Source organism: Beta vulgaris, chromosome 4 (genome assembly GCF_026745355.1).
Source record: "Beta vulgaris subsp. vulgaris cultivar EL10 chromosome 4, EL10.2, whole genome shotgun sequence".
Classification (NCBI taxonomy): domain Eukaryota; kingdom Viridiplantae; phylum Streptophyta; class Magnoliopsida; order Caryophyllales; family Amaranthaceae; genus Beta; species Beta vulgaris.
The window spans coordinates 44,986,029-45,058,117 of record NC_079205.1 but is presented as its reverse complement, the minus strand read 5'-3'; the positions used below and the strand labels follow the sequence as shown (position 1 = coordinate 45,058,117).

At 36.3% G+C, this 72,089-nt stretch overlaps 1 protein-coding gene and 2 long non-coding RNA genes across 4 annotated transcripts; 1 reads left to right on the top strand and 2 right to left on the bottom strand.

The window, feature by feature from the left end:
* Positions 1–21,995: 21,995 nt before the first annotated feature.
* Positions 21,996–23,004, top strand: LOC125496408 (uncharacterized). The gene is made up of 2 exons (XR_007273067.1): positions 21,996–22,620; positions 22,735–23,004. It is a non-coding gene; the product is annotated as an uncharacterized LOC125496408 (long non-coding RNA).
* A 25,926-nt stretch (positions 23,005–48,930) lies between these two features.
* On the bottom strand, positions 48,931–54,192 carry LOC125496997 (uncharacterized). Its single transcript, XM_057394091.1, has 3 exons — positions 52,459–54,192; positions 49,779–49,834; positions 48,931–49,029 (listed from the first exon to the last, which is right to left on the bottom strand). The coding sequence occupies exons 1-3, from the start codon at positions 53,021–53,023 to the stop codon at positions 48,931–48,933; spliced, it is 720 nt and encodes a 239-aa protein (XP_057250074.1). The 5' UTR covers positions 53,024–54,192.
* An 8,986-nt stretch (positions 54,193–63,178) lies between these two features.
* LOC125496996 (uncharacterized) lies at positions 63,179–65,087 on the bottom strand. 2 transcript variants are annotated; one of them, XR_007273491.2, is made up of 2 exons: positions 64,876–65,087; positions 63,179–63,723 (listed from the first exon to the last, which is right to left on the bottom strand). It is a non-coding gene; the product is annotated as an uncharacterized LOC125496996 (long non-coding RNA). The 2 variants fall into 2 exon arrangements; XR_008969078.1 differs by having other exon boundaries at positions 63,179–63,676.
* Between the last annotated feature and the right edge of the window lie 7,002 nt (positions 65,088–72,089).

Below are 72,089 nucleotides of genomic sequence, written 5' to 3'. Positions count from 1 at the left end.
TACAACATTTTAAAGTTTGAAAATCTTATAATTGGTATGAAATACTTTTGACATATTATTATCAATTTCAATGACTATAGTCAATGCTTATAGACATTAAGAACTCATGAGATAATTCGATCTAAATTTTAAAACTAATAGTATGTGATTTAAAATTTCTGATCTTGTATTGAGAGTATTAAATGTGACTATGACACGTATGTTGTATAGTTATTATTTTTGTAAAATGACCTCGATATCTGAAAATTTTGCTCAATACTTTTAAACTGGCAATATAAAATAATATTTACATGTTTCCATCAATGTTACTGACTATACAGTCTGTGTTTTTAGACTCTGAAAACTACATTAGAATAATTTTATCTAAATTGTAAAACTAATAACTTATAATTTAAATTTTATAATCTTGTGTTAAGAATAATTAAAACTGGTACATTGAATAGTTAAAATTTCTGGGAGAAGTGTTTGTTGTTGAAATGATTACTTGTGTTCAATCAATATTCTTATATTGAGAATAATTAAATTTGCCTTATGACCCGTACATTATACAGTTACGGTCAATAGATGTATGGATTATATAATGCAATAAATTTCAACGACACGATTTTCATAACTCATATAAATATACTATCTAGTACTGCAAGTTGTTCTGATATAAACATATAATTTAATTTCCAGTTATTAAAAGATTTATGCATAATATGATGTAATTGATAATTTTTAGCAAGAAATCGTAGTGATTTGATTGTGCTTTTTAATAGTGTTTTATTGAAAAACATGAAAAAAATGGTGACATATGATTTTCGTTTTTAACAAATTTTTGAAAAAAATAGATAGATTACTGAGAAAGTCCTTTTTCGATTTTGAATTCAAATTTCAACAATTGTGAAAATTACAGCTAAAAATAAAAATATTAGCTGGTGATTTGAATTTTATGATCCTGTATTTAGAATAATTGAAAATTGGCTTGCAACCCATGCGCTGAACTATGACTTATGCTCATGTTATATCCTTGTTATATTGTACAATGTCAACGATCCTGGAGTATTTACCAACAATGTTATAAGAAAAACCAATTAGTGCTTGCAAAGGTAATATAATAGTGTTACTGTTCCGGTATGGGACAAATTACAGGGTCTTGAACCGGTAAGTCCTCGTATTGAAGCCGGTTAGGATTCCTGCAAAAGAGAATAAGTAAACTAGCCTCGGGGGTTGATCCGAGGAACGCCCCTCCGATGCCTAAGTCAGTATTTGGTCAAAGCCGGTAGCTCTCAAGTAGAATGTGTTGGGATTTGTGAACGTAGCTTATGACTCAGATCAACGGATTATTTATAGGGACCCGAGGAAGCCCATATCTGGGTTAGGCCCGGTATTTACGGGAGATATCCCAGGAATATTCCCTTAGGATATATTCTTATCTTCTATTGAAAGTATATCTTTTGAGCTCGTAGGCACTGGAGACATGGACTGGATCACACCCAGGCCCAGGACCGTATAATGTTTATCAGCCCTTAGGCCGGTATGATTGTTCATCAATTCCTTGCAAAGTGCTTAGCCCACACGAGCTAAATTAAACCGATATGGAACTTAGTCAGCCCCCATACAACTAGCCCCCAAGCTGGTATGTCTAATGTGGACATATCCTGCTTAATAGATTCTAAACCGACATGGGTGAGGCTGACTTACTTTTAGCGAAGGAATTCGAAACGTTGGCCAGAGAATTTTGACTTTTTCGCCAGAAATCATGTTTTGGTACCTTTTAACAAAACTTAAACTTAAGTTGGTATATCCCTACAAAAAAAATTAGTGAGGTATATCCCCACAAAATGCCCTATTACCCTAGTATATCCTCGCAAATAATAAGGTTGTTTTTGACAAAAAGTCTTGGTTTGTTTTAGGAAAGTTTTCTTTTCTTTAGCTTGTAATGCCTATATAAAGGCCCCTTTACTTCATGAATAAAATATATGTCGAGTTTATGAATTTTGAGACGTGAGTCTTTTTTTAAAATTTGGAAGTATTTTTGAGTTTTGTTTGTTTTTAGACAGTGAATCTAAAATAAACACCCTTGAATTAAACGAGTGAAAATTAGTTTGAGTTAGATTGTTCTGTTAGTGAATCTATATATCTCATCTATATAAACCTACAAAAAATTGCCTACGTGTCAAGCTTATATTAATTCTGCGAAATGTAAGTCTCCATAATGTTCCTCACAAGTTATATAACACGCGTAGCATTAAACTCCATGATGCTTAATTTTCGGGAATCAAGGACAGATTGATTATATGAATCAATCATAATCACATTAATTTGATAAGTAATAAACCTTTGCTTAAATTATGTCTGCTACTCAAATGAAATAAATTATATATATTCAATGTTTTCCAATTCCTCTCAAACTCCAAAACTTATTTCCTACAACTCCACCTTCATTTCATTCATTTGTTAGTATAATCCCTCTATATTTTTAAATAAACTTGAGCCCTTTAATTTCTTCTTCCAAACTCTTTATTATTTGTCAACAGCGATACTAAATTCATTAAACTTTGATTCAAGATCCCCTGTTTTTTCTACAATAATGACGGAATACAGGGAACCTACTTTACAACAAGAGGCATTGATCCTCCGTTCTAAACATAAAAGAATTTTGGACAACATAAGAGGCAGAATAAAACCCACCCCTAAACCACTATTCAAAGAGACCCACCCTCAAAGCATCTTCTGACCCAAAACAACATGAGAAAAACCACCACAACCAACCACCCGAAAAACACCCAATGACCCATTACCTTTCTTATTTGTTAATTATAATTATGAAATTTTGTGAGAAAACCACCTTATAATGTTTTATCAACTCTTTTTTGGAGGAATTACCATTAGAATTAGAGCACATGAGATTTTCTGGCTTTGATTCTTATTTTGACGATATAATAGAGGATGATACAGCACACCACAACTCCACAAGGGCAAGGTTAGAAGAACCAGGGTAAAACCGTAAAAGGATAGGAAGAGATGAAGCACTGAAAAAGAACTAGCATAAAGAAAGAAGAGTGGAAAAGCCAAGTAGAATAACTGAACATAGATTTAAAGAATTTGTTTTGTTTTTAGCTAAGATTATGTCTTTCTTTATGTAAGTTTCTGTAAAACTGTTTGAAGTTCGAACTTTAGTTACTTTTCACTTTGCGTGGTCTAAATGACCCGTGCCCTCATTATAATATGGCTAGCATTTTACGGCTTTCTTTATTGAACTGTAACCTATGTAAAATACTAGAAAAGAAACACACACAATCAAGTAGTCTTTCATAGGCTCAAATCCTAAAAGAAACTTATAATATACGAAGTATAAGAAAATCTCTTGTAATATTCAATAGCGTACCGTGATCCGAAAACTATACCAAGGCCAAGAACATAATTGCTTTTCCGTGCCTGTTCCGTGTGATGAAGGCATGAAGGGATGCATAAATTAGGTAACACTGGCTTGATATTTACTGAAGTGGTATTTGTGAATCACCATGAATGTTCCATTGATGTGTTCATTAATTTTGCTCTAGTAATGGTTATATAAGGCATAAATGCCTCATATAGAGTAGGGACAAAGAAAAAGGTGAAAAGGGTAGTTTACAAAGTTTCAATTCAACAGGAATGCAGGTTTGGAGCTAGAGTTGTCTGCTTACAATGGCATGTCGTACCATATCTGTGTAGGTGGTAATTTAAGAGGCAAATTGACAGAAAGTAGCATGTCATTAATTTGAGCAAAAATACACAGGGTATCTTCTTGATGTAGATTCTAGGGATACTAAATGCATTAAGGGGGTGTTTGATTGAGCTTATTTGGATGGATTGGAATGGATGTCATACTATTAAAAATCATACAAGTGTTTGGTTGAGGTAATTTGGTATGGAACCTCATACTCCTTGGATTCTAATTCCACCTCAAATCCCCTGAATCTCATACCCACCAACCCCCCAAAGTTTCTAACTCCATTCCTACAAGTATCAAACCCTAAAGTAGAGGAAGAGAAATTTCAACTACCTATTTCTTCTAGTCTAGCATTGTTCATCTCCTTCAGTGCCGTTTTCTACTTCGACGTCGTTCTTATTCCGCGACTGCCATTATAATGGGTGTTTTCATTTTTTTTCAACTATAAATAATAGGATTTTTTATTTGTTTTTGAATTTTTTTTTGGAAAATTTATCTAATTTTCTAGTTAGTGGCATATTTCTCTCATGCTTCCTTCCGTGTTGGTTGAATGATGCTGCTTCGTCAAAACTCTTCTTTGTTTATTGCTTTAATCTGATACTACTTCGTCTTCTACTTTCTTTTCTTTTCTTATTTTCTGGGTTTTTTTTCTTTTTCTTTTCTTCTGGGTATTTTCTTTCATTTTCTTTTCTTCTGGGTATTTTTTTTCATTTTCTTTTCTCCTGGGTCTTTTTTTTCTGGGTCTTTTTTTTTCTGGGTCTTTTTTTTTTTGGATATTTTTCTTCTTTTCTGGGTATTAGTTCAAGCATGACTATTTTTTTTTTCTTATACATGTATGCAAATTACTGTATATTTTTAGTGCTAAATTCATACTTCATAATATTCTTACAGTTAAAAAAAAAAAATAAAAATTTAAACTAGACTTAGAAACCATTCCAAGATTAGACCAAACACTTTGAATGGACATATGATCCATTACAAGATTGAACCAAATAATTTAGAATGGGTATGGGTATATGAACCCATACCACCCTGGTATGTATCTCCATACCATTCCATTCCAGTTTTATGAACCAAACAGGCCCTAAGTTCATGCAAGTGCTAGCTAAGTAGTAAGAAAAACTAGCAACTTCTAACTTTAATGTTGGGGATTCATTCCCCACTTGGGGTATTTTAGGAAGGCAATCTGTTGAGATATTCTAGGCATTTTAAAGATATACTTGTATATATGTTTTCTTATTTTCTTTGGCAAGATAATATTCTCCTTGGTTGCCTCCTCTTTGAGGACTCTTGTAATATATATTACTGATGATTAATGAGAAAACCCTAAGCATTGTTTTGTGCCTCTTATCACTTTGTCACTATCTTCTTTCCCATCCCCCGCTCTCAAAGTGTGCAGCCCGCTAGCTTAGATCCTGTAGGGTCCTTCATCTTATAACCAAAAAAAGAGTAGCAAGTAGCTAGCCACTAAGTGTTTTACTGCTGCTGAATTTAGCTTTACAACGTAATCTGCAAGTGTGGAAACTTCAATTAGATTTCAAGTGGAATTGAATCCTTATGTCTGTTACCAGAGGATGGAAGAGTGATATGTTTTATTGCTTAATCAATTCCATTGTTTCAATAACGTAAGTAACCTTAAACAATATGATAAACAACCATGCATTTTAAGTGGTAGTGTTGTAGCTTGGAAATCAACGGATCCCCAAGGAACACATGGATCCATCTGGAGCGTCCACGTGTCTCCTATCCGCAAAAAGAAGTACAAGGCAAAAAGGAGATGGCTGAAGTTCAAATTCCCATTCAGGGAAAGTACCAGCCCATCTCTTTGGCCTGGCATGCATTCACGCCCAAATACCAGAAAATGTCTGCATATGATTGGATGATGTGTACCTCCCAATTATTGCCTGCCACGTGTCCTACTCCAACTGCTCAGCAAATCAGGTGCGCTTAAATTAGGGTGACCTCAAAGTACGCCAATCAGATCCCAAACATTATGAATAGTCCTTGAAATCAGGAGAAATGTACCTTTTTTAAAAGTCTCTCTACTTTCTCTCTCTAAACTTTCCTTATTACTCTTGATACCTGACTTAGGCTTCTGAGGGGGAGCCACTACCCAAACCTACAGGGTTGGCCCCTTTTTTGTAGGTTCGGGAACGAAGCTTAGGTTCGGGATTATCTATCCTGGATATCGTTGCACAAGTCTCCAATCAAGAACCTGTTGAGGGATAACGATGACTGATTGTCACTAGTTAAGCACTACGTAACATTTGGCACCGTTTGTGGGGAAACACAACGATGACTGATTGTCACTCATCCAACATAGCAAGAAATCAAAGTTTTAAGGTTCGAGTAGAGGATCAGTAGATGATGAGGGCCACCTCAAGGAAGGGATAGGACTCCGACTATTGTCAACCTTCTTGGACGAAGTTGAGAGCCTGTCATTCAGGACAACCTTAAGCGTCCGGCGATTGCTGTCCATCTGGAAAATGTCCTAAATGATTTTCAGACTAAGATGGTTGCAATCGTCTAGGAGCAAATCAAGAGCAATATGTTGTTTTTCAAGAAAACCCATATCCACTTGCTATCAATCCTCTTAGGGGGAATTCCCAGGAGAACCGTCCAGGTCCAAGCAGGCATGTTCACTAGGAACTCTCTAAGAGGGTGGCCAAGGACAAATAGCCAGAAGTTAGTGAGCAACAAAGAAAGTTGGACTAGAAGCTGATAGTCAGAACTCAAGATAATGCCCATCCAAATGGACATCGGATGGAAACATATGCTTGAGAGTATCTGGAGGAAAAGAAAGCTACAACCTTACAACGTTCGGCCACATGATCTACCCCATATCCAAGGGACCCTCCGTTGAGGTTGCCATCCAAAACAGAGGGGAGAAGTTTGGGTCCTCTGCTGTTCGTCGAAGGCATGAAAACACAGTATTATAATTTATAACCTATGGTGTAGAGGCGACCAATGCTTGCAAACATATCCTCTAACTTGGTGCTAAAGGAATACCGTAGGGAGCACATACCCACTGAGGGACAGCCGGGAGCTCTCCAGATTGAGTATTGACTCCATTCTCGGCCAGAATCATGGAAACGCCCCCCCTTCCCAAAGGTTAAGTTTCCTACAATAGAACCTTTTGACGGAACCACTGATCCGGATGATCCAGACTGTGGATTATGCTACTTGGTGCAAAAACTTTTCAGCCACCCTGAAAGGAGTGGCTCAAAAATGGTTTACCCCTAACTCAGTTAACAACTTCACAACTCAGCTACCTTTTCACCAGTCATTTTGTGGCCACTTGGCAAGATCAAAAGACTAGCATGCACTTGGGTAAGATCATCCAAGGACCGAAAGAAGCTTTGCGATGTTTTGTCAAATGATTCAATCTGAAGGCTTTACAAATTCAGGACCTCAATGCTGGGGTAGCCTTTGACGCTTTCATCAGAGGGTTGAGGCCAGGAAGTTTTAAATTTAACCTTGTGAAGAAGAATATCACTACTTTAGCCGAGGCTCTCAGAGAAACTGAAGCATTCACCCATGCCACTGATGTTTGTGCGGAAGAAAAGCATCCGGAGTCCAAAAAGACTGAAGAAGTAACTAACCCAAAGAAAAACAATCCTAAGAAACCTGAAACATGGGCCTTGACTTCCACCACAACTTCGTCCCGACAAAGTAAAAGAAGAGGATCTGAACCTTCGGCAGCCCATAGACTTCCTCCATGATCAATACTCCATTCTCATGGAGATTAAAGATCATCATGAGCTTAAGGCTCCAGCAGAGATGAAGACTCGCTACAGAAACAGGGATAAAAGCAAGTATTGCCACTTTCACAAGGAATATGGCCATGATACTAGCGAGTGTAAGCACCTTAAGTGAGCTTTGGAGGATTTAGCTCGGAAAGGGAAGATGAATTCATACTTTTCTTAAGGGGGAAGGAAGTTTCAGAAGAAAGATGGTCATCAGATCAGAAACAAGGAAAGTGAAAGTACTCATGAGGATGTTGTTCTGGTAATATTAGGAGGATTTGCTGCTGGTGGACCAACTAAGAGAGGGCACAAGAACTAACTTAGGGAACTTGCATTGGCTAAGTTTTGCTAACTAATCAGGAAAAGGCTGATCCGTTCCTTAAAGTGGTAGTCAGCAAGCTGGATCGGGAAAATTGAAAACCCCCCATGATGATCTCCTAGTGGTGAAGATGAAACTATCGAATTTGAGAGTGAGAAGAATTTTGATTGATACAGGTAGTTCAACGGACATCATAGTGCTGATTGTTTATCCTGATTAAAGTTTGATGAGAGTAACTTAGTTCCGATTCACAACCCAATTATCGAGTTTGGAGGAAGAGTCATCCATCCCATGGAAACAGTTATACTACCAGTTTGAGTTGGAGAGAAGGAGGCTTCTCGGACATTGTTTGTTAAGTTCTTGGTCGTCAGAGATTTGACTGTCTACAATGTCATACTCGGACGACCAACATTGACTCATATTAAGGTTGTAATAGTCACCCATCTCATGCTCATGAAATTTGAATGTGATGGTGGTAAAATTGGGTTTTTATATGAGGACCAGTAGGCGGCCAGAGAATGTTACCTCACAACTTTGAGACCTCATCTTGGAAAGTAGAGAAGCAAGCTCAGGCGAAAATGGCTGGTGAGAGTAAGGCGGCTGAGTTTGTGAAGAGCCAAGTGGACATTATGAGGATAGTGGTTGAAAGTCCTCAGATGCAGATTGCTTCCCCAAGCAAATCGTCCAGCCACTTGTCCAGCAAGAAGAGAAAATATATGCCCATCAAAGATGAACCACCCTCGTCAGAAGAGGTGATGACCATCATGGGTCACTTGAGCGTCTAGAGCTTGTAGAGTCGCCAAAGGACATTTTCTTGGATGATGCTCGTCCAGAAAGAACACAGAAGAATGGGTCTGCTCTTACCCCTGATGTGAAGGAGGGGTTAATAAAGTTGTTGAAGGAATTTGATGATGTGTTTGCCTATAGTGTTGAGAAATGTCGAGAATTGATCCTGAAGTAGCTATCCACAAGCTAAATATAGATCCAAGTGTGAAGCCAGTTTATCAGAAGAAGAGGCACTTGGTTCCAGCCACAAATCAGGCGGTCGACCAAGAAGTGCAAAAATTATTGAAATCTAAGTTCATTAGAGAGACTTATTATCCAGATTGGATAGCCAACATAGTCATGGTACCTAAGCCCAACGACACATGGAGAATGTGTGTGGATTACACCGATCTTAACAAGGCATGTCCTAAGGACAATTTTCCTCTACCTAAGTTAGATCGGATGGTAGACTCCATGGCTGGCCATGCATTGTTGATATTATGGATTTCACTAAATCCTTATGTGGCCGGAGGATCAGGACAAAACGTCGTTTATCACAGAAAAAGGGCTTTATGGTTGGCTGAGGATGCCTTTTGGTCTTCGAAATGCACCAGCCACCTTTCAGAGGCTAATTAACACGATTTTTCAATCGCGGCTGGGAAGGAATATATATTGATGATATGATAGTAAAAAGCCGGCAAGAGAAGGCCATATTAATGACCTAAGAGAAACCTTTGAAACTCTCCAAAAATTCAAATTAAAATTGAATCTCAAAAAATGTGTCTTTGGAGTGATGGCAGGGAAATTCTTAGGTTTCATGTTCGATCAAAGGGGGATATGCCAATCCTGAGAAGATCCAAGATTTTTTGGATATGACATCTCCATCTAAGATCAAGGAGTGATAATTCTTATTTATATATAGTTTTTAGTTGCATTTAGGTTGCATTTTAGAGCATTTAGTTTCATATTTAGGTTCATTGATGCATTATATTCTTAAGTTATATTTTTCTACTCCTATTCGGTATGTTTTCTTGTTTTTGATTTCAGGCATTGAGGACTATTTGGAGTATGATTAATTAAGCTTGAGGATTAGGAGCACTTGGAAGGAAGCTACAATGCATAAGGATCGTCATAGATATTTTATAGTACGAATTTGAGCGAAAACGAAGCGGAAAATCATTAGAAGAAATGTGAAAAAGGAGTCATGTCTACTCTTCTGATCATAACTTTTGATGTGATTCTTAGAATCGAGTAATTCCAGAATATTTGGAAACTAGACTTGAAGAGCTTTCCAACGATAGGTGGCACGCCCCGAGGAGACTTTTAGTCAAGGAGTTATGCCTTTCGGAAGATTGCACTGATTCTGCTGGAATATGCCACGCGTACGCGCGGATCACTAATCCGCGTATTAATGATTTATTTAAGATTTTCCTTATCTTGTAAATTACTTTCCAAGTCATATTAGGTTATTGAATATTTATTTAGATAGGTTTTCATTCTTTCTCCCCCTCCTCCTCCCTTTCACGTTATTTTCTTTTAGGTTTTAGTTTTAGTTTCTCTCTCTCTTTTCTCTCTAGTTTTAGTGTAAACCCTAGTTTTTATTATTTTTCATTAATTCATGAGTTTTATTAGTTTCTTTCATTGATTTCTTTAATTATGTTTTCTTTTATAGTTTTAGATTTCATTATTTATTTCATGATAGAGTAGTTTCTTTTATCTATGGTTAAGTTGAACCCTAGTATGATTTAATTCATGATTGTTTTTTTAAATTCTCATATTAATTGTTAATTGTTCTTGCTTAATTGATTGTGCATATTCCAATACTAGATTAGGGATAACTAGTATTGTTATGATTCCATTGTCTTGATCACAACGGGAGTTGGATTTTGACGGATTTGAGTATTTCAATTAAGGACATGAAGTTCTCCACGGGAGTAGGTAGAATGGATTGTTAGGAAGTTAATAGTGCGTGTTTTAATGTCTTTAATTTGCATGATTCCACGGGAGTAGGCTTGAATGCATATTAGAGAAGCCATAGATACTCGGGAGAGGTTTATGGTACTTTATAGGGTGTACTTTTCCTTGTGAACATTTAATTTATTAGTTTGGGGTAGAAATTATTTTGTATTATTTCGTGCTAGTGGGGATACTTAACTGTAGAGTCTTTTATTTTTTATTATTAGTATAGTTTAATTCCCATTATTCTTATATTAATCTCCTTTAGTCTTACCATTATTTGAAGGCTAATCATAGAACAACTTTCTCTCTGTGGGATCGACTCTGACTTACCCTACTACATAGTTAGGAGGATTAGTTAGGTTATTTATTTTTGTTAGGTGCGCGACACGCCTATCAAATTTTGGCGCCGTTGCCGGGGAAACAGTTTTGTTCTATTTAGTTTTTTATTGTTGGTGAGACTAAATTGTAAATTTTTTTTTTCTCTCTCTTTTGTGAATATTTTTTTTTTTAACTTTTCTTTATCATGGAGTCATGTTATTTTCATGATGGGAATAATTCTTTTCTAGGAAACATAGTCAAATTCTTGGATTCTCATGTTTACAGTTTTGATGCATCATATCAAAATCCTCCCAATTTTTGCATGAGTTCTCCTGAATTACCTCATATGTTATGTGAATCCCATGTATATGCTAGTAATTCTAGAGCAATTTTTTTTTTCCTCAATATGAGAATGAATTGTTTTGGAAATACTATCACAGACTTGGTGATTTTATAGGTCCTAATCATGGAATTGAATTATGGGATATGTGCCTAGTGATTTATGAGGGGTTAAATGAAGAAACTAGGATGGTGGTAGAATCTATGTGTGATGGAGGATTTCTATTCCAATCGCCTGATTATTGTTGGGATTTAATTGAGTGGTTGGCTAGAGATACTTATGAGTGGGAGATGTCTTCATCTGCTCTTTCACCCCAAAATTACATGTCACCACCCCCTTATTGTTCTAATTGTCAGTCTACTTCTCATGATTTTTCTTCTTGTGATGTGACATTAATAGATGGTTTCGACCCCTCTTCCAATTTGAAGGTCAATCTGCTCAGAATTCTAGCCCCATCCGTTTATTTATGATGATAATGAGGGGTGGATAATAAATGAGAGCTATTGGGATGATGAAAAGATTGAAAGAACGACTAATGTGATGGATGTTTTGCAGGAGGAAGAAGCCATGGTTGAAATTTCCTCTTTGGAGGAAAGTCAAGTTGAGCGTGAGGTGATTTATGAGTCTTTATCGGTACACCTACTGTTTTTGAGTCTCATGTTCCATTCTCTGAGAAACTTGATATTATATCTTCTTCCCCTATATTATATCCTCCATCGTTCCTTCTTTCTCCCCTTTTGAATGACTTTCATGATAATGTAAATAATGTACAATTCGTTTCTTTTCCTTCTTTTGAGTCATGTAAAAAGACTAACGATTTTTCTTTTTCTTCTTGTAAATATAACTTTTCGTTTGATTTTTCTTTTTGTAGTTTTAATAATTTTTTAGGACTAACATTTTTCATTTTTCCTTTTCATTTTATATAATATGCTCTGAGATGTTTGCAGGATATATGATAAGCTTCTTCGAGCATTGAACTATTATGAGTGGTCTACTAATCTTAAACGGTCATGCAAGACCATAAATTTGCGCTTTTCGGGAGGCAACCCGAATTTTAACTTAGTTTATTTCTTTTTTTCTTTTCTTTTTTTTTTTCATTCTTTGTGTGTGACTTTTGGTGTATTGTTGGTTTTTGTGATTGTAGGTGGAAATTGAAAAGAATATTAACGAAAACAAAAAAAAAATTGGAAAAAAAAGAAAAAAAAAAACTCCCATACGCCATCACGCTGTTCTTCCTCCCCGACGCCATCAGCAGCTTCTGCACGTCACCATCATCGACGACCAAGAACTAACACACACCCGCACCACCAGCGCATCCCACCCTACCGCTGGCGCCTTCAAAATTCCGGCACCCACCACGGCACCATACCCGCATCCTCTGTCTCCTCTTCACGCACCACCCTCCCCTTTCTTTTCTTTTCTCTAGCCTTCGCACAATACCAGACCCCCCTTCCCCTGTTTCACTCCTTCGTCCTCACTGTTTGACTCTCTCCCCATCTTCCCCGCTATCAACCATCGCCGTTCATCATCTTCGCACAACCCGCGCACTACCACCGGAATTAACGCCGGCGTCCACACCGCACACTACCCACTCTTCTCTTTCGAACCTTTCTCCCCTGTTTCAATCTTTCATCCCCACCCCTGCATCTTTCGCCATTATAGCCGACCACTTTCCGCTCGTCGGCGTTTCTCCCATTCTTTGAACCACCGCCCTACCAAGAACCACTACCAAACCTTCTCCGCACAGCGTCGCCGGCGTCAGTCAGCGTCTGCTGCTCTCCCTCCTTTCTCCGCCTCTTCTCCTCTTCGCCTGACAGTCTCCTTCTCCTGCTCGCCGACCAAACGGCGCTAGTCGCGACCCACGCCACCACCATCCTCCCGCCTTCCTTCTTCGGCCATTCACGATTTCCCTCTGTTCTTTTTTCCTTTTTTTTCAAGGAGTTATGCCTTTAGGAAGATTGCATTGATTTTGTTGGAATACGCCACGCGTACGCGCGGATCACTAATTCGCGTATTAATGATCTATTTAAGATTTTACTTATCTTGTAAATTACTTTCCAAGTGATATTAGGTTATTGAATATTTATTTAGATAGGTTTTCATTCTTTCTCCCCCTCCTCCTCCCTCTCACGTTATTTCTTTCTAGGTTTTAGTTTTTAGTTTTCTCTCTCTCATTTTTCTCTCTAGTTTCTAGTGTAAACCCTAGTTTTTATTATTTTTCATCAATTCATGAGTTTTATTAGTTTCTTTCATTGATTTCTTTAATTATGTTTTCTTTTATAGTTTTAGATTTCATTATTTATTTCATGATAGAGTAGTTTCTTTTATCTATGGTTAAGTTGAACCCTAATATGATTTAATTCATGATTGTTTCTTTAAATTCTCATATTAATTGTTAATTGTTCTTGCTTAATTGATTGTGCATATTCCAATACTAGATTAGGAATAACTAGTATTGTTATGATTCCATTGTCTTGATCACAACGGGAGTTGGATTTTGACGGATTTGAGTATTTCAATTAAGGACATGAAGTTCTCCAAGGGAGTAGGTAGAATGAATTGTTAGGAAGTTAAAGTGCCGTGTTTAATGTCTTTAATTTGCATGATTCCACGGGAGTAGGCTTGAATGCATATTAGAGAAGCCATAGATACTCGGGAGAGGTTTATGGTACTTTATAGGGTGTATTTTTCCTTGTGAACATTTAATTTATTAGTTTGGGGTAGAAATTATTTTGTATTATTTCGTGCTAGTGGGGATACTTAACTGTAGAGTCTTTTATTTTTTATATTGATTAGTATAGTTTAATTCCACCATTATTCTTGATATTAATCTCGTTTAGTCTTACCATTATTTAAGGACTAATCATAGAACAACTTTCTCTCTGTGGGATCGACTCTGACTTACCCTACTACATAATTAGGAGGATTAGTTAGGTTATTTATTTTTGTTAGGTGCGCGACACGCCTATCAAGGAGGTACATCGCATGATGGGGTGCTTAGCAGCTCTTGGACGATTCTTGTCCAAACCAGGAGATAAATGTCATCATTTTTTCTCTACAATCAAGAAAAAAGCCAAATTTGAGTGGACAACGAAAGCTGAGCAGGCGCTTCAGCAAGTAAAAGACCATCTCCATCAATTACCTCAGTTGGTCAGACCAGTCGAGGGGAAAAAATTGTTTGTGTACATGCCAATGTCGCCTCAAGTTGTAAGTGTCGTGTTGTTGCCCAAAGAGAATCCATAAAAATTCCGGTATACTTTGTGAGTCATGTGCTCAAAGATGTGGAGTGTAGATATCCGCTGATGGAGAAGTTCGGGTTGGCACTTGTCATGGCCAGCAGAAAATTGAGGCTGTATTTCTTGGCCCACAGTATACTAGTATATACTGACCAACCTCTGAAACAAGTCTTGCAAAAGATGGAAGCCTCAGGGCGAATGCTCAAATGGGTGGTAGAGTTAAACATGTTCGATCTAACTTTTGAGCCTAGGAAGGCTATCAAGGGGGAAGCTTTGGCAGATTTTATAGTTGAGCTTACTCGGCCAACAATAGAATCTATAATAGATCCAGCTGAAGGTAGAAAGCACTAGACGCTCATGGTGGATGGATCGTCTACAGTTAATGAGTGTGGAGCAGGAATCATTTGCCAGTCTCCAGAAGGAGATAAGTTTGAGTATGCACTAAAGTTCCAATTTCAAGGGTCTAATAATGAAGCTGAGTATGAAGCGCTTCTGGCTGGGATCAAAATGTGCAAAGCAGCTGGAGCTCTAGAGATTGAGGCTAAATCAGACTCCCTTCCAGTCGCCAGTCATGTCAATGGAGATTTTGAATGCAAAGAAGCATCTATGAGCAACTATATGCGTCTGATCAAGGATGAGATTGATCCCTTAAAACGATTCATTCTTGACCAAATTCCAAGTTCAGAAAATTACCAAGCATATGCTCTCTCAAAATTGGCCATCTCGGCTGATTGTGACTCACCAAGAATAATGTTTTGGGAGGTAAAACCAAAGAAGAGTATTGATCAAGAGCAAGTGATGTTTCTTAGCCGACGAGAAGTTTGGATGAAGCCGATTATAGAATTCAAGAAAAAAGGCAGGCTACCTTATGACCGTGTAGAAGCTAAGTATGTGAAAGCAAAAGAAAAATGGTTTGAGTCATGGGATGAGACTCTCTACAAGAAATCATCCAACTGTCCTCTTCTCAAGTGCATCACCAGAGAAGATGGACTAGAAGTATTGAAAGAAATCCACGAAGGAGCTTGTCCTTCCCACATAGGGGGAAGAGCATTGGGGGAAAAGCCTAAAGGACTGGGTACTATTGGCCTACCTTAAAGGAAGACACCCTTATTTATGCAAAAAAGTGTCATAATTGCCAAACGCATGGTAATATCCACAAGAAGTCGTCCAACTACTTGACTCCAATTTTTTTCCACTTCCTTTTGCCAAATGGGGAATGGATATCCTGGGACCTTTCCCTGTGGCAGCTGGGTAGAAGAAGTTTGTGATTATAGATGTGAACTACTTCACTAAATGGGTTGAGGTTAAGCAATGCGAGGAATAACAACAAATGATGTTAAGGGTTTTATTTGGTAAAACATTATTACACTCGGCATGCCGCAATCCATCGTCTTTGACAATAGGCGGTAGTTGGAGACATCAAAGCTAAGGGATTGGTTGGCAGAAAGAAAAATAAAAGCTCACTTTCTGGCTGGAGCTCACCCAGAGGCTAATGGGCAGGTAGAATCATTCAACAAAATCCTGTTGAACGACATCAAAAGGAAGCTAGACAATACCAAAGGACTATGGTGGAAGAGTTACAGTTGGTATTATGGTCCATTAGAACCACAACCAAGAATTCTACTGGAGCGACACCCTACATGCTCGTCTATACCACTGAAGCTGTGTTGCCCATTGAAATAGAAGAACCTACTCTGAGAGTCATGTTGTACACGAAAGAAGCCAATTGGGCTGCATTGCGCATGACTTTTGACCACGTACCCGAGGTCAGAGGCAATGCACTGCTAAGAATGCAATCATACAAGCTTCGAATGGCTCGGGACTTTAACAAGAGAGTCGCTAGACGACCACTCAAATTAGGGGATTTGGTTCTAAGGAAGATGGAAGCCATCAGAAGAGCCAAAGAATTGGATAAATTGACACCAAATTGGGAAGGACCCTATCTAATCGTCCAGGAAGTGCGAAGTGGCACCTTTCGTCTCCAAGACATGAGTGGACGTCCTATTCAGCGAACGTGGAACTCAAATACCTTGAAAAAGTATCACATCTGATGCAGGCAGCCGTCAATAAAACCTTGTAGTTGATAGTTTTTATCATAAGTGGCTCGACACAAAGAAGAAAGATAGATATGTATACATGTACCTTGGTATTTAGCCAAGCAAAATTCATATAATACAATTCAACTTTCTCTCTACATTGCTTCTTTACTCTTAACTTAAAGTTATTTACTTAAGGACATTTTACCACTGACCAGCTTAGTGGTCTAATAAGTAACATTAACTCAGTAAAAAAGTAAAGAAAGGCAAAATCGTCCACAATATAAGCAAAGGACACTAAAATAGGGACATATTAGTTTGTTTGACGCACATTGCTTCCATAAGGAGATCGGCCAACGTGTTAAAGATCTATAAGATTAATTACATGTCTGACGGCATCCCATTGATAATCTCTAGAAAGAAATTAAACATAAATCTTCTAAAGAAAAGCGACCAGAAATAATAAATCTTAGTAAAGGAATCTTACTTTCAATCGTAAGGCCAACCAGGTAACAACAACCTTAGTAAAGGAACAAGTTGTTACAAATTATATGCGACTATATAAGGAGAGCTGGTCGGGTCCATGAGTTACTTGACTATTCTTATCCTTATAAATCCATCGCTAATCAATATTTCTTGGATGTTCTCCTTCTTGGGACTAAGTGGCTTCATAGAAGGATCAACTTCATCCAAGAGGAGGGAGGGGGGCAGGGGAAGCTGGAACGCCGATGAATTTATTGTTTGAATAAAGATGAAGCCGTCCAAGATTCAGTGGTTTAACGATCGACCATCTACGAGGATGGATCACCACTAAGAGTTGAGCAAGGCTTAATCCTTCTAAGATTCAGTGGTTTAGTGATTGTCCATTCAACTAGGACGAATTGCTATTTTACTTAAGCTTTGCCTAGACAAAAGCCACTCCATAGTCTTGGACGAGCATGTATGGCACTTGGTAAGATGGAGTAAGGATGAATCAGTCAAACATATAGTCCTGGACGATTTGCTGTTTGGCGTAAGTAGTACTTAGACGGAAGCTAGTCCATAGTTTTTCTTATATACATATACATATATACATATACATATATATATACATATACATATATATATACATATACATATATATATACATATACATATATATATACATATACATATATATATACATATACATATATATATACATATACATATATATATATATATATATATATATATATATATACATATACACATATACATATATACATATATACATATACATATATATATATATATATATATATATATATATATATATATATATAAATATATATATATATATATATATATATATATATATATATATATATATATATATATATATATACATATATACATATACATATACATATACTTAAAATCATATGAACCACCCTTATGGTGAGAACCGTGCGAACCACTCATTTTTTCTTATTTTACGAAGATTTTGATCATTTAATAAGATTTTTGCTCATTTTTTGTTTCACTTATTTTATGATTTTGCTCATTCAACAAATTTATGCTCATTTATCAACGTTTTTTTTGCTTATTTTACGTTTTGCTCATTTTACTTTTTTTCTCATTGAACTTTTTTATGCTCATTTTACATTTTTCTTCTATTTCATTTTTGTACATTTTACGTTTTTGATAACTTTATGTTTTCTACTCATTTTATGTTTATGCTCATTTGTTATTTTTTTTTGCTCATAAGAAGTTTTTGCTCATTTTGAGTGGTTCTCACGGTTGTCACCATAAGAGGGTTCTAACGGTTGTGAGTTAGTTCATCTCATTAATCTAACGGTTGATAAGGTGGTTCTCACCATAAGGTAGTTCTCACCATAAGGGTGGTTCTCACCATAAGGTAGTTCTCACCATAAGGGTGGTTCTCATATGAATGTATGTATGTGTGTGTATATATATATATATATATATATATATATATAGGCAAGATCACATGAGAATGCTCCTTACATGAGAAATGAGAATGAATCTCAACCATACGATTGGTTTAGAGTTACAACACTTATTCATTAGAGTTATATCCCTCTAGAAAAATTTGAATTCAAAAAAAAAAAAAAAATTTTTTTTGAATTCTTTTTTTCAAATATTTTGTTTTTGGAGTTACATCACTTTTTCATTAGAGTTACATCACTTATTCATAAGAGTTATAGCATGTAAAATTCATTCTCATTTCTCATATAAGTATGCATTCTCATATGAACTCATTTCTATATATATATATATATTATGTATATTATATATATATATATATATATATATATATATGTATATATATATATATATATATATATATGTATATATATATATATATGTATATATATATATATATATGTATATATATATATATATATGTATATATATATATATATGTATATGTATATATATATATATGTATATGTATATATATATATATGTATATGTATATATATATATATGTATATGTATATATATATATATGTATATGTATATATATATATATGTATATGTATATATATATATATATGTATATATATTATATATATATAATATATATAATATTATAATATATATATATATATATATATATTTGTATATATATATATAAACTAGGTTTTGACCCGTGCAAAATGCACGGAATTTTTTTTATTTATAAATTTTATGATTTTATGATGTTTAATTTCTCCCAAAATCATGGGACGAATATTAGATCGTGATTTAAACTTTTTATAATCATATCGTTTATTAGGAATATTTTGAAACTGACTTATAACCCGTGCGTTCAGTGACTGATGTAGTTAATATTATCGTGCGACGTTGACTGAAAAAGTCTCTGCTCTACCCATTGCTTCATATTGAGGATCAAATAAAATCACAATCCGCTCCATTATTGGGATTCAATCATTCAACCACTTCTTTTCCCACTTTCAGCCGTCCCTACTTTCCACATTCCCTCTCACCCCCACTGTTGATGGCATCTCAAAGGCTTTCTTAGCCCAGGACTTGGAGGTATCAATCACCTCGCTTAGAGCCTCCTTGACATCGTTGAAGGCATGGGCCACATCCTCCTTCAACCGAAGGTTTTTGGCCCTTAGGAGAATATTCTCCTTTGCAGTTGGACAACGGCCAACAAGGCGGTATTTCTCTCGGCTGTCAGATCGGTCGAGACTGCTCTCGGGACGAGCTCCAACTCATCTTTCTCTTTATAAAGGGTATTGATGCGAAGTAGATAGTTTTTGTTCTGAGACTCCAGCTCGACCGAGCGTTTTCCCCAGACCTCCCTAGATTGGTGGTAGAGAGTTTTCGCCAACTGAATATCGTACATAGCCTTTTCCCCGACCGTTGTTGCCTGGTGGACAAGCTTCTTATTCTCGTTTCTGAGCATTTTAGCCCAGTCCTTAGCTATGATGGTACGAGCGAAGAGCTGAAAAGAGGAAGATAAAGTGAGTTAACAAGACGATTCAATAGGAAAAGAAGAAATATTTTAAGTACAATAGTAAAGCGGTAGGGCTGGGAGAAATATACCTCGGCAGCAAGCTGAGACATGTAACTTACATGCCTAAAAGAAGCACCTCTCAAGCCTTTTGATGTAAGGCTCAGAAAAGCACTTGAAGAGCTCCTGTTTGAGCTTCTTATGGTCGATCGAAGTCATCATGGCAAAGGCAGCCGAGGACTCGTCGTCCGACAACGCTTGGGAAGCTTCAGGGGCAGCTTCAGCTGGATCCTTGCCTTTATTTGAAAGAGGAGAGGAGAATGTGTCTTTGACGGGAATGACTACTGCTAGTCTGTTGGACTAACTCATCGGACGTTCGCTAACACGCAGTGTCCTAACCACGTTGGAGTAGCAAAACTCACCAGAAGACAAAGAGGGAGATTTATAAGTTGGGGGCATTTGAGATACCACCCTGGCAACATGGCTGCTGAAAGCCGAGCCTACCTTATTAGCCGTGTCCGACTGAACTTTTAGTTCCTCGGCCAGAATACTCCATGAGCTCAGCCGCGTCCGGCTCCTTGACTATTATGGCGGTGGAGGGAACCTCAGCTTCATGCTCGACAAAGGGGACAATGGTTGTAGCATTGTCCATCTTGGAAGGCTTCTCAACCTTCGGGGCTGATAGGTGATCGACCTTCTTCTTGGCCGGAAACCCCATTTGATTTCTTGGGAGGAGGATGAACCCCAGTCGTGGTCGGCCTCTTCTTAGTAGATGCCTTCTCAGCCAGCCCCTTGGACGTTCGGCAACTTTTCTGAAAAAAGAAACAGCAAGTCAGAAAAACAACCGTCTAGAGAAAGAAATTCGGAAAGCAAAAAGTACCTAATGATAATCTTAGACGCTCCATGGTTGAAAAAGCAAGCCGGCTGGAGAGAACAAAAATATTTTTGAGAGTTCAGCCACCCCCATATTGCTCTCTATACGAAGGCCACCTGAAGAAGGAAGCCGACTTGATTGGGGTTGGATGCCTCATACCTAAAGAGCTAAAGCCGGCAAGGAAGGGCCAAAACAGTTGGTCGCTGTCCTTAAGGAGAAGACCCTCGACCAGCAGGGTAATCCAACTCTTGGACGATATTCCTTATAAACATAAGACGACCCGATTGGCCGCCTTCCTTTGTCCAGCCATATCTTAATTTTCAGACGAATGCCACCTGAAAAAGGAAGCCGGTAGAAAAGCCATTGGTCGCCTTCGTTTCGAGAAAAGGCCTCGTCTAGAAACATAAATTATGTTTTTGGACGAAGGCCTCTCCTTCATGGAAGACGACTTGAGTGTTCGCCTTCCTCTTTTGATGGCACCTCGTCCTAAAAAGAGAATCCAAATTACGTACGAAAGTCCTTGGCAGTGAGAAATCGGATCACTTGGGCCGTTCTCATAATACCAAGGACCTCCGTCCCGAAAATGACTAGGCAAAAAAAAAAAATACTAACCAAGATCTTTGTTCTCTTCTCGGATCCGATCTTGTTGTACTCTTTCCAAAGTGAGTTGGTGAACTTCGACATACTTATGTCTCCCGTACAAGATTTCTTCAGAACAGCTTTGGCAGAGGTTATAAGGGAAAGCAAACTATTAGTAGGACTAAGACCTCAGACGAGGAGTTTTCACTTAAGAAAATTTGAGTTATACCTCTATCTTTGGTCAACCGCAAGCCAGCAACGATCAGGAAGTTATCATTGTAAAACATCTCTTTGAAGAGTATTCAATTGGAGGGTCTCTTGAAAGTGGAATTATTTGGGATAGAATACTCTGGTATTCTGAAGTATTCTACCAACTCTTTTTCAGAACTACTTTCACTAGTAGAAAAAGGACGATTTGCATCGAATGAAAGGCAAAACGACGCAAAAACATAATTTGCGTCGCATGCTATGAAGAGTGCGACGCAAAACACGAGCGATATGCGTCGTACCCTATTGATGTGCGACGCATATAGCTCATGTGCGTCGGACACTTAGGTCCATCCGACACACATCGTGCGTCTAGGTGACAAAATTGAAACCTTATCTGCGTCGCACTTAACTAATGTGCGTTGCGAAAGGCTAATTTGCGTCGGATGTTAATTAAGGTGTGACGCATATAATTCCACTCAAAATAATGATTTGGGTTGATCTGCGTCGCATGGGCTGTATGTGCGACGCAGATAAGGCTCAAAAAATGCAGAAATTAATGAGTTGGGCTTATCTGCTTCACATGGGCTTTATGTGCGACGCAGATTAGGCTAAGGAAATGCAAATAAGGCGCGCACTTCATTCTTGTATTTTCAAACCCTAACTTTTTTTTTGAGGGTATCAAACCCTAACTTCTTAGTCTCTCCCTCTCTCTCTTCAGCCGTTCTTCTCTCTCTCTCCCTCTCTCCCTCTCTCCATCTCTCTCTTCCTCATACCACTAGTTCATCATCAACAACTTCATTCTTATTTGTCTCTTTTTCCTTTGCATGCAACGAATTCTATATCCCTTGCCCTCACTTATGAAATCTCTTTCTCACCTCCATCCCCTTATCATTCGAAACTCAAATTTGCCATACCTTATTCGAAACTCAAGTTTTAGGATTACCTTGCTCGAATAAAACGGAAACCGAAGAAATCATATATATTGCTCGAACAAAAGCAGAGATCTTTTCTTCCTTAAGAAATTGTCGCTGAACAAAAATTTCTTAATCTTATTCTAGATCGTCGGTGCAAGAACCGAGGCTTTTCATTTCAGGTATTTTTTTGCAGTTTATGGTATTTTGTTGAAGTAAATAATTGAACCGTCAAAAAATCAATTTCTGGTATTTTTTCAGTTTATTAACTCAATTAAAATGTATTGAATTTGCAGATCTGGTGGAGAAAGAGAAGAAATTGCAGACAACTTTTTATATTTCGATCATTTTAGGATGTTTCTCTACTTGTTGTAGGAGTGATTTGGATTTTTTGGTTAATTCATTTTATTTTGTAAGATTTGTATAATTTTTCATTTTAGATTTCGGTTCATGTTTTTTTATTATAGAACAATTGTATAAGTTTTTCATTATAGATTTTTGTTCATGTTTTTTAATCTATTACCCTTTCTCTATTTCATGAAATTAATTTTTTTTTGGTAAAAATACGCCCATTTGTTTGTATTTTAGTATAATTGAGTTCATTCTACTATAATCAGAATAATGAAAGAATTGTTTGCAATTTCAATGGTGGAATTGTTTTTTAATATAATTGCAGCTTTTAGAATGGTGAAAGCCTTTTTTTTAAAAGAAAAACCTACAATTTGCGTCGCATGTGGCATAATGTGCGACGCAAATGGTAGGTTCTGGGTTGCTGGCCTCAGCCATCTGCGTCGCACATGGCTCATCATGTGACGCAAAGAGCATTGTCATGTGCGTCACACTCTAAACCCGTCCGACGCAAATAGCTCTTCAACTGCGTCGTTCCTTGATCCGACGCAGATCATGTCTCTGTCATTTGCGTCAAGACCTGTGCCGTCGGACCCATGTCCGACGCAAATGGGCGCCTCGTATCCGACGCAAATCGTCGATTCTGTACTAGTGTTTCAAGCTTTATGAAGGACGATGTTCGTCCAATGTTGGTTGGCGATCGGCTAAAATATCGGTATCTCCTTGCCACATCCTCGTTAGGCGCCTGGACGAACAGGAATTCGGCCTTCTATGCATGCATCTTGGACGTCTTACCCCAAGAAGTGAGGAAGCCATGACGGTTGCAGATGATAAATTAGACCCCCTCTACAGTTTAGGGTTTCTTAGATATGCAGTGTATCTGGGTAAAGGCCGACAAGGAAGGAGGAACGCCATTCAACTCACAGACGGACATAAATGTAAAAATTGTTCTGCCAGGAGTTGGGGGCCAATTGATTGTGGCAGAAGTCGACCAATAAAAGGATGACGGGGAAATCATAACCCCATATTTAAGGCCAACCGATAAACGGTGAAGTGGCCGGTGGGGGCACTAAGAATTGTATCATCCTTACCTGGTAGGACGAAGGTGTAACCCGACATAGGAATGGCCGAGGAAAGGTGCCTAAGGCCAGTGCCTACTTTTCCTAGCCAACCATTATTGGCCAGAATAAATCGTGGGTTAGAAAGGGGACTTAGGCTTCTTCTAATTTCAGACGAGGTCGTGGAGAGGTCGTCTGAATCATTGGAAGAGCCAGATTCACTTTCTCTTTCGTTGCCCTCTTCCATCTCAATGTCTCTTCCAAACGGGCTGGCCTCTAAAGGTATTTGGACAGGCCCATCCTCCTGGACGCTTCAAGGGGGAGAATGCTCGAGTGACGGCCGAGCACTTTGAATCTCATGTTCCCTATCATTGGAGATTCATCCGGTTTGATGCCTCCATCTCAGAACTGGAGGTCAGGAGAGTTATTCCACGTCTAGGACGGGCAGTTTGCTTGACGCGCGCTAGGTTACCCTGCATAGGTAAAGACTGGGTTGTCTGATATTATCATCCATATCCATAAATATAATATGCATTACCGCCCATAATAGGCCCAACTCTAGAATGTGCTGAAGAAGGAACGCTATCGGTTCTAGTGTCAAGACCAACTCTTAGATGGCCGTTATTATTTGACGAAGAGAAATTCATTTTTATTGATTTTCTAAAAGAAAAATAAAGGATTGAGAACAAAGAAGAAGAAGGGGATACCTGACGAGCTACTCGGGCAATCGGTGAAGTTAACGGAAGCTGGACGTGCGCACTCTCTCTTAGAAATTTTAAAAAAAGGCAGAGTCTCTCTCTTTAAGAAAATTCTTTCAAGGTGTGAAATGGTCTAAGAAAGGACAAAAGTTCATATTTATAGAGGGGTGAAAAAACATGTTACCCCGATAAAAACAATCGTTGGAATCAAAAGGTTATTAACAAGTGACCGGTTAAACCGGCAAAGTGGCGTCGTTTGCCGTTTTTTGAAAAACAAGGTAGTTTGCTTGAAGTAAAAGGCATTTAACCGTCCTAGCGCCAAACAGTAAAAACCCCTTTTAGGGGAAAATGTTGTTGCATGGAAATCAACTGCTCCCCAAGGAACACGTTGATCCATCTGGAGCGTCCACATGTTTCCTATCTGCAAATATAATTACTAGGCAAAAAGGAGATGGATGAAGTTCAAATTTCCATTTAGGGAAAGTACCAACCCATCTCTTTGGCCTGACATGCATTCAGGCACAAATCCCAAAAAATGTTTGCATATGATTGGATGATGTGTACCTCCCAATCATTGCCTGCCACGTGTCCTAATCCAATTGCTCAGCCAACCAGGTGCTTTTAAATTAGGGTGACCTCAAGGTACAACAATCAGACTCCAAACACTATAAATAGTCTTTAAAATAAGGAGAAAGGTACCTTATGTGAAAACTCTCTATAATTTCTCTCTCTAAACTTTCCTTATTACTCCTTATACCTTACTTAACCTTCAGAGGGGAAGCCCCTACCCAAACCTCCAGGCTGGGCCCCCTTTTTTGCAGGTTCAGGAACGAGCTCAGGTTCGGGATTATTTGTCCAGGATATTATTGCACAAGTCTTCAATCAAGAAGATGTTGAGGGATAACTGTACAATCTATGTTACTCCGACACGGATACAGGTGTTGTATCCAAGTAGGGATCAGAGGATACCACACCCTACTCCAAAATTTTGGCCGATACGGCGACCCGGTCAAGAAAGTGTCTTGACCAATATTATTCTAGACACGTCTATCATTGAGAGTGTCGGAAATAATTTCCCGACACTTTATTTTGATAAAAAAAATCGAAATTATCTCTTTTTCAAAATTAATATAGATTTAATTTTATTCAACACTCACAGTATATATAGTATACAAAAAGTGAAAAAAAAGGAGTGAATTTTTAAAAAGGAGAAGAAAGAAAGAGGAAGAGAGGTCACGTGGGAGATGGATTAGTTAGGAAAGATTTTTTTTAAAAAGAAAAAGAACTCATAAGTCATCAGCATTTAAAATAAAAGTAAAGTTGACTAAAAAGTTGTAATTCAATTCACCTTTACAGCTTTCCATGCACCTCACATTTATTTTATTTTTTGTTGTACCCCAAGTCCCAAGGACTAAAGCACTACACTATTCATCTTCCACGTCACGCCATCTTTTATCTCTCTTCTCCTTCTCTCTAATTCTTCTTTTAATCAGTAATGGCAGAACTTTTCCAGCGAGTTTTTCCTACAAATTTCAACTCAACTCGACCGCTATGACCGATATCATGCCCTAAGTTACAAATTTTGAAGGTACGTACGATGAATTATGTAATGTTTCCCACTTTTTTCTATGCGTTTCTTTCTCACTTTACCCAATATGGGTATCTGATAGGCGACACTTTTCTGATACGCGTATCGACACCCATTTCCAGGTGTGTTGCGCGTCGTGTCGAGTCGACACACTAGGTAGAATAGGGTGTTGGGGTAACGTAGAGTACAATTACTAGTCAAGCGTAACAGGTAGTATGAATGCGTCGCACGTTGATGGTATGTCACCCAAAACACTTGGTTGATTTTGTTATTATAAGCCCACTACTATTCTTTTCCTCATTAATTAGCTAAGATTCTAAGAAGAGTAATCTTTGTCAAGAACATGTACGCGTTTGTTCATAGACATGGAATATATTAAAGGGTTGGTCTTGAATTCATAGTCGTTTAGTACTAATATAGATGTATAAATTCAAGTCGTAATAGTAAATCAAGCATACGTAATTATTTTGTTTGCTTTCAATGAAGGTAGACCTGATGAGCAATGATTAAAAGTCAAAACCCCAAAAAACTAATTAATAATGCATCATTCTTTTTACTTGACTAATAAGATAGCAAGCTGCTGACTGTTGTGTAGTTTAATATCTTCATCTGGACCATCGCTTTCTATATATTACTACCAGTACTAGATAATCATAAGTCATAACTAGCCAAGATATATTTTTCATCTGAAACTAATTATAATGAAGGCGATATCATTGTTCTTTGTATTGATGTTAATGCTAAGTGGATCGCTTTTGGTTCCTCAAAGGAGGAGTTTAATTTTGATGGCAACAGCAAGGCCAAGGCCACCATCTCTATGGTCACCCAAGCCGGGTTCCCCTAAAGGTCAGAATTTGCAATATGGTTCTGAACGTCCAGTGCCTCCTCCTTGACCGCCATGTTGGAGACTTGGAGTGAGTATATGTGCATGCATGCAACTTTTCTCGGGCAATGCTATTTGTCGAGATGAGTAGCTCTGATCTTGTAAGTTGCATTTGATTGCAATTTATGCATTAATTACACCTAAGTGTGTTGTACACACAAAACTATTTATTTTCTCATTGCTTATTTGTAGATCTCTAGATAAAAACAAAAAAGAGAGTAATTAACAAAATAATAGCTTTGAGTGTATGATACGCCCAAATATATGGTATAGATCTTAGTGTTAGTTAAAAAAGCTCGTATGAACCCGGTGCACACTAATTAGTGAGCACCCAATAGATGTTATGTAGGTTGTAATGATTACAACTTCTACTATTTTCTCTTTCTCTCTCCTCATATTTCCTTGTCTTTTCAGTTTCTCTCTCATAATTGCTTCATTTTCTCTCTCTTCATGTTCTTACTATGTTTTTCAGTTTTTGTAATAGTTGATTGTACAATTGAACCTGTTATAGAGGATTATGATTATATTGTCAGTTTCAACATAGTGTGTTTGTGTGTGCCTGTGTGGTATAGTGTTTTTCTATATGTTATGTATGTTTGTTTGTGATAGTGCTTCTTTGTGTTATAGTGTTTGTTTGTGATATAGTATATTTATTTCTGATATAGTGTATCTGTTTTTCATATAGTGTGTTTCCGTTTGTTATACTTGATTGTATATTTGAACATGTTATAAATGATTAGGATAATATTGTCAGCTTTGAGATAGTGTGTTTGTATATTGTATAATGTGTTTCTATGTGCTATAGTATTTTTTTTTTTTGGCAAGAGTTATAGTATTTATTTGTAATAGTTTTTCTTTGTGTTGTAGTATATTTATTTGTGATATAGTGTATTTCTCTCTTATATAGTGTATTTGTTTGTGATATAATGGATTTCTGTATATTATAATAGTGTGTGTCCGTAGTTATGTGCGCGCGTAAGCTTGTTGTCAATGTTATCAGGATCGAAATCCTACTTTGGATCGTAGGGGTTGGTAGGATCGAATCGGTGGGATCAGATCGTACGATCGTAAGATCTTACAATTCCGTAAAATAGAGATAATTATGCTAGAATATGATTAGAAACTCATGTTAAAAATTTACACAAATTAATAACGATTTATTTCATTATCAAATGTTGATAGTTTTTCAGTACTATAAGATTAAAGTAACATGCAACCAAAATCTAATAGGAGAAATATAATATGTGAAATTACTTTATGATTATTTTACGATAGAATCGTAGGATCATAGAATTGTATTAAGATCCTACCATGTGAATTTTTGAGGTTGGGTAGGATCGGGATCAATGAGGTCCCTCCAGATCGTAAAATCGTAGGATAGTGAAATTCAGATCGGGATTGTAACAACAATGCTTGGTGTACACTAATTTTACTGGGAATGATGTCCACACAAGTCGGATTAGTGTTAGTTAGTTGATTATATCTTGTATTTGTTTTTAGTTATCCATAGTGAGTCATAAAATATAGTGATGTTGTTAGGATATTAAGAGAGATATTAGGATATTCAGTTACCTAAAATCTCTCCTTGATTATTGTACTTTACATATTTACAGATACTCTCTTTGTATACATATAGAAATCTGTGGAATGAGAAAGGCAACATACATTTTCTGCCCATTTGTGTGTTTACGTTTATTATGGTATCAGTTGCTTAGGTTATTTTTTCCGCCTACTTTTCACCATGACTGGTGCTGAACCGCCACCACCACCACCTAAAATTGAGCCTACCTCCCCTTATTATCTAGGTCCGCAAGACAGACCTGGTGATTTTATCACCCCGATTCGCTTAAATGGCGACAACTATGCTGAATGGGCAGACGCAATTCAGACTGCTTTGGAGGCTCGACGCAAGTTCGTCTTTCTCGACGGCACTATTACACAACCGTCCTTGCCATGTACCTCCACGGATTGGACCACTATCAACGCCATGCTTATTTCTTGGCTCATGAATACTATTGACCCTGAGGTAAAACGTTCTATTTCGAAATTTAAAGAAGTTCATCGTTTATGGGAAACTCTTCAAACTCGTTTTGCCATTGTTAACGGTCCCCGTATTCATCAATTAAAGTCCTCTATTGCTAAATGCGAACAAACAAAATCCATGTCTGTTCAAACTTACTTTGCTCAGTTATCTGTTTTATGGGAGGAACTTCACCATCATGAACCTTTAATCACTTGTACTTGCTCTGCTAATAATCAACATGCTGCTCGACGTGAAACAAATAAACTGCATGCTTTTCTTATGGGTCTTGATTCAGATTTTTATGCCCAAATCGCTCAAATATTTTAGCTCAAGATCCTTTACCCTCTCTTGATCGAGCCTATCAATTAGTTATCCAGGACGAACGAGTTCGTCTCGCTACATCTTCTGCCGTGTCCCACCCTCCTGCCGTCGGTTTTGCTCTTCAAGCAACGACTGGTCGTGGTCGTGGTAGTTTTACTCGGCCGGATAAATCTCATCTTACTTGTAAACATTGTCATAAAACTGGTCACGAGATTGCTCAATGCTTTGAGCTTCACGGTTATCCCGCATGGTATGAAGAGCGTGTGCAGCAACGTGCTGCTGCCACTGCCTCTCGTGGTGGGCGTGGTGGGCGTGGACGTGGTGGTCCAGCCCGCGCCCATGCTGCTGCTGCTCCGGCAGCTTCTTCGGTCAGTTCCGTAGCCAGTGGGTCTTCTCCCTCTACTTCTTCTTTTACTGCAGATCAGTGGAAGGTGTTAGCTGGCTTGCTTGGTACTACTAAAATTCCAGACGACAGATTAACGGGTATGTTTGATAACTTGTCTTGGATTCTTGACACTGGTGCGTCTCGTCATGTCACTGGTAATATTACTTGACTTTATGATATTGTTACTTTGCCTTCTCCATGTCCGGTTGGTTTACCAAATGGTTCTAATGTTCTTGCTACCCAAGAGGGTTCAGTTCGTCTTTCATCTCACATTGTTTTGTCTCATGTTCTTTACGTTCCGTCCTTGAATTGTAATTTGGTTTCGATTTCACAATTAACTGATAACTTGCATTGTATTGTTCACTTTGATTTACATATGTGTGTTATTCAGGACCAGTCGAAGAAGCGGATTGGAACGGGTGTTAGACGGGATGGACTTTACTACTTCGGCACGGATGAGCTTCATCACGTCACAGTTAATAATGTTTCCTCCTCTCTTACTCTTTGGCATCAACGCATGGGACATCCTTCCGAGAAAGTTGTAAAATTACTTCCCCCTGTTTTTGGTTTAAAAGGTAGTTTGAATAAGGCCTGTGAAATCTGTTTTCGGTCTAAACACTCTAGAACTAAATTTCCTTTAAGTGAAAACCGAGCTTCTCGTATTTTTGAGAAAGTTCATTGTGATTTATGGGGACCTTATAAACATCAATCTACTTGTGGTGCTCGTTATTTTTTGACTATTGTGGATGATTTTTCTCGTGCTGTATGGGTTTATTTGATGGTTGATAAAACTGAGGTCTTTCGTATGTTCATGTCCTTTGTTGCCATGATTGATCGTCAATACTCTCAAACCATCAAAATAGTTCAAAGTGATAATGGTACGGAATTTAATTGTTTGCATGATTATTTTTCGGCCACAGGCATATTTTTTTACACTTCTTGTACCCATACTCCACAACAAAATGGGCGGGTTGAGCGTAAACACCAACACATTTTAAATGTTGGGAGAGCTTTGAGATTTCAAGCCAACTTGCCTATTTATTTTTGGGGGGAAAGTATTCTTGCTGCTGCTCATCTCATTAACCGTACGCCTACTCCTTTACTTGCCAACAAAACTCCCTATGAGATCTTGAACGACACTTGTCCTTCTTATGATGCCATTCGAACTTTTGGATGTTTATGTTTTGCTTATAACTTAAAATCCAAAAATGATAAATTTGCCAGCAAAAGTCGAAAATGTCTTTTTATGGGGTATCCTTTTGGCAAGAAAGGGTGGAAACTTTTTGATTTAGATGCTCGAGAATTTTTTATTTCTCGTGATGTGCATTTTTTTGAGGATATATTTCCCTTCATTCACCCTGACAAAGCCAATATTACTCCTCATGTTATTGTTCCTATTTGTCATGACATTCATGATGATTTTGCCCCCATTATTGACCCAGAACACTCTCCTGAGCCCACGTCTCCTGAGCCCACTACTCTCCCTTCAAATTCCACCTCTCCTACTACTCAGATTGATTCCCCGCCTTCTGGACAGCCCACGCCATCTGGGCCTGACCCAACTGACCAGCCCACGTCATCTGGGCCTAATCCTCCTGCTCAGCCCACGCAAACTGGGCCTAATCCTACTGATCAGCCCATATCTTCTGGGCCTGACCCACCTTCTCAGCCCACATCTTCTCGAACTGACCCACCATCTCAGCCCATGTCTTCTAGGCCTGACGCTGCTACTCAGCCTTCGCTCTCTGGGCCTGCCTCTCTCTCCTCTTCTCTTGGGCCACATTCTGTTGGGTCCTCTTCTACTACCGACTCTCTCCCTAATTCCCCATCTACTTCTACTACTTCTCAACCTGATTTGGGCCGTGGTATGCGACCCAAAATTCCCTCTGTTTTATTACGTGATTATGTCACCCACTCCGTTGTAGCTCAAAGTCCGTCCTGCTCCACTCCGTCTCTACAGTCTGCTTCAGGTACTCCCTATCCTATAGCTCACTATGTTAATTGTGACAATTTTTCTATGCAATATCGGTTATTTCTTGCAGCTATTACATCAAGGACAGAACCTAAATCTTTTAAAGAAGCAATGAGAAGTAATGATTGGCAAAGTTCTATGAATGCCGAAATACAAGCCTTAGAGGCTAATCACACATGGTCTCTTGTTCCTCTTCCTCCCGGCAAACGTGCTCTTGGTTGTCAGTGGGTTTACCGTATCAAGTATCACTCCAATGGTTCTGTTGAGCGTCTTAAATCTCGATTGGTTGCTCTGGGCAATCATCAAGAAGAAGGTATTGATTACACTGAGACTTTTGCTCCTGTCGCCAAAATGGTTACTGTTCGTGCCTTCTTAGCCATTGCTGCTTCTAAAAATTGGGAACTTCATCAGATGGATGTTCACAATGCTTTTCTTCATGGTGATCTAGATGAGGAGGTTTACATGAAACTTCCTCCTGGCTACACTTCTTCTAATCCGCGGTTGGTCTGTCGGCTCTGCAAGTCTCTCTATGGGCTTAAACAAGCTCCCCGTTGTTGGTTCGCCAAATTAGTCACTGCTTTAAGAGGTTATGGTTTCTTACAATCCTACTCTGATTACTCCTTGTTTACTTATACTCATGGTTCCATCCAGATGAACGTTTTGGTCTATGTTGATGACTTGATTATTTCTGGAAATGATTCTGCTTCTTTGACGGCTTTCAAAGCCTATCTTGGTGATTGCTTTCATATGAAAGATCTTGGTTCTTTAAAATATTTTCTTGGGATTGAGGTTGCTCGTAGCTCTTCTGGCTTATTCTTGTGTCAACGCAAGTACACTCTTGACATTATTTCTGAGGTTGGCCTATTGGGTGCCAAACCAATTGACTTTCCTATTGAGCAGAATCACAAGCTCGGATTAGCTGCTGGTGCTCTCTATTCTGATCCTGCTGCTTATCGTCGCCTTGTGGGTCGTCTTATCTACTTGGCAGTCACTCGACCCGATCTGGCTTATTCTGTTCACATTCTCTCTCAATTCATGCAGGAACCACGTATTGAGCATTGGGATGCAGCTATTCGAGTAGTTCGCTATTTGAAAGGTACTCCAGGGCAGGGTATTCTTCTTCGAGCTGACAGTGATCTCACGCTCCAAGGTTGGTGTGATTCTGACTGGGCCGCTTGTCCCGTCACTCGTCGTTCACTCACTGGTTGGCTTGTGTTTCTTGGTCACTCTCCTATCTCCTGGAAAACCAAGAAGCAACCTACTGTGTCCCGCTCCTCGGCTGAAGCCGAGTATCGTTCTATGGCTGCTATCACTTGTGAACTCAAGTGGTTAAAGGGTTACTACTTAGTTTGGGCGTTCATCACCCCAAGGCTATCAAACTCTTTTGTGATAGTCAATCAGCTCTTCATATTGCTCAGAATCCGGTTTTTCATGAACGCACAAAACATATTGAAGTTGACTGTCACTTCGTGCGTGATGCTATAAAAGATGGCTTGATCTCGCCATCCTATGTGCCTACCGCTTCTCAGCTTGCGGACATTTTCACTAAGGCTCTAGGCAAGCGCCAGTTTGAGTTTCTTCTTGCCAAGTTGGGCATTTCTAATCCTCATGCTCCAACTTGAGGGGGGGTGTTAGGATATTAAGAGAGATATTTAGGATATTCAGTTACCTAAAATCTCTCCTTGATTATTGTACTTTACATATTTACAGATACTCTCTTTGTATACATATAGAAATCTGTGGAATGAGAAAGGCAACATACATTTTCTGCCCATTTGTGTGTTTACGTTTATTAGATGTACATTGAATGAGATTCACGACTCCCACAACAATGGTGTAGCACAACCTTTCTGACTGCACAAATCAATTGTCTTTGATTATCTAATGTTGTTTTTGATTTTGTATATGGGACAATATGAAATGATTTAAACCTTTTTTTTTTTTTTACTTTTGTATCCATTTCTAAAACCCCCAAATAATAGGAATCCTTAGTGTTTGAGGAGAAACCATTGATTATTGCCATGATTGTTAATTGTCATACTACATTAGCCGTATTAGAAGGTTTAACCTACAAGTTTTATATCACCTTCTTGTTTTAATAGTTCTATCATTGACTTTTGGTATTATGCACACCTTTTACTTTAATACCAGGACTGTCTTGTATAATTTAGGGGTCTTGTGTACGAAAATGTGATAGGTCAAATTTTCATACCACTAATAAAAAGTAGTTTTTTTCCAAACAAAACTCAACATATACTCCATACAAATTCTACTCGAAAATTCAATATATAATACATCCAAATTCATAATATGGATAATTAAAACTTTCCGTAAAAAACAACAGCACCAACAAATTCAAAATTAAAATATAAAATCAGCAACACAACACCTCCAACAATTCAACATATTACACAATAACAATAAAAATAATTAAATGACAAAAAATTTAAAATTAAGAATTTACCTTCAACTTTCATGTGCTAGAAGAAGCCAAAACTATAGAATATTAGACAATTTCTTAGAGAACTAGAGAAGACAGAAGAGAAGAAGAGTTGGGTTTTGGAAATTGGTTGCTCATGGATTAAAAGATCGAATTACTTCAAATTTATAAATTCCAACATAATATAAAATTTATCGGGTATTGCAGAAGCATTATGCATGTAAATTGGAGATATTAGAAAAAGTGTAAAATTGGACATCAACTAAGATACGAAAATTGGAGAAGAATGAAAAGAAGTTGTGTTGCCTTTTAGAATGTTCAAGAATGCAAAATTATTCCCAACTAAAAATTATCTTGTAGAAGCAAATTATACGGTGATGCACATGTGACTTTCTTTTCTCTTTGAAAATTGGAGCTATAATGAAAATTGAGAATATTGAAATCTTTGGGAGGCTACCGAGAACTGGAAGACAGAGGCACGAAGAGTCGAGAGTTTTGGAAATTGGGAGGAATGTCACGCATGAAAACATTAAAGTTTTTTTTTTTTACTTTGGGCAAACACAATACAATTGGGCCCTTACCCTGCATAAGGCCTTACCCGGGCATGTTTAACATCCTCTATTAAATATATCGGTAAGAAAAAATATATTCATGTTATCTATCTTGTTATATTTACCTTAATATTTATTATTATACAATTAACTTTTTATAAATTTGCATATGTATAATTAGTAATGATAAAAATTATGTATTGACAAACATGCTAATTATTTTGAGTACAATTATCGAAATTGGACGGAGTAATTCATATAAAAGCAATGCGTAAAGGATTGGATATTTAGTCTTTGAGCATATAATGTTGGATTATGCTCCAAAATAAGTCAAATAATTTTCCTAATAGTTAGGACTAGTTGCTAATAATTAGTTAGTGGGCTAACAAGTAGTGGTATACATAATGGTCTATTAGTAGAAAAGCAAGTAGTGGGCTACGTAGTAGGCATTTTCCTAATTTCACTCTTAGTGGCTCATAGTTAAGATGTCATTAGTAGTGATTTGTATGTCTACTTAAAGGCTGCTTTGTTTATTCATTTATGTGTGAAAAATATATAAAAAGTAGTTTTTTTAATTAATATCTCCAAGTTTCTCTATTTTCTCCTTTAAAAATTCTACCTGGTATAAGAGCATCAAATTAGATTCTTAGAGGCCAAAAAAGGAGAGAGAGAATGTGAGAGGGATGAAAGCAACACAACCTCATCGATTTGAAAGACAAAAACAAGAACGAGTTTCAAAAATTGATGAGAAAGTGCACCATTTATCAAGAGTTAGAGAGAAGTGCTCTAGCATGGTTAATGGAGAGATGTGCTCTATTGAATGAAAGTTGGTAACAAGTGCATCAACACAGATAAGATTGGTGAGAAGTGTATCAACAAAAGTCAAAATTCTAGTAGTGAGAAGTGCATCACAAAATTACCAAGTTTTATGGCAAGATGGGTGATGAAGATGTTGAAGATCAAGAAGAAAATTATGAAGCAAGGGGGGGTGTGTTGGATTATGCTACAAAGTTAGTCAAATTGTTTTCCTAATAGTTAGGACTGGTTGCTAAGAATTAGTTAACAAGTAGTGGTCTTCATAATGGTCTACGTAGTGGGATAGCAAGTTGTGGGCTAGGTAGCGGACATGTTCCTATTCTCTCTTTAGTGACTCATAATCAAGATGTCATTAGTAGTGCTTTGTATACATATTTAAATATTGCCTTGTTTATTCATTTATGTGTGAAAAATATATAAAAATGTATTCTTTTAATTTATCCAAGTTATTATGTTTTCTCCTCTAAACATTCTACACATAATTAGTCTTGATGGTGGCGAAGTTTGTAGTGTTGCTTTAACTTGAGTACTTCACTAATTGAAATTACTATAGTGGTTCTGTCCTTAGTAGTGTAGTCTCAAAGATTTGAAGAAACTAGTTTTTACTAAATTTAGTCAATTGCGTCTATAGTGTTATATTTGTATAATTCTACTAACAATACCTAACCTTGCATAGCCTCTCCTGCATAGTTAGAGAGTCTAAGTTTCCATCATTGCATCATTATGTGCATTATCAGAATTGTTTACACCTATCTGATAACATCTTATTTTACAGGTTAATCAAATTGCCTTGCTTGTAGTTATCGCATTGAAGACTAGCTTTGTTTGTAGAATCTGGCGATTTATAGATTTATTCTACCTTGCAAAGCATCTAGAATTGTGCTCCATCTCAACACCGACTACTTTGAATTTGATTTTATAAACCTCAGTCAAAGTGGGGGCTTCAGTAGCCATATGATCATGTCTTCCTAATTTAGTATCCAATGAATATCCATATCGTCGTCCTAATTGGTCTTATCAAAAGGAGGGCAATCCAAAGAGCTAAGTCCACAATCTTTTTAAGAATGCAAATTAAAGTATTTATTTCTTTAACAAATTCCAAGCCTTATTTGAAAAGCCCAATTCATTATTGGTGATAATTAATGGTATTTTATGCCCATTTTTTAAAGTCCAATTTATTATTTCTGAGAATTAATTGTATTTTTTATTCAGAATTTCTTAAATAAAAGATATTATGAAAATAAGATATTATAAATTTTTTTTGGAGAAATTCACAAGAGAGGGCCCAACTATTACCCATTTTCTTTTATAGGTCCCAACTATGGATTATTCTTTGAAGGTCCCAATTTTACCATATTTTTACTTTTATAAGTCCTGAATTACTTATAAATGGTTTAACAGGTAATATTTTTAAATGTTGGCCCCATTTTATAGGTCTTTTTCATTTCCTGAAAGCGTTCGAAGATGGTAAACATTTAAAAATCTTACCTTCTAAACTGATTATAAGTAACTCAGGACCTATAAAAATCACAAGATAGTAAACTTGGGACCTGTATGGAATAATTCATAGTAGGGACTTATAAAAGAAAATGGGTAATAGTTATGCTCTCTCTTGTGAATTTTTCCAAAAAAATTCTAGATAATTGATTTTCGAATTTAAATGATAATATTTAATGAAAGTTAAAAACAATCTTTAATTCTAGATAACAAATGAAATTAGACAGAGTTGTAGTTGTGAGACGTACAATTTAATGCGTCCCTCGCACTAGGGTGCACACTCGCGACATCGAGATATTCATCAAAATTCATACACATCTAGCTGATGCACACCGCGCAATGCAAATCTTATCTCGTTTTTTATTTTATTTTTGCTACATGTAGATCTCAATCCATTTGATTTTGGGACACGACTTTCAACACAGTTTCCAACTGATTTTCAGACAAATATCACCTCTAATACTCCAAATATAAACACTTCAAACTCAAAAACACAACTTTTAATCTCCATTCAGTCGAAGCTTCAAAATTGCTCCTTCCGTAGATCGTTATTCAAGACCCAAGCGACAAAGGTATATTCTCGAGGGTTCTTAATATTTGAATTCCTATATAATTTTTTGAAGTTAGTAACAAGTTTTTCATGATGTAGATTCTTAAATATTTCATGATTCTTGTATCTTCTTCTGGAATTTCTTATTCTTCATATTTTTCTATACTTCCTCAGTTTCCAAATATATGATACATTTTGACTTTTAGACTATTGATACTCTCCATTGACCTTGTTTTGTGATTTTTACGTAAGAAAAAATATAGTCATGTGGGATGTTTTTAGATTCATCTTAATGTATACTTTCATAATATCAAGTTTTCATATTTTTTACATTTATTGAATTAGAGTAATACCAACTAAAGTTATGCGTTGGCAAGCATGCTGGGAAAAGTGTGACAAGTATTTTAAAATAGAAGTATATTATATCCATGGACTATGCTTGTATACTTATTGCTTTCATAGATTCAAATGATTGTTTTTTCTAATCAAAGACCTAATCAAATGTTTCAATATTTAAGTTAGATAATTTGGACAATTGGATTACATTCCTAGTAATTTGGTTGTTTAATGGACATATTACAAAAAATAGTCTTTTTGCTTGTTATAAATGAGCATAGATTAATTTTGGAATGCATAAACATATTGTGTGATTCTTTATTTGCATAAAATAAATTCATGAATCGTATTAAGTAGAAGCCAAAAATGGGCAAATGTGGTTCATGATCATATTCATACCTACACAATTGAACTCAATCTTTGGTTCATGGACCAATTATGAAGTTATGACGGGGAAATCTACATTGGTTAAGTCTCTAAATATATAGTTACGGTTTCGCCAAAAATCCAATTAAGTTGATGAGTCTTCATTAAAGACTTGTTGATGACTTCTTTTCTAAACGAATTTCAAAATTAAATCTTTTACAACGAGGTAATCAAATATGTGCTCATCCAACGTAGGCAATACAAAAAATGCCTACACCAATCGTAATATGTCAATTCATTTTACAAGTTATTAATGGTTGAGGATGTGTATTGATAACTAAATAGTACAACTAAAAAAAATGAAAAAAGTAATACTATAATGACATTTGGTGAGAGAAGACCTTGTCTAAGATTGTAAAAGAAATCTTGTACTTCCTCCGTTTCAAATTATAAGGCATGTAACCCATTTTTACGCATATTAAGAATTTAGTTAGATTTGCATAAGTAATAAGAATTGACATTAAATATTGTATTGATAATAGAAAATAACCTATAATCTTATCTTGATATTATAAAATTGCATTTAATTTTACATTGGTAATGTAAAACGCCTTATATTTTGAAACAAATTTTTTTAATTAAAATGTCTTATAATTTGAAACAGAGGGAGTATAAATTTTTGTCCGAAACCACCTTAAATGACCATTTTTATTACAACACATAATTTTTACGAGATTTCAACCAAAAATTAATAATTTTGACGTTTAATATTCCCTTTTCACCCTTTCTTGGGTTGTGAACATAAATTAGGTAACACTAGCTTGATATCTACTGAAGTGGTTTTTGTGACTTACGATGAATGGTTCGTTAAAACCAAACCGATATCACTACATTTTTTTCGTATATATTAAATTTTTTTAAAAAAAATACATTACCTATTAATAGTTTTCTAATTAAAAATAGAAAATCTAATAAGAGAAGGAGAGAGTAGTGATTAGTGAGCCAATGAGAACATATTTTGTTTATGTTATGAAAAAGATTGGAATAGAATCAAATGGAGGAGTGAAAGACATTATTGCTTTTTTTTTTTTTAACCTTTTTCAGGTATTTGCTTCTAGCCTTGGAATACATGGGAAATGGTAATCATTATGAATTTGTTATATGACGGAGAAGGTATCAAACTAGGGAAGTCCATTATCACCAAATAATGATAGCGAGTCATTGAGGAGGGAATGAACCAAACCACAATAAAAAGAGTAGGTATTATTTGTTTTCAATTCCTTTCTTAAAGTCTAAATATATTGAATCAAACATGCTTTAAGTCTTCTATTGATGCTGCATTTAGCTTCCTGCTATCATTTTGCAAGTGTGGAAAATTAAAATATTTCAAGTAGAAGTGAACCTGTAAATCAGTGTTCGCAAAAGTTGACATGTATATATTGCATTATTAATTGGATTTTTTTTTTTAATAGTGTGAATAACCCTTAAATAACACATTATTGTTTTGTACCAGTTTACTCCTTAACTTTTTCATGATCTTTAAGACATCCCTTCAAATGTTAATATTAGCAAAAGTGTTTGGATCCTCTAGAGTTGTAAAATAACTGTACAAGGTAGAGTTTGAGCAATATCAACCATTGACTAAAAAATCAATGGCTCATATATTCTCTTTCCAAAATTCCCCTATTTTATCTCATCAAAATCTACCCCTAAATCTTTTCATTCCACCAATATGAGCCCTTGATTTTAAAATGTATGGCTCAGATACAACTTTACCCTGTAGAGTTTCACGAAAACTCTAGAGAATCCGGACTCTTAGCAAAAGGTAACGATTTTATTGCATTATCAATTGGATCTTTTTTTTGTTTTAGTAGAGCAAATAACCCTTAAATAATACACCATCCGTTTTCTATAGTTTACTCCTTTGCTTTTTCACGATCTTTAAGACATCCCTTTTATTGTTAATATCTCATATTTTGTATTAAGGGAATTATAGAACTTGCTAATCACTACAATTAATCAGATCAAAAAGGGAGACAAAAGTCACCCTATTAAGTGCAAGTGTCGCCCTATTAGATCAAAGAGGGTGACTTTTGGGTCGTCCTTCAATCGCCGCATTTGCTTCGTTGTGGTAGATATGTGGAGGGCGATCTTACGAGTCGCCTTCTTTGATTGTATCAAAGAGGGCGATTGTGGTCGCCTTATTTTATCATAACAAGGCGGACGATTATGGTCGCCTTATTTGATCATAACAAAGGAGGCTGATGTTTGTCGCCTTATTTGAGTTGTCAAGGAGTCGCCCTTATTGAGCTTTCTCAAAGGTAGCGAAATATCTGTTGCTCGTAAGTTACTTGCACCTGCGTCATGCATCATCTACCCTAAATCAAGTTCACAATTTTCAAATATTTGCATTTGAATCTTGTATGATGTCCTTAAAAGCAAAGTCAAGAAATATAGCAACGCCTTTTTTATACCATATTTTTGCCTACCATGAATACCTTTAATATGCTTCCATGACAAATTATGATTGAAGGTAAATTATGTTGTGTATTATTAATGAGAAATAAAGAATATATATAGTACAAAGGCAAAGCCTAAATCAAGTAGGAAGATAACTACTAAACTAAGTACATAACTAAATCCTAATCATAAACAAATTAGCTTGTTGAGAGTCTTACATATGATATATTCCTAATACCCCCTCAAGTTGGGCATGGAAAGGATCAATAATACCTAAATTGGAAACCATGAAGTCAAACTATTGCTTGCCAAGAGCTTTAGTGAAAGTATCTGCCAACTGGGCCTTCGTGGAGACATACGGAGGAGCAATCAAACCATCGACAATAGCATCACGAAAAAAATGACAATGAATCTCAATGTGCTTGGTCCGTTCATGAAAGACAGGATTTTGCGCAATATGAAGAGCCGACTAACTATGACAGAATAATGGAATAACCTTAGGATGATGAATGCCTAAGCCTAAGAGTAAAGCTTTTAGCCATTTTAATTCACATGTGAGAGAAGCCATAGAGCGATACTCCGCCTCCGAGGAAGATCGAGAAATCATTTGTTATTTCTTGGTTTTCCACGAAATAGGAGAATGACATAAGAAAATAATCTAACCAGTCAATGAGCATTTAGTGAGAGGACAAGCAACCAAATCAGAATTACACCATCCTCGTAGAGAGAGGTCACTGTCAGCGCGTGTAAGATACCCTGATTTAGGGTGCCCTTCACATAACGAACAACCCGCAATGCAGCATCCTAATAATCTAGGCGAGGGGCCTGCATAAACTGAGATAGAATATAAACCGAATAGGCAAGATCAGGACGGGTGACTGCCAAATATATTAAGAAGCGACCAACAAGGCGACGGTATGCTGCGACATCTTGAAGAAGTTCGCCTGTAGCTTGAGCCAGATGATGGTTATGTTCGATTGGAAAACAACTAGGATGGGCACCTAATAATCCAACTTCATAAATAATATCAAGAGTGTATTTACATTGACAAAGGAAGAGGTCCATGGCATTCCTGGCCACTTTTGAGGAGACCGAGATCTTTCATTTTGAAACAAGAGCTCAAGTATGTTTTGAAGGTGTGTAACGCAACGAAATCATTCCCAGAAATAATCAAATCATCAACATGTACTAGGACAATAATTTGCACATTCCCGTGAGTATATGTAAATAAAGAGTAATCAGAGTAAGATTGAAGCAAATCATAGTCCTTTAGAGCTGTGACAAGTATGACAAACCAACAGCTGGGAGCTTGTTTGAGGCCATATAGAGATTTTCGTAATCGACAGAAAAGATTTGAGTTAGTGCCTATAAAACCTGGAGGAGGTTTCATATAAACCTCTTCTTCTAAATCGCCATGCAAAAAGGCATTATGAACATCCATCCGATGAAGCTCCCAATTTTTGGAAGCAGCAATAGCAAGAAAGGCTCGAACAGTGGTCATTTTAGCGACACGAGCAAATGTCTCAATATAGTCAATACCTGCTTTCTGATGATTGCTAAAAACAACAAGTCGAGATTTGAAACGTTTGACTTCACCATTGGCGAGATACTTAATATGATACACCCACTGACTCCCCAAAGCACGTTTACCAGGAGGTAAGGGTTCCAAAGTCCAAGTGTCGTTGTCCTCAATCGCTTTAATTTCATCCTTCATAGCCTCTTTAAAAGACTTGGGTTCTGTATGGGTTAGAATAGCAACAAGAAACTTTCTATATGTCACATAATAACTTGCACAATTAATATGATGAGCTATTGGATAAGGAGTATCTGAAGAGACTAAGGAAGGAGCAGTAGAGGAGGATGGACAATCCACTTCAACATAATTAGTAACATAATCCTTAAGTAAGACAGACGGGTGTTTGTTGCGAAAGCCCCTACCCAGAGATTGTTGGGAGTCATGGGCTTGAGAAGATGGGAGAGTGCGGTTTGGTGGAGCGGAAGGTTGGGCCACAGACGCAGGCCCAAGAGAGGGGTGAGAAGGAATGGACTTGGTCTCAGGGGAAGAGGGAGGGGTAGATCATGTGGAGGAAGGTTAGTTTGAGGAGGTGAGGGTGCATAATACTCAAGATAAGCAAAATCGTTATGAATAGGAATATCAGAATGAGGAACAAGAGCGTAAGGATCAATATTAACATCATGAGGAGTGAGAAAAGGAAAAACATCCTCAAAGAATTTAATATCTCGAAAAACAAAAAATTCCTTAGTGTCAAGATCAATTAATTTCCAGCCCTTTTTACCAAAAGGATACCCCACAAAACACATTTATGACATCTACTGGCAAATTTATCATCTTTGGTTTTATGATTATGAGAAAACAGAGATATCCAAAGGTTTTAATAGTCTCATAAGCAGGTAAAGATGCATGAAGAATCTCAAAAGGGGATTTGTTATGCAATAAATGAGAAGGGGTTCGATTGATAAAGTGAGTTGTAGTGAGGACACTTTGTTCCCAAAAATAGATAGGCAAGTTAGCTTGAAAAAATAAGGCCCTACCTCACATTTAGAATATGATGATGCTTACGTTCATCCCTACCAATTTGTTGAGGGGTTTCCGTACAAGAGGTTTGAAAAAGAATGTCACTAGTAGTGAAATGATCATGGAGGCAGTTAAATTCTGTGCCATTATCACTTTGAATAACTTTAATGGTAGAAGAAAATGGACGACCAATCATGGCAACAAAATGCATGAACATACGAAAAGTTTCTGTTTTATCTTCTATTAAATGAATCCAAACAGCTCTAGAGAAATCATCTACAATAGTTCAGAAATAGCGAGCACCACAAGAGGACAAATGCCGGTAAGAGCCCCATAGATCAAAATGAATTTTGTCAAATATGCGAGAAGCTTTATTAATGCTAATAGGAAACTTATCTCTAGGATGCTTTGTAACGCCCCAACCTCTAAACATCATTTTTAAGTTAATTAATCCATCGTCACCAGCGGAGCTTAGATGGTCGGTACCCTACTGTCGTAATTTTTCGTTCGAGACAATACAAGGCAAACATTCGTTCATGACGCTAAACATATTATAATCATTAAAATTCATAAGTATCTTAATTATACAAATATAAATATAAATAACTAAGCATAGATAATTACGTAGTTATAGTTGAACTAAGTTCGTACTTTAGTGATCATAAATTTAGATTACATAACCGATATAGTTTTTCATAAATGTAAAGTATTTGACCATCCTCACTTCTACGCCATCCCGTCACCTTCATCAGTACCTAAAATCAAAATCGTGAGCCGAAGCTTAGTAACATACTACTCTAACAACGTAAATTCATTTCAATTCATTTTGTTTACAAACAGGGAGAAGAGAATATAGTAAAACACATTAGAAATCAATAATGAAATAATAACAAGGTGAGCAATTTTTAAGTAGCATCTTGAAACTTCATAAGTTCCCATTATCTTTTCATCTTTTAGCTTGGTAACTAGCGAGTATAGACATGTGGGACGTCTCCCACCATGCGATGATCCTGAAGGAGCCCAGCTCCCTTTTTGGATACACCGCTTGCACCAAAATAGAGTAGTAACATAACATGTGGTACCCCTAAAGGAGCACGACTCCCTTTTCGGGTGTACGGCGAGTGCAAAGGTACAAGCACGACCATAAAGTAGATAAGCGTAACATTATATTGCCAGACCTCTTTCACTTTTATTTATCATGTTTCGTTTGTTTTGCATTCATTGGCATAAGCCATAGATCTCGCATGAATCATACTTGAGCATTAATAACTCATAAGATCATCATTTACGAAACTCATTCGAAAACAATTTAATCCCACAATCTATATAAGAATCACGTCGCAAAATCCTTAACATAATTATAAACATCATTTCACGAACACATTTCGAAGGGGATTGTGAGTGTTAGCAATAGATGTTACCTCTTTTTCTGCTTAATAACCTTGAAAGTCGGGGGAGACTGTAATATCCTTTCCGTTTAATCTAACCATGAAATGACTCAACAAAAGTATAAATATTCGATTTATTTTAACAACTAACCTTTAGTTATTATTAATACTTTTATTATTGCTAAGTGATGTTATTACTAAGGTCACTCATTAATTAGTAATATTATACGTTTATCTAATATAATCATAAATAGTTGTCATAAGTTTATAATATAATATATATACAACTTAAGTAAATCTAACGAATTTTGTATTACAAAAATAAGGTGAACCATTGGTGATAATTAACTAAATTAGCTCAGTTCTTATTGCTTGATTAGAAAAATTAACCAAAGATGTAACCTAATTAATTAGTCTATTAAGTTTAATAACTTGATGAATATTGTATATTAGTTTTAATTGAAACCAAAAATCAGACTTTTGGCCCAACAAGTTGAGTGAGTAACATGGCCCGGGTAGGAGGGTGGTGCTTCGGTGGTGCGAGGACCGAAGGGTGGTGGCTGATTCAAAACAGGGGAGAGAGAGTGTGGTATGGGTTGCGAACAGAGGTTTGGGGGTGGTTTTTGAGGCGTTTTTCTGGCGAAGGTGGTGGATTTCCGGCGAGTGGCGGAGTTGTGAAGGTGAGGGGGTAGTAATGGTTGAGCAACAATGGCTATTTATAGCCATTGTTGGGGTTTAATTTCTACGAATTGGGTGGGTTGATTTTGATGAAAAATTGTATTTTTGGGTGGGTTTGATTTGAATTAAAGTTTTCAATTAAGGTTAGATTTTTGGGTGTATAAAAATCATTAGTTGAATTTAAACTCCATTGTTGGGTTTCTTTGTGAAGGACTCCGTGTGGCTGTTAGTAATGGTACTAAAACCTTATTCTGGGATCATAAGTGGCTTGGCAACCAAGCTCTTCTTGATCAAGTTACACAGCCCCCTCCACCTGAAATTATTGGGGCTACTGTGGAGGAGATGTGGGAGCCGCAGGGGGGTTGGCGTTGGGACCTATTTGTACCCTACCTTGACCAAACTACGCTAAAATCTTTCATACCCACGAAGTGTTCGATGATCCGGATGTGGAGGATCTTCTCTATTAGGGTGCAAGCACTATAGACAAGTTCTCGATCAAGTCTACTTTGCAAATCATCAGAAAGGAGGTTAATGGTGTTGAGGATGATATATGGGATTTGGTTTGGAGGGCTCCATTGCATCAGCGTGTTAGAGTATTTCTATGGTTGGTCTGCCATGATCGATTATTGTGGAATTTGAATAGCTTCAAACATAAACTTACAAATGACCCCAAATGCTTCATATGGGGTGGGGAAGATGAGACTACCCTCCACATTCTTCGTGACTGCCCAACAACCAAGAGTGTTTGGAGGAAATTAGAAGGATTTGCAAACTTACCCAATTTTTACTAAGGAGGGCAACAAGAATGGCTGCGCAACAATTTAGAATTTGAAAGTATTGAGAATTGGCCGACCCTCTTCGCCATCACTGCCTGGTGGCTGTGGCGTTGGCGTAACATGACTATGTTTAATCGTAGAAATGAAATCCCCTTGGATCTCATAGCCTTCTTCAAAGTAAGGTTTGATGAAACTTGGAAAGTTATCCAAGATGAATGGGGTTGAAGACCATTCGATAAAGAGGTACCGGGAAGAGTTTATCACTTGGCATAGCCCTCATTTGGGTGGAATGTACTAAATACCGATGGAGCTGCTTGAGGCTCTCCCGGTGAAGCTGGAGGGGGAGCAATCATACGGAATAATTGTGGTATTTTCATCTCTGCCATAGCCTTGAATTTTGGTAGCTGCCATGCTTTTCGTGCTGAGGTTTTAGCGCTCCTACGTGGGCTCGAGCTAGCTAGGAATCTCCAAATAAGCCATCTTATTGTGCAACTTGATAATCAAGCATGTGTGCAAGCTATTAATGCTGGAAGTAGTAGCATTGGTGGATGTTCCCATCTCACTAAAAAATGTGTTGATTCACTAAATAAGGAAGATTGGAGAGATAAGGTAATCCACATCTATCGAGAAGGCAACCGAGCTGCTGATTGGTTGGCTAACCGAGGCGTGGAACAACATCATGCAATTCAGTTGTTTGAAGAAGCTCCTCTCGATCTTCATAGAATTATAGTTGAGGATGCTCGTGGGATTGCACTCCCACGTATGATTTCTTATTAGCTTGCTTGTTTAGTTTGTTTTTCCTTTATTTTTTCTATTCTTGGCTTTGCCTCATTTGCATAACAAAAAAAAAAAAAACAAAGATAAAAGTGCAAAATTAAATAAGAAAAACAAACCCATAATTAAACTAAAATTAATTATAACTCCCTCAATAGGAAAAGATAAAAAGGGTGACTAACTTTTAACTATGCTTGGAAGAAGAAGACCACTAACATAAGGTAGATAACACAAAAACTACCATAGTAGCTTGTGGGGGTAGATGGAGATAAAAAATTAATTTTATCACAATTTTTTGGCGAAACTGGAAGAAATTAAAAATAGAGAGAAGGATTAAAAAAAGAGCGATAGATAAAAAAAATATGTCATGCAAAATTGGTTTCATGAAAGAAATATGAAGTTGAGTGTCACGAGCACCACCAGCTTTAAACTGGTAGCCAGAACATCACCAATCCTTGTTATGGGTGCAAAACATATTATAAAATCACATTGAAATTTCTATCTGTCGAAGATTCCCCAGCTTCGGCAGAATCTTCTGTCGCCTGTGTCATTTATGACACTTGTTTTACCCATGTCAAAAGTTGGTAAACTCTTGACTATTGGTCAAAGTTAGCGGTGTTATTCGCACCCAACAAATAGTTGGTATTGTTGATGCCACTTTGACCTCATAAAAATTAATGTTTCCTCTGATTCCTTTTTAAGTGCCATATTTCGACTTTTGCACTATTTACACATCTTACTTTGACCTTTTTTTTTTTGTAATATATAAATACAAAAATGGCCATATAAAATATTGTTGAATTTGCTTCATGAATACTTTCATTATATCAACTTTTTATAACTTATACAAATACATAATTAGAGATATTAATAATCAAATTTATGTGTTACAACTTACAAGCATGAAAGTCAAACTATTACACTTTTTTAGAAATGAATGTAATTCATAATTAAGAATAGAAACTATTATGATCCTTCAACATAAGAGTAACATTAGTTGGGGGTTCCAAGTTCCAACCAAATATAATACTTCCTCCGTTTCAAAATAGATGGGACATTGTGATTAAAACGGACTCCTAGGCAAAATTTCATAAGTATGTTTAAGGGAGGTAGATTAAATGTAGTGGTCCCATGTGAAAAGGAGGGAGAAAATAAAAGGTTGGGGACCACTTGCTGTTTTGCCGCCAGCTCTTTTGGAACAAAGGGGACCACTTTTTTTTTCCCTCCATATTTTTGGAAGTACATTAACCTTTTACACATTAATACACTACAACCAAAACAGAAAATTTAAAGTTCCCTCTCAAATTTGAAACCACTTAAAATTTAACTTAAGTTTACTAGCAGATTTTTGTTTTCCCTATTTAAGGGTTACAAACATTCCCCAAAAAAATTAGTGTTCCTACCAACCAAAATGTAATTAAGGAGAACATACATTCTCTCCTACACATTCACTGCACACACGCAACACTAGATTAAGCAACAGAATTCTAAGGCAAAAAAAGTCAGTTTGTTAATCTTGTCATCATTTGCTGCATCTGGACAAAATGGATGCAGCACAAGTCAGTTTGTACAATGCTGTTGTTGATGAAGATGACTTGGATGAGTACTATCTACAACTACTTGATGAGATTGTGCCCAACTTCAACAGTCAAATCTCCTCTGAACCAGAATCTGCTGCACAAGACCAAAACAAAAAAATTAAACCTGAGATGAAGCATGAAAAGAGAAGGAAAGCTGTAGATGAATTGTTAATTATGGAAGAGAACGGAGTATTACCATATGGTGCATTGAAGAAGACAGCAGATAAGTATGGTGTTTCAAGACACACAATAGAGAGATTATGGAAAAGAGCATGCAATCAAAGAGTTACGGGTGATGTCATTGATGTCAGGTCAAGGAAAAAGGGAACTGTGGGGAGGAAATCAATGGAATATAGTGAGGAGTTTCTCCAATCAGTGCCACTGAATTTACGCACTTCAGTTAGATGCTTTGCTGGGGCACTCAAAGTGTCTCCTTCAGCAATTTATAGACTGCTAAGAAGGGGAAGCTCAGAAGCCATACAAGTAGTAACCATCCAAGTTTGACAGAGACTCACAAATTGGAGAGGATGAAGTGGGTGCTATCCCACATTCTACCTGGCACACCCACTGTACAAGCAGAGTTTATACACATGGAGAACATCATACACATTGATGAGAAATGGTTCTATTTGAACCCAGATACAAGGAGATTTTATTTATTGCCAAGAGAAGATGATCCATCACTAGTACAAAATAGGCGATTTGCGTCGGATGTGAGGCGCCTATTTGCGTCGGACATGGGTCCGACGCCAAAGGCCTCGACGCAAATGACTATCAATGGACTGCGTCGAATGCAGATCCGACGCACATTTTCGCCTATTTGTGTCGCACCTCGTATACGGTGCGACGCAGATGGCTATCCCAGCCCAATTCATTGTAATGCAGAGATAATGTGCGTCGCACATTGCCGAGGGTGCGACGCACATTATTGATTTGCGTCGCACAACAGGCTATGTGCGACGCAAATTACTATTTTAATAAAAAAAAAATATTTTTGGAACTAGGCCAAAAGAAAGAAATAAAGAAAAGAACGCCAGCTTTTACAATTTGAAACCAAAAAAATTAGATCTAACACCCTTGTTGAAACCGTTTTATTATTATACAATTTGAAACAAAAAAAATTAGATCTAACACATAATTACAATTTATTACAACTTTTACATAGATCCGAAAAAAATAAATAACAGTCTTCAATCTTCATCGTCAATCGCTCTTTGTTAAAAATCAGATATAAAAAATAAAAAACGCCATTATCTTTCAGATCTAGAAAAGTGTAAACAAAAAAAAACAGAAAAAAGTTAAAGAATTATTCGAACCTGTTGGAGATGGAGAATGGGGAAAGAAAGCCAAAGTATTTCAGTCACTTTCAGATCTATAAAAGGGTACACAAAAAAATCATAAATAAAAAAATTAAAAAAATCGAATCTGTGAACACAAATAAATTCTAAATCAGAAAATAAACCCTAAAAATACCAAAAAATAAACAAAAAAAAAATAGATATAAAAAATAAAACTAAATACGAAAGGATCAGAGTTTTTAATTTTCAGTTGCATGAACTAAATTTTTAGTTTTTCAGATCTGAATATGAAAAACGAATTTTCTGATTTGAAAACTAAAAAGAAAATCAGATCTAAAAATGAAAAAACATATCAGATTTAAACATTGAAACAACTTCGAACCTGTCAAAGCAAGAGATGTGATTCGCCGGAAAACTTCGAACCTGTAAAACCGTTTAGTTCGCCGGAAAACGTCCAATATGATGAGAATCCGCGTCTAGGAAGAGGAGAATTTGAGAGTTTGAAGCGGCGATGAGAATCGGTTGCGTCCCTGCATTTGCTTTGTTTGGTGCTTGAGATGTTTGAAAAGGAATGTGAGAAGGCCGGAAAAGTTGTGATGTGCGTCGTTTAGTGCTTGAGATGTTTGGAGAGAAGCGGTTGAGGAGAGAGAGATAGAGAGAGAGGTAGAGATGAGAATTGAAGAGAGAGAGAGAGGGCGTGTATGAGGACAGGGTGCTGAGATGAGAATTGAAGAGAGAGAGAGAGGGCGTGTATGAGGACGCGTTAGGGTTTATGAATTTAAGTAGTGGGCCTCATGGCCTATGTGCGTCGCACATCCAATAGGTGCGATACAAATTAGGTATCTGATTTGCGTCGCATGAGTCAGGTATCTGACGCACATTTGGCTTTTGCAACACATGTAAAGCAGGTGCGACGCAAATGGGCCATGTTGTGTGTCGCACTCCTCCCACATGCGACGCAAATCCCAACTGTGCGTCGTTTCTGTGTATGTGCGACGCAAATCAGGGGACGCAAATCGTATATTCTGTACTAGTGCATATAGATGTTGCCAATCAAAGAGATTCAAAATTAAAGCTATGTTTATGGGGGTAGTATCAAAACCAATGTATGATGCTCAAGGTAATCTCATTCATGATGGCAAGTTTGGCATCTTTCCTTTTGTAGAAAGGGTGGCAGCAAAATACACTACCAAAAACAGAGATAAGGGCACTATTGAAACAAAGGCTGTTGAGAGGATCACTCAGAAGGTCATCAGAGACATGATTATACAGAATGTACTGCCATCTATAATGAGTAAGTGGCCTGCTGGTATGTCCAAGGATATATTCATCCAACAGGACAATGCTAGGCCTCACATACAAGGAAATGATGAGGCATTCAAGGCAGCAGCAACTCAAATGGGTTCAACATCATGTTCATTCAACAGCCACCTCACTCCCCAGATTTAAATGTTCTTGATTTAGGTTTTTTTAGAGCCATACAAGCTTTAATGTATCAAACATTTCCTAAGAACATAGATGAGCTCATAGCAAATGTGCAAGATGCATATGACAGATTTGATCCTAGTGTTATGAAATACACATGGTTACAATTACAGTGGATTATGGTTGAGATTCTACAGGTTAGAGGAGGTAATAATTAAACAATACCCTCATCATGGGAAGGCAAGATTAGAAAGGTTGGGTCTTCTCCCAAAAACTGTCAAATGTGATCAAGTTATTGTGGATGAAGCTGTGCACTATTTGAATGAGAAGTTACCAAATGAAAGTGAACAACTTGAGTTCTTTGACAGTGAGGGGGTCATTGATGAAGACTAAAATGAATGGTATGTGTGCATTTTTTTGTGAAGATAACAGTTTTTTGGAAGTACATTAAAAGTGGGTGAATTTTGGGAAGAATATAGTTTTTGCAAAGAACATGTTTTACTTGGTAAATACATAACAATGCCATTGAAGTAGGAACTTTTGTTAAACTGCACACCAAACCTAAATTATGTACATGTAGTGGAGGAATGTAGGTTTGTAAATGCAGTTTATATCAATGATTATGCTTATTCTATTTACAGTTATTTTTCTTATTTACACCATTGTTATTGTTTTTTATAGTTTTAGGGACCGAGGCATACCTATGAATTAGCAAAGAACCACAATCACAATTACTCATGTAAAGACATCATTTGACCTTCTACAATCCATCAGGGAGACTTTTAACTTATGAAGGAGTTCAAATCATGAACACCTCAAGGCACAATGCCGAGCAAATCATTGACTCACTTCAAGTTTTTGGTGAGTCCTTCATCATATGGATTAGGGAGTGATTTTAAAAACAGGGGGACTCAATATACAACAACAAACCAATCCACAACAAAAGTGCTTTCTATATTCATAAGTCATCATTCATCAATTTGACATCACCCTTAAACTCTAGGTCAAGCTCAACATAACCAATAATCAGCCAACACAAACAACAGCTCCCAAGAACACAAGCATCAAACACAATCCAAGCTTATCCAACAGCAAGCCAAACATTGAACATCACCAACAGAAACATTCAACATCACCAATCAGATTCAAGATCACCAACACAAGGCAAATATACATAACCATTAAAATAGAAGAACACAAACCAACAACAGAAAATATTAACATGCAAAAAAAACGCAAGTAAATAAGGAAAACAATGGGACAGTAGTCAAACCTCCATTACTGTAATTTTTGTTTAAATCTGTACCACCAATCACTATCCCCTTCCTCTTTGAACCAGATTTCATGACCGATTTACTCCCACTACCACCACTTTCTTTAAAAGAACCCACCTTAGCCTTTCCTTTTCGGTTGTATGAATAGTAATTCATCTCAGAACCCATACAAGGAAGAGCACAAACAGTAACGCGTTCAGAATTAGGTTTTTTTGAGACAGAGAGTGGGGGTAAAGTGGGAGTTTTGAAAATCACTTTTTCTTTCACATCTTCCTCGGAACTCACCAGATCTATAATTTCTTCTTCTTCAGAGGACTCACTAAATAAATCATCAGGAAACCAAGGTTCCTTCATGTCCTTGATTTCCTCAAGAACAACACCCAAAGCTTTGCAAGTAGTTGGACCCATACACTTTGAAGCAGCCCTTGAATCGTAAAGTCTACGGGGCCAAGGAGAACCATTTTCAATTGATCGAATGACGTCAATTATGAACGTCGCCTCTCCCTCATCCGTAGTTTCAAAATGCGCATCAATCAAAGGTTCCAAATTGATATCACAAACCATTTTTTAGGAGAGAGAAAATGATTTTGAAGCAAAATTGCGAAGAACAGAAAGAAAAACGAAGATGAGGAGAGAGAGAAAGAAGATCTGAAGACGAAGCTATGAGGGGAGAGAGAGTAAATCTGAAAAACTTATAGAGAGATGAGCAGTTATGAGGGAGAGGGAGATGAGCAGTTATGAGGGAGATGAGCAGTTATGAGGGAGATGAATGATGATGAAGAACCCTAGGTTAGATGAAGAGGTGGGGTGGGAATTCAATTGGGGTAGTTGGTGGGTCATAAAAAATGGTGGGAATCATTAGTTTTAGGTTATGATTAATCAGATTATTAGATGTAGATTAAAGAACATAACACAAGTTAGTAAGGGTAAAATGGTAAAATTGTAAGGCAAAAATTACTAAATAAGGAAAAAAATAACAATGTATCATCTATTTTGAAACACCCCAAAATAGACAATGTCCCATCTATTTTGAAACGGAGGAAGTACAACCAATCTATTAAGATCTAAATTTATATTGGTTAGATGAGAACAGGTCGGTTACATAATGCGACTAAAAGAACTTTATAAAATAAATTTTGCTTGTATCATATTTTAATTTTAATGATGGCATGGCGGTGGAGGTGGAAATGGAGCTGGTAGAGGCGGAAATGAACCTGGTGGTGGCTTTGGGCTGGGAACGACAGGTGACTCGATAGGATTAGCTGTCGGAGATGGCGGAGCCCTTGGCCTTCTTCCTCTTTTCTTCCTGGCTGGTGACACTACCTGCAACTTTCTAGCAAATGTTTCGGTAGGAAATTTTGCTTCCAACGCTGCCATTCCTATCAGTTTTGTTGCGAAACTAGTTTGTGGAAAGCAAAATGATCTACTGGCTATCAACGCAAGTACTAGGATCAGATAAGAAAGCATATTCATTGCAAATAGTATGTGATTTGGATGCTACTATTATGCATTGCACTGATGATGTTGGCGACTTCAAGGTCTATTTATATTGGATTCATTGACTTGCACCAATGCCATTAATTGTCATTTGGGCACCAAGTGAGTAACAGATTTATGGTGTCTTGCTCCATCTTTCATAGATGGGACCAAGGTTTAAGCCTTGGTGTGAGCAACTTCAGCCAGTCAAAATGTGGGGGCTTTGAATAATTTGGGCCTTGGACCACTATGAGATAGGACAAGTCCCATAGACTTTCGTGTTTCGAGACAAAAAGCAATTTTGTCAAGAATCAACCAATATAGTACTGTCAATAATCCAATGATTGTCAAAGAATAGCCTTCTAATGGTGATACGATATCCGATTTTGAAAGAGTTAAATATGAAACTTATGGATGGAACCATTCTCCGTGTTCTTATTTTTAAGTAACTTCAACTACTCACCTCTCTCCTCTCTCCCCTCTACTTTCAAAAACCCTAGCTCCATTGTTGATTTTTAAAGGGGCTTCCATCGGTTTTTACCGTTGGAAAGCCCTCACTTTTGCTTTTTTATTTGTTTTTAGGTTTCCAATAACGATTGCTCCCTCGAAAGACAGGGTTTTCGATCTCCTTCGTAAGAAAAGGTTTTTCGATCTCCTTCGAAAGACAAGGTTTTTGACCTCCTTCGAAAGACAGGGTTTTTCTCCTCTTTTAGAGGGGGAATTTCTATAGGTTACAATCCGGGATACTAGATCTAATGGATTGCCGTGAAATTATTTTGTTGGTGAAGAATTATGCGGGATCACAAAGGTTATCAATTTTTCGAATACGGTCAGATGAATCCGACGAAAATCATCCTCACGACTACAAGGGATCGTTAGATTGTCTCTCCAACAAGGCTGTATTTTCCAGCGATATAAGCAGGAGATGTTCCACATTGCAAGATTTGTTTGACGATCGTAGTTTTTATGAAGGAAATTTTTGTTTGATTCAACTTATGTATTTGTTTGATTCGATTGCTTATGTAGATGTCGTATGACTTTTAATTAATGAATTAATTTTACTATTCAAAAAAAAAAAAAAGTAACTTCAACTAATTAATTTTAAAATTTTTAAGAAAAATTATTGGGGTATATTATAGTATTGGAGTAATTGAATAAATGACTAAAAAGCTAAATTTTCCAGATCTATTGAGACTGTGCTATTCAAGATAAAATCGATACAGTATAGTCAACTAGTCAAGTACTCAAGTTGAATCAACATTACAAACTTCATGACGATCGAGGACAATATTCAACGCTTTTGTGCTCAAACACTAAATTATTGATCACCCATTCTTTTTATCTGAATAATACTACTCCATATCTAATCTTCTGCATACTATGTCTACTCACTAGTCACTACTATAAAGTTAAAGTTGTACGACAATTGATATTTTTCACAAGATCCAATGCTTTGTGCTCAAAACACTAAATGTCTATGACTCTAAATCAGTTTCCCATTGTTTTTATCTGAATAATACTACTCCATATCTAATCTTCTAATACATCGAATTTGATAAATTTAATATCAAACGGCTAGAAATAATTTAACTTTTACTAATAATGAGTGAAAACATACAAACAAACGTAGGCTTACCAAAAATCAATCTTTAAATAATTAAGCTTGTATCCTTAGAAGTTAGAAGGCCAATAACATGAAACTACAAAAATACCCCCTAATAGTGGTAAAGATTTCAATCAATATCATAAACCATCTCGATAGAAATACGGAACAACATCTACATAAGTCATGTGCCTAAAGTTTACCATTATTTCAAAGCATCCCCCACCATCTCACTACTTTATTTCTCTAAAGAGTTTTTTTTTTTTTTGACATGAGACTTGGGGGTAAGTTCTTGGGTCACATCCTTGAGGTAGATTTCTTTATTTTGCATGATTGGAGTTGATTCAAATAAGATTCATTCGAATTAGACAAGGTTATAGCTCGTGACTGACTCCTCAAATATTAGGAAGCGAAAGTGAATATCTACCCTTTCATATTTTTAAAACATATAAGCGGAAAAAGAAAGCTCCATATAGCATATACATTATATTGACTAGACTCACTTGATAAAATAATTTTGACCATTAATTTCTTTAAATTGGTACTATAAAAAATTACTTTTTAAAAAAATATTTTGCAATATATATATTGATCAAAACAATAACAATTAAAATGGTATCATTGATTGTAATTAAAAATGGCAAAATCAATAATTATACAATCAAAAAGTAAAAATGATATATTTATTAAAAAACGGATAAAGTACTTATAAGCCTATCGTAGGTTACTCATGGCGAGAAAGTATTGGTGTCTGAGATCCCAAAATGGCATCTCACACAAAAGACAATTTTTTTGGTACAAAAGGGAAGTCAAAGTGGTACCAAAATAGAGTACTTTGGTACCAACTCTATTTTGGTACCAACTTTCAGTTTGATATACCAAGGTTACATATTGGTACTATAATTTTATTTTGGTACCACTTTGACATAATTTTGGTACCAATTTTTTTTTCTTTTTGTATGAAATGTCATTTTGGCATCTCACACGCCTCTTCATGGCTAATGGTGTGTAGATCTAAAAATAGTAGCCAGCCTACCAAACTCGTAATTATCGGAGCATCTAGCTAGTGCATGAAAGAATCTGGGACAACATAATACTCCATTCGTTTCTTTTAAATTGCTACATGTGTTTTGCACAAGATTTTAGGCAATGTTACTTCCAAACTTTTTGAAGGGTACTTTTTTACCCATTTATTACTTCCTTTATTAAACAATACTTGGCACACTTCTCTGGGTACGATTGTCAATCCAGAACTGTCTATCAATATCTCTAATTTCATACATGTAAAAATTATTATAAAGTCGATATTCTGAAAGTATATATATATCGAGAAGAATTTAACAAGATCGCACATGACTATATTTTTTCTTACGTAAAAATCATAAAACACAATAACGAGATAGTGAGAATAATGCAAAAGTCAAATATATTTTGAAACGGAGAAAGTATAAAATAGGAGGCGAAGTGAAAAAAAGCACTTTTTGGTGGAAAAAGTAAAAAACAAAAAAAAAATTTACTTGCTCTGTAACACATTAATTGCAACAATTATGGAAGGCACAAGCTCCTAGGGAGTTTTTCTTAATACAGTGTTAGGTATGACTAGAGTATTAGGGGTATGATTAGCCTTGCGAGGAGAGAGAAAATGAGGTAAAACTGGCCACTGAACCAACCACCACTGGCACCATCAGACAACCTTCACTATTTCCACCACGACCACCACTACACCACCTTCACCACTGCCACCAGAATCACCACCTTCACCACTGCGACATTGACCAGCACAACAACCACATTTGCAATTGCGGCTACCACCACAACAACCACATTTGCAATTGCGGCTACAACCACAACAACCATAAAATCAAATCAAGAAACTGCAACAATCGAACGCATAAAATTGAACCGCAATTATCGCAAAGAAGAGCTCAAAAAAATTAACCACAATAACCTAGAAAAATAATCAAGAAAATCAAACCGGAAAAACTGCAATAATCGAAGCCAAGCAAATGTTGAAAGAAAAACCCCTTTGAAATGGAACCCAAGGAAATCGAAACCCTAAAAAACACCCCAAATCTCGCTAACCCAAGTAAATTGCAAGTACCACCTTCGAACTCAAGCAAATCGCAGCAGCCACGATTCACCCACCACCACCTTCGAACTCAAGCAAATCGCAGCAGCCACGATTCGCCCACCACCACCTTCGAAACCCTAACAATAAACCCCCAACCCTAGAATTCTAAATCAAACATCGACCCCTAACCCCCCAAGTAGTTATACACCCAATCCACGAAATACAATGCTTCTAATGGTTCATTGCGAGGTTTTGCGATAGTTAGGATTTTGGTGGTGGTGTTTAGGGTTTTGTGGTGGTGTTGATTAGGGTCAAACGCGGTGGATGATTTTGGATTAAATGTGGTCATGGGTGGCGATAAATGAATATAGGTTGAATTTGGAGTAATTGGGTGAGGAATTGGTGGAAATTATTAACTTTCATTAATTTGTGGTTAAATTATAATCATAATTTAGGATCTTTTAATTAGATTATTATGTAATTAAGTAATGGTATTTTTGTAATTATGGCAGAAAATACCTAAAATAGAAAGTTTTCAACTGTGCTTTTTTGTGTTGCAATCAAAAATGGAAATTGTTGTGTTTTTTTGTTACGGAGAAAGTAGTACTTTTTGGTGACCAAAATTTTCTCAAATTTCCTTCAATTGCATTAATTCACTTCGCCTGGTTAGGTAATTTGAAATTCTACTCCTTTAATTCGTTGAATTTTACAAATTTGTTCTTATATTTGGCTTTTGAGTTCAAACTTCTTTCGATCCTCTCCTTCATGGCTTTTTTTTTGTAATCCTTCACTTTTATAATGGACTATAATGATAATGAGAATTCAGTCTTCAATTTGAAAAGTTAAAGATATCCTTAATTGATATCTTTAATTTATTTGTTGATGTTGGTGCCATTGTTACACTATATGAAATTCAGATTTTAAATATTATTTTATTTGTGAAATATAGTTGAATGGTGCCATTGTTACTCTATATGAATTTCACTTGAGATAGTTTGAAATTATTCTCTACATTGTTACTTATAAAATAAAAAGAAATATAGTATTATGTTTGTTTGTTATCTATGTGAGAAAGAATGTGTTGATTGTCAGGCATAATAGAAATTTATAATAGAAATTTGGTGGATGAAGTAGAATGTGTTAATTATCAGGCATAATAGAAATTTGGTGGAGGAAGTAGAATGTGGCTCGAGGTTATTAGTTGAACTGAGATAATGTAGGGGAGAAGCTCCCCCATTCATAGTTAATGTATTAATAGCTAATTATATAAAGCTTGTGAATAAGGAAAAATAATGTTTATTATATCTTTGCACCCCCATATAAAAAATATGAACACTAAAACGTATGCATCATTGGGGGAAAAAAAAAGACTACAAAATTCCTTATACTGAATTATTCCTTTAAGGTGATACAACTATTTAGGTTTGTATAAATCCAAATATGGATAAATGCGACAATATCAAAAATAGTACTTTCTTCTCTCTCCAGAATACCCGAAACCCTAACCCAACAAAAAACTTCCTCTTCACGCCGCCTCGAGCCGGCTCGCTGGTGGCTGGCTGAGCGCGCGCCGCTCTCTTAGCCGCCGGCGAGCCTGCTTCAACCCTCTTCCAACTGTTAGTTTTTTAGGTTTTAGTTTAAAGGTTTTCAGAGTGTTGTTTTCCATTCGCTGGTTCCCCCGTCGTCCGTTCGGGTCAGTCCGTCTCCCCTCTTTCGTCTCAGTTTGTGGCCTCCACCGTGTTCCCCGTCGCCGTTCCCCTCCCTCTCCCGCTTTCTCGTCAAAGCTTTCCCGTCACTGTGTCGAGTTAAATTTCCTTTCTCCACGTCAAGTTGCCCACCAAGGTTCCCTCTAGGCCGTGAGTCCTCCCTAAGTATCATAGTTTTAGGGTCAGTTCCCCCTCCCCATTCCCCCTAGTTCTGAGATTGCAGTTAGGATTAAGTTTCCCCTTCCCCGCTCCCCCGTTCAGTTTTCAAAAGTGGTTAGTTTAGGTTCCCCTCCCCGTTCCCCTGCTCTGTTTTGAGAATTAGTGTTAGTGTTCCCTTCCCCGTCCCCCTCTAGTGTTAGTTGTCAGTTTGTTGGTTCATTCAGGACTCCATCGATGGCCCCTGAAGATATCATGCAGTTTTTGCCGTTTCTATGGTGCTGGTTTTGGTGTGGCATTATGTCTTTGTTGTTGTCCTCTTTTGGGTATCTTGTTTATGTTCTTTCTTTCCGTTTTAATTTAGGGTTATACAGGTTTAGTTATGCATCTATAGGGGGTGAAGTATTGGGTAAGATGAGAGGTGATGTTCCTTTAATTCCTGTTGTGGTTAGATCTTCTAGGGTTGAGATTGCAATGACAGGTCTTTGGATCCGTCGATTGGGTGTTTTGTTTCAACATAAGTCACCCAAATTTCTAGTGATGACCTTTGGAGTAATCACACATAACAAATGCATCTTGTGGGAGGCCCTCCAATTTAATTTGGAGCAAGTTATGTCCTCCACGCATTTCGAGTTTAAGTCTTGCGAGACTAAACTCTGGTTACCCTTGTATAAGGGTCAGAATTCACCAAAGGAGGTGATTTCTTGGTTACTTTCATCAGTAGAATCCCAGGAAGGTGTTTATGTTCAAGAACCTTGGGATTGTGTGGCTAGTAGACGTTGGGAGCTACTAGTTGAGTTGCAGCAATCTACTTTTGAAGATCGTTTTGGTATTGTCCTTCAACAGGTTTCCTCTCATTCTAGGTCTGTTGCATCAAGACCTTTGACCCAAATCCTCTTACCATCGTTCAAGATTAGTCTAAGTTGGTCTGAATATGTAATAGTTTGTTTTTATTTCATCGAGTCTGTAATAGCAAATGAAACTCTTCTAGTTTCCTTGGCTTTGTCTTCTTTTTAGTTGTACTAGTATTAGGTTGTACTTTCAATTTTAATTAATGCAAATTTTCTCGATGTCAAAAAAAAAAAAAAAAAAAAATCCAAATATGTTTTTTTTTTTTTTTTGCTAAGCAAGTAATTTTGTATTCCAAAACAACCATTACAAACTAAACTAATCAAGAGGGAATTGAAGCAAACAACTAGGTTGGACCCTCTCAACCTCAAGGCTAGTAACAATTTAGTCACCAGATTTTACACAAGCAAAATTACATAACCTCTTAACAATTATTTAATCTAGTAAACCATAGATAATCCGCCCTAGAGATTTTCCTATGCATTATAACCAAGACTTTAGCTCTAACAACATTTTTAATTTGGTTCCAAACTATACTGATGTTAGGTGCACACTGATCTCAATATACTTCGTTTCTTGCCTGCCATATACAATATACCAAGGCTGATGCGCCTGCCATATACACATTCCTCCTGAACTTAGATTTCCTGTCGTGCTGATTCCATTTAAGTAGCTGATGTAGATCTATTGCAGAAGATGAAATTTGTAACCATTGCTTGATGTTGGTTAAACAACTAATACTGAATTGGCACTGAAAGAAAAGATGTTGATGCTCCTCTGGTTCCGTGGCACAAAAATCAGACATCGTGCAGAGCTGTTAATTCCAAGTCTAGCTAATTTAGCTGTAGTCTGTAGTTTCTCTGTTGCACAGCTAACCAAATGATAAACATGTGCTTTGGCAAATTAAGCGTATTCCAGACAGCAAAGTCCCAATTCACTTTTAAATGGTCTTCAATCAATTTCTTATATACATTCTTCATAGAGTAACTGCTCTGCTTGTTCAATTCTTGTTGTGTCATTACTTGTTTAATTGTTCCTTTACAGAAAAAATCTTCCTCCAATACCATTTGGCCCTTGCATTAGGTTTATACTCCCACCAAGAAGCATCTCTATTATAGTGATATTGTTGTGGATATTTTATCGACATGATTATTTACTAAAAGTTGTGGCTCATAAGCTTTATGATTGAAATTGGAAATAAAAAGCATATATGTATCGATCTAAAATACGTATTTATAGGATTTAGAGCTTCAGACCAAGTTAGATGAGGTGGTGAAGAAGCACAAGTCTTCCCGTCATAAGTTTTAGAGGGTCGAGGCTCAACTTCAGAATGTCCAGGCGAGTAGATGGAGCACTGGAAGACCATTCCAGAGGGGTTAAACTACTTGGGTAAGATGGCTTCTGCTTCCTACCGTCTAGCGGCTCGGGAGACTAAGTAACATCTTCAGGCTATTCTAACCGAGTCCCATGCTTCTCTGGACTGGGGGCAGTTGAAGCTGAGTTTTGACCGCCGCATCGCAATGGAGCAGGAGGCTAACGCCCAAGCGAAGAAGAATGGGGAAGCATCTCAAATCCCGGGTGCCTCTGGGGTGCAGGGTATAACTCCTCCTTACGTCTTATCGAGTAGTATTTGTTTAGGGAAAATTTCACACTAAGGCTAATTTGCTTGGAGAGGGGATTGATAATTAACTTGCTGAATAGCAACAAGTTGCACGAAATAAAGTTGCAAGAAATAAAAGGAAGAACACAACAAGTTTTACGTGGAGAATTGATTTTCTGCCAAATCACTAAGTTGCTTGAGTTTACGAGAGAGAACAAGTATTATCTAGAGATAGAGGGAGAGTAGAAACTTTCAACCAATAATAATCTACTTTTATGTAAACTTCAATTCATACACTAAAATTTTGACATCTCACCCCTAGGAACTTTCAACCCATTATCTCTCTCTAAAGCATTCGAAGTACTCTTTTATCGGCCGCCGAACCTTCCGAACCAGCTAACACATATATAAATTGCATATTTGGTGCACATGCACCTAGTGCACAGGCACCTAAAACATCGGTAGAAATAGTATTTTTTATTGACGTGTATCTTGATTTGTAATCAGTAGAGACAGTCACATGAATTAAAGTTTCATCTAAAGCGCCAATGCAATTCTAAAAAAAATAAGTATTGGTTATTAAATTTACATGTAAAGAACTAACCCTTTTAATAAATGGAAAAAACGGCATATTGTTACCTTAAACCACTTCCACCTTTCATCAGTACTATCCTAAGGAATCGGCTGGGGTTTCTTAAGTAAAACTCTCGAAAGTTTAAGTACTGCTCTTAAAACATCATGAAAATGCCTACTAATTGTTTCTCCCAATCTCTGAAAATCATATTTAATCTCTCTATTTTTCTCCTCAAATGCAAGGATATGCAAGAACAAAACCATCATTTCCTCCACTACCATATTCTTAGTATCTCTTAACCCTCCAATTTCACGAACCAATGAACAAAGGATGTTAAATGTGTGACGATCCATCCTAAGTTGTTCAATGCAAGTGATAGCACTTCGAACTATCATGCCATCTAAATGTGCTAGTCTATGAATTGGATTATATGTACTAGATTCCCTCAACATCCTTCGTACTCGTCTCCTTAAAATATAAGTCAACATGATTATTATCATAACGATCACTCTTCTTATGCTACGTCTCTTCATAGCAAACCAAAAAAACAAAAATTACCTAGGAGACCGTTGAAGGTGTGCCATTACCGGGGAAAAAATTCATAGCATAATACAAGCATTTATTAGATACAAGCTAGATTTATGCAAAAATTATAGTCAATTAAATTATTTTTAGTAAACACAATTAAAAAGATAATGTTTAAGATATATATAGTCAACTAGAAACATGATGGACCTGATTTTTTTTTTTTTTGGAGGTACATGAGGTACTAGTGGATCCCTATCTCAGGGAAATATCCACCAGAAACCTAAAACTAGTAGAATCCCTATCTCAGGGAGAGACTACTAGATAACTAAATTACAAGAAAAAAGAAAAAAAAAACTAGTTCTAAAACAGCAGCCCCACAGCGGTGGAGGAGGCCGCTCAATCGCTTTGGCTCCAAATCGCTTCAGATCTGGCCATATGGTCTCCTTGTTTCGGTTGCTGAGCCACCAGCGGCGGCGGTCGGAGTCGATGTCGGCGACATCGATCTGGGCAGACGTTCGCTTCTTTGCAACGGACGAATCTTCACCTCCTTTTTTCACAGCTTCTCTCACCAGCCTTATCCACCCAGGGAGAGAAGAGTTGTTGCCCGGGCTAAATCGGAGCAAAGACCCACCGATGGCGGAGGGTTGAGTAAATCTGGCGAAGGGACCGACCAATCAATTAGATTGCAAGGCACAGATGGCCTGTATACCAAAAGTTTCAGCATTGATTCTCTAATATGAGTAAGTAATGAATTATACACAAGTCATGGTCATCCACACGCGCCACAACATATCAATTTTTTGTTTATGGTCACACAGAGAAAGACACCCAAAAAACTACACTCTCTAGAGCTAAAGGCTACAAAGTATGAACCACAATATCACAAACACGTCACGCATTCTTACCGATGACCAAAATCAAACTTAGGCCACTTGGTTATGAAAACATCTATCTATCATCTACAAATGTTGCACTAGCAAACATCAAATGCAATAGGGATTGATAAGCACTAATCTCACATATTATCATCATAAACCACAAGACAATAATTTGTACAAAAGCAGCAGACTTTCCCCAAAAGTTCATATGTATTGTTATCGCATTAGTTACATGGGCCATTGGTTTTCTTGTCAAATTCATCTATTCAAGAAGAACTCATTTTCACTACTCTTGCCAGATCAATAACAAAAACGAGAAAGTTCATCTTCAGAACTGCTGATCTTGAAACCAGACATAGTCGAAAAGCACTATAGGAGCTCAACATGTGACATCATAGCAGATCAGAAACCTTATCGAATCTTTTTCTTAAAATTTTAGCTTTGTATCTACTAGTCTGGATTGGTTAGTCATCAGGCATTGTACATCTTGACCACCACAACCCTTGAAGTAGGATAGATACAGGATTGTCATTGACGTTGTAAACTTATTTTGGGGCAAAAATCCATGAAAGTCAAGAACCAAAAGCAGATTCACATAATCAGATTTGAAAGAAAACAAGCAAATTAGAACATCAGATTCACACAATCAAATTTGAAAGAAAACAAGCAAATTAAAACAAGCAGATTCACACTCAAATCAAGCACAATGAACGTAAACAAGCAGATTTGAAAGACAACAAGCAGAATAGAGCAAGTAGATTCACATACAATTATAATGGAACAAAGAACAAATTCGAATTCAAAGACAATCGCAGCTACAAAATAGGAAGATAAAACCGATAATCAGATTTTCTCTCAAATTGGAAGAAAAAATATTAACTAGAAGAAAACAAATCAAAAGGACTGAAAATCTTCGTCCAAAATTTTAATACAATTTATTTACCGAAAATCTATTCAAATGACTAAAATTTTCACCTGAGATTCAATTCAATTCAACTGAAAATTCGAGCATATCGTGATGAAATTATCTGGCAGCCATGGATGTAGATATGGGAGGAGAGAGAAAACTAGGGTTTTTTCGGCTTAGATTAGATTAGAGTTAACTACCTATTAAGGACTTGAATTATAAGGGGGCGTTTGGTTTGAGAGTTTTAAGAAAGAGAAAGGAAATTGAGTTCTTTGTTTCCCTTTCTGAGTGTTTAGTTAGTGTGTTTTTTCAAATCCTTTACCTCTTTTTCTTATTATGATTACTCTCCTTTCCCTTAGATTGATCCTCCACCACCCCCAAGGTTTGGGATTACCCCATATCCCTCTACCATATTATTATTATTATTATTATTATTATTATTATATTATTATTATTATTTTATTATTATTATTATATTTTATTATTATTATTATTATTATTATTATTATTATTATTATTATTATTATTATTATTATTATTATTATTATTATTATTATTATTATTATTATTATTATTTTATTATTATTATTATTAAATAATAATAATAATAATAATTATCATTATTATTTAATATTATTAATAATATTACTATTTGTTATTTATTATTATTATTATATATTATTATTATTATTTATTATTATAATTTTAATTATCATTATTATTTTAATTATTATTATTATTTTGATTAGTATTATAATTATTTTATTATTTTAATTATTATTATAATTATTTTATTATATTAATTATTATTATAATTATTTTATCATATTAATTATTATTATATTATTTTATTAATATTATTTGTTATTGATATTACTATTAAATAATAATGATAATATCCATTGGCTTTAACGTTCCCAACCAAACAACATTTTTAATCAAAGGAAGACCCTTTCCATTCCTCTTGTAACCTTTTCTCATACCCTTTCCCTTTCCTCTCAACGAACCAAACGCCCCTTAAGTCTTTTTTTCCAATAAGGACCTAAACTATGTATTTGTTCCACTAAGGGCTTAGAAACATAACGGTAGACTTTACTACTAAAGCATAGAATTAAAGAAAAGTTGGAAAAAAAACCAAAACCTCTCATACAGTCAGACTTTACTAATAAAGCATATAATTAAAAAAAAAGTTGAAAGAAAAACAAAACCTCTCACTCTAAGCAGGTAAGCGAATAGGTTTGCCGCCATAAACATCTTCCTCCCCCATTTACACTATTTCTATAGTGGAGAGATACTCCATAGGTAAAAAAAACACACATAATTGACCACTTTTTACCACCGCAAATTTGTAGGTGGTCTAGAGACCACGTAGAGCATCATGTTCTCTGTGCAAAACGCACACAACAATTTTTAAAACACCTGATTTTTTTTAACCTAAAATATATGTTCTTTACTATTATACTATGTTTTTTTTCAAGTATTTTTTTTTACCTAGAAAATATGTTCTTTAAAAAAAATTATGATTACCTACTTTTTTTGTGAATGAAAATTATACAAGTCTTAATATTGAAATTCATGTTCTTTTTTAGTACTCATGTTCTTTTATAGTTGGAGATTAAACACCATACAAATTACAAAAGAACATGTGTATATAATACTCGAGAAACAAAATACTATTATAAATTCATAAATATAAAAATAAGCATGAAAAGATTATTAAGGTATAAAACAAAGAACACCATATTATTGTAAAAGAACATAAGCATATAAGACTTTGTAGCTTTCAATTATTTTGTTTTATTTTTCCACTTCTCTACCTGTCATTTTCATTACTTGTATTTTTAGTCCTTTGTTGAAGAATGCATATCGAGCATTTTTTTTTGTTTCTGAATTACATATTTACATATGCATATGTTTTGTAATTCTTTTTATGGTGTTTTTTGTTTGATATTTTCATGTTCTTTTTATGTTTATTTTCATTTTGTTGGTTTTTTTATAATATTTTGTATCTCAAGTCTTATATGCTTATGTTCTTTTATAATTAGTATGATGTTCTTTGTTTGGTACCTTCATGTTCTTTTGTATGTTTTTATTCATTTTTGTGATTTTTTTAAAAATTTTGTAATTTTTTTTCTTAAGTCTTATATGCTTATGTTCTTTTACAAAAGGAATTTTTGGGGAGTTATACATTTTTTTTAAAAAAATTTATTTCCTTTTCTTCAAATTGGGTTTGATGTTGAAGGTTATGCGTTTTAGAGTAGGACCACATAGAGGAAGGTGGTCTCTAGTCCACCATCCACGCTTTGCTTTTTACCACAATGGTAGCAACTTATCTCTAAAATCAAAAGTTTGATTGTGTTTTCCTCATCAACAAACAGTATAACTGAAGCATTGAATTGTCAAGGTATGTTTAGTTTCCCTTTTTTGTTGATAAATAAGTTGGATGTAGTTGTATTATTTTGAAATTCATTTTCATGGTATGTTGGAAAGTTCATGATTCTTCATATTTTCACAATTTACAGAAACATAATTTGGAAATTAGAATTTTCGTAAAATTTGGGTTTGGATGAAATTAACAAAATGCTAAAATAATAATTATATTCATTATCATTTTTTTTAACTGAAAATGATCAAGAAACGCAATTTAGTTGTGCATCATGGAGGCTATTGGAGGAAGAACCAAAAATTGGAGTATGTGGGTGGTAAAGTTTCAATTTTTGATGATTTACATGATTCAATTGACTTTTCCCGTGTCAATAGTCTGGTTGCTTCTCTAGGCTATACTAATGTTTCTAAAATGCATTATAAGAATCCTCGTAAAGATACTTTAGACACTGGCCTCAAGTTTTTAAGTGATGATAATAGCATTTTTATGCCTTTTGTTAGTTCTCTGATTGAATATGGTGAAATTTATTTATACTTAGAGCATGAATTTTATAGTGATCATCGCGATCTTGATTGTTTAAATGTGAATATCCCTTTAATGTCTTTATTAAATGATGAGCTAGACCATGTGGTTGATACTATAAGTGGCGATGATATTGCAAATGTCATTGTCGATGACATTGACTATGATGAAAATGGCTCTGATAATGAAGATGTCGAACTAAGGGAGGCTAGGGATATTATAAAGCATTACAATAAGTTAGATGAGGAATTAGAAGAAGAACTTAATTGTTTAGAAAGAGTTGCTGCAAGAAGAAGGTGTGATAATCTAAATGTTGATGGAGAGGATGAGGACTCATCTGAGTTTGATAGTCCAGTTGAGTCATCTGATGAGGATGCAGGTCACTTAGTTCTAGTACCATCAAAGAAGAGTCGTGTGATGAAGAAAGGAGTTTACAGAAGTAACACATTACCCCAGGACACACATTTCTCAATTGGTAAAGAATTTCTCAATGCAAAGCAGTTTCGAAAAGCTCTAAGTGACTACTGTGTTAATAATGGGAAAGATGTCAAGTATACTAAGAATCACAAGGATAGAGTAGGTGCAAAGTGTAATACAAAGGGGTGTGAGTTGCACATTTGGGCTTCTTTAGAGAAGAGCAAGACAAGTTTTACAGTGAAGACTTATAATGGTAACCATAGTTGTAGTAGAAAGCAAAAGTCAAAGAAAATTAGATCTCGATGGCTTGCTGAACACTACCATAGTAAGTTCAAGGTCAATCCTTACTGGAAAATGCAAGAAATTGTTGATACTGTATGAAACGAGTGGGGCAGAAAATCTCAATCAAGATGGCTTAAGATGCTAGGAAATTAACTCAACTGATAGTATTAGGAGAGTATAAAGAGCAGTTTGCCCTTCTCCCTAGATATGCAGCTGAAATTATGAAATCTAATTCTTCTAATACAGTCAAGTTCAGACTAGATGGAGGTCAATTTATGTCTGTGTATTTTTGTTTTGATGCTTTAAGAAAAGGATTCTTGAGTGGGTGCAGGCCTTTTATTTCAGTGGATGGTTGTTTTCTAAAGGGGCTTTATGGAGGGCTGCTTTTAGTAGCTGTAGGGAGAGATGGGAACAATCAGATGTTCCCTATAGCGTGGGCTGTAGTTGATGTCGAAAATGAAGATAATTGGTCTTGGTTTCTATCATTGTTGGAGGATGATTTGGGAATTGTCAACGGGGCAGGGTTTACTTTAATGTCAGATCAACAAAAGGGTTTGGTTAATGCCATTAGTGTTGTATTTCCAGAAGCAGAAATTAGATGTTATGCTAGACCTGTTTATTGCAATTTCAGACAAAAAATTGGTGGGGGAAAAGAGTATAGGTTGCATTTCTGGAAAATTGCAAAATCAACCACTGAAAATGAGTTCAAAGAAAGGCTTTATAAGTTTAGCCTCGTATGTCCAACTGGTGCTGAAGATTTCTTAAATAGAAATTATAGCGTACTTGACAATCTCTCGCGTATCAATGGTAACATAGCTCAATGGTTCCCAAATTCTTGCTCAAGATTAGTTTTCAGGTACTTGCATTATAGACTTGACCCATTAATATAAATTATACTTCTCATGCTACTAACAATTTTTTTCTTATCTATAAGGACATGAACTTCACCATCTGATAAATTTTCAACTTACATGGGATATGAAAAAGAGCATCAAATTCATGTAAATAAGAAGGTAGCTAGTATAATTGTATTATTTTCTTTGCTATGTTGCTTCATTAAGTACTTCAATTGTATTTCTTGTAGTCTTCTATAACAATAATTTTCTGCTTTTAATGTTAACACTTTACTCTCGTAGGAAAATTGCAAACTCAGCTTTTTGAAGAATTGAATATAGCAAAACTTATGCTTTTTGGGAAAGATGTTGCAAGTAGTATCAAGGAAGATAAAAAGATCGAAGGGGCTGCACTATTTAATTGCACATCAATTTTTGACTTCATTCAATTTGGAAACGTAATATTTGCTTATTTGAGGATAATTGTCACTTTCTTTTTCTTTTAAATGGATAATTGTCACTTAATTATTGAATTTTTTTATTTTTCTTTATTGAATTTCATATCCAATTGCTACTTTAATGGTAGTTAACGGTGTTGGATTATAATCCCTTGGTGGAACAGTATTGTAGTTTAGGTCCTCAATGGAAAAAAGAGGTATAGTTTAGGTCCTCAATGGGTAGTTAACTCGATTAGATTATGAGAGGAGAGAGAAAACGATGGCTTTTATATTACCCGTGTTCCTAGCAACTTGAATGAGAAGCGACACGCGTGTTGTTCATTCCCCTAGGAATGACGCATTTCCATTCCCTTCTAATACCAGGTATCTAGCTGATAATAAAAATAGGATAATTAAGCTATTTCATTACTAGATCTTATTACTAGGCGTTACCACTCCAAACTACCAAACATCCAAAACACGGTAATGAAAATTTCATTACCATTCCAGCCCTTTTAATCCCGACTACCAAAGGGGCCGTTAGGACTATCATCAACTCATATAAGCTATAAATATGGATCAATGGATGTCACTTTGAGCATGATTGAGTCAAGTATGATAACACTACATTAGGTTTCCATTACCTTTTACAATTTTTTTTTATCTTTCTTGGATTTGTGCACACACCCACCACACTCCTCCATAGTTTTTTTTTCTTTTACGCCACCACTGGTCCACTATTCATAAATCACACACCTTTCGTCATGTGGGTTAGTTTCCTTTGCTTTTGATTGTAGAGTTCTTGAATTCTTACGCCAACCTTACTGAATTGTTGCATCACCACCGCTTCAAATGTTTTATTTAATTATCATTAACCCCTCTCGGCAACATTGTGTGAAGATGCCAAAGGAGGATTATCAACCAGATAAGATAACTGCAAAGAAGAGCATCTGTAGTGGAAATAAAACTCAGGTTTTCTACTCAGCTTCTTCATCAATCTAGAGAAATAATCCATTACAATCACAAACAATAAAGGTGAAATAGGATCCTCTTGACTAATTTCCTTTTTCCCTTTGAAAAACCACACAAACTACCATTTATGCTCAAATAGAGAAATGGAGAAGACACACACATCATAATCCACCAACATATTTCCTTTAGAACTCCATTTTAACTAACGGATCCTCTAGAAATTCCCAACTTACAAAGTCATATGCCTTTCTCAAATCCACCATCATTGTACATCTAGGAGGCGGAGTTCTTTTTTGGTAGTGCTTCATCATATCATGGCAAATGAAAATGTTGTGCAAAATAATCCTCTTATCCACAAATTGAACCTATAAAGCTGGTACCACTTTTTTAAGCCTATAACGAAGCATCTTAAAAATCACCTTATATAACACATTGCAACAAGCTGTATAAATCCGAACTGAGTCACATCCTCTAGCTGCTCTCACTTAGGAATTAAGCAAAGAGTGATATCCTTAACATGCTTCAATAACTTTCCTGTTAGAAAAAAGTCAAGCACAACTTCACTAATCTCACTTCCAATCCAGCTCCATGCTTTTTTTAAAAATAAAAACCACTTACATACCCAACAGTGCATGGGGTTTTATTCTCATTAATAGAAAGCACATCACCCTTCACATCTTCTATAGTAAAATTCTTTCACAGATCTCTTTGTTGTTCTACATTCAAGACAACCCCTTCATTGATAATAGATTGACTCACTGGAACTCTATTAGTCTGAGGTGTCCCTAACAGACCGTTATAGTAGACAAGGAAAGCCTGTACCAACCCATCATGATCTTTAATCCAATCCCCAACCAAAGACATCAATCAGTAGATGTGATTATGAGCTCTTCTCTTCTATAGGCAGCCATGAAAGTATTAACATCACCCCCATGTAAATCTTGCTTCCCCTTCTTGTTAAAAAAACCTAATTGTATCCTTATTAAGATCAATATACCTCCTCTAACCTCATTTCCCTTCATATATATGAAGCTCCACATTAACAGGATCATCATGTAATTGCATTTGGACATCATGTAACACTTTAGAAGCAACAATAAGCTTCTAAGGCTATGTTAGAGAACTTGCGCTTGTCACTAGTAGAATAATTGTTTATTGCAGTGGATGAATTGCTGCATTTTACCCATATGCAACAAAAAATCTTTCAAAAAAAAAAAAAAAAATCGAAAATCAACTTATTGCCATGGTTCTGGGTGGAAGCCGCAGCAATATATTAAAATATTTAAAACCGCAACAATAAGGTCATTAGGGTTTATTTATGCCTTGAGTGTCGTTTTCCCTCACAATTATCACGCTTCCTTCAATCCTCACTCTTTCTCTCTCACTCCTTCCCTCCTCTCTCATTCTCACTACATTGTTTCACTCTTTCTCTC

What these genes read in the sequence shown, in the direction of transcription:
- LOC125496997 (XM_057394091.1), bottom strand. Translation starts at nt 53,023, where the DNA reads ATGGTTTGTGATATCAATTTGGAACCTTTGATTGATGCGCATTTTGAA. An exon ending in CAAAAATTACAGTAATGGAG is followed by an intron (nt 49,835 to 52,458) that starts GTTTGACTACTG and finishes ACCCTTTTATAG; the next exon opens with ATCTGAAAGTGACTGAAATA. An exon ending in CCATTCTCCATCTCCAACAG is followed by an intron (nt 49,030 to 49,778) that starts GTTCGAATAATT and finishes CTGCTTGTACAG; the next exon opens with TGGGTGTGCCAGGTAGAATG.